This window comes from Lissotriton vulgaris, chromosome 1_1 (assembly GCF_964263255.1).
Source record: "Lissotriton vulgaris chromosome 1_1, aLisVul1.2, whole genome shotgun sequence".
NCBI classification, from domain to species: Eukaryota; Metazoa; Chordata; class Amphibia; order Caudata; family Salamandridae; genus Lissotriton; species Lissotriton vulgaris.
The window spans coordinates 187163397-187235485 of record NC_141685.1 but is presented as its reverse complement, the minus strand read 5'-3'; the positions used below and the strand labels follow the sequence as shown (position 1 = coordinate 187235485).

General features: G+C 45.5%; 1 protein-coding gene across 1 annotated transcript; it reads left to right on the top strand.

Annotated features, from left to right (window-relative positions):
- Positions 1 to 23042: 23042 nt before the first annotated feature.
- LOC147738125 (uncharacterized) lies at positions 23043 to 61219 on the top strand. Its single transcript, XM_086952153.1, is given in 2 exon segments — positions 23043 to 24237; positions 59347 to 61219. Coding segments are annotated over 2 exon segments (2832 nt in total). The 3' UTR covers positions 60984 to 61219.
- Positions 61220 to 72089: the final 10870 nt, after the last annotated feature.

Below are 72089 nucleotides of genomic sequence, written 5' to 3'. Positions count from 1 at the left end.
AGGGTTTGTTTTCACATGCTGTCTATGCATAAATTGCCACCCAGCTTGCTGCACGTATTGCTTAAGCAGACTCATTCCCAGTGTCTCACTACCAAAAAGTAATAATAAGCACACTCTCATGATGATGCAAGAAATACAGTCAATAATGTTAATCGACGAGGGAGTCTTCGAATATTGATTACAATTTATGATGTTTGCATTTGCTTTCTTTTCACATTGACTATGGATAGATAACTATATCCTTTTCCCCTTATCATTGTAAAGACCCTACCGGATAGCCAAATAAAGCTAATTAGCATATAATGCTAAAAGGAGGGTCTGTTAGTCTGAAAAATCCCTTGCTATCCTTGAACTGTGCTATATTAGATTAGCATTATATGGCTTAGTTAGTTGCCGCTACCACGTTTGTATGCAACCCGTTGAGCTATCCCGTAATGTGCAAGTCTCACTTAGCAAGTGTGACTCTATTTTGTATTTAGTAATACTTATTTAGACTGCATAGGCTGCACCAGCAATAGACCCATGTATCCAGAATTGCTTGCCTCAGCTGAACACTGTATTTCACTGTTATTTTTTTTTATGTCCAAGGTTGTTTCTCGACTTGCTAATGAATAAGTTGCTCTCCCTTCAAATACCAAACTGAGCGTGTAGCTCTGCTCCCACGTTTAGAGACACTGAGGCCCAGCACGATAACCGTAAGTTGCCGATAAGGTGTACCCATCTCGCAAGTAGTAGCGCATCTCTCTGTACCCCCATTTTTCGGGTCCAGCTCGAGCCAGTACATTTCCATGGTGGGCGGGGTTGGAGATGGCTGGGAAGGTTCTTTACCTACTGTAACCAGTTTGGAAGGCAGTCCACTCAGCAACCATCATAGGGTTCAGGTCTGACCGGATCTCTCTCTGCCGAGAACTGATAATAAATCCTGTTTATATTCTCTACTGTCTGAACGACTCTTCATTCCTGGGAAGGCATAGCAGGTGGTTCTTAGTAACCCGGGTGGCCCCTAAGGGCCACTTCCTTCAGTTCTGAGGGACAAGAAGTTGTTGAACACCTTCCTGAACTCTCTGATAGTGACTCTGCCACTCTTAATGAATACGTGATCTGCATCAAAAAGTTGGACTTTCACTACCTCGCCAAAGTGAGTACTTTCCTTGAACGATATCACTTCGGGAGAAGGATGCAATGGCAGGATGAGTCGGTAGAACAGTACATAACTACCTTGCACAAATTGGCTACCACGTGCAATTTTGGTGCAGCTTTAGATGAGCTCTTAAGAGAGCAGTTCATGTTGGGATGAGTCCTCGATAAAAAGAGAGACGCCCTGCGGCAAAAAAGAAAAGCCATTGCTTCAAGAAGTGCTGACCATAGCCAAAAGTCACAAGCATTCAAAAGCGTGTGTTATTATTATACGCAAAGACAGTTCAGGTGATAAAAGAGAGAACACTAATGTCAAGGTCGTGGTGGATAGATTTGTTAAACCCAAATCGAGCACCACTTCAAAGCCCTTTAATACAAACAATTTTCAGGGGAAGTGCTTCAGGTGTGGCAGCCAGGCCATATGGCCAACTTTAAAGACTGCCCATGCTGGAAGGCCATGTGCAAAATGTGTGAGAGAGAAGGTCATGTCTCAAAGAACTGCAGAAAGTGCACAGGCATAAAAAAGTCAGGGAAGTTGATCTTTATGAAGAAGAATTGGAAGAAATCAATATTCTCCCAGTCACAGGGAATGCTGATGATTGCCCTCAGGAGCTAGTTTTGATCAATGATGCTCCCGTGAACATGCTCTTCGACTCTGGGGCCAAGGTAACGCTAGTCCCCAAAACATTTTATGAGCGTAATCTGCTGCGCAAAGTCACCCTGTTGAAGCCAGACATTAGACCAAAAGGTTAAGGTGGGGTGACTATTGAGTTGCTGGGTTATTTCTGGGGCACAATTGACTTCAAAAGGAGAGTCATCCCTGGTAAAATCTATGTCTTGATGAAAGGGGACTCGCTCATAATTTGGTTCCAATGAATGTGATCTACATATCTGCGTTGATCCCAATGAGATCTGTCTGCCTTAAAAAATTACCACCAATTAGGGTTGTTAGTAATGCTAATCGAGACTGTGTACATCGGATAAAGGTCAAATCTAACGCTGTTCTAAAAACAGCTAACGAGCTAAGGTCAGGAATGCACGTCTGTTAGTAAGGGAGAGCATGAACGTTGAATTAGACAATCTCTTAGCCAACGGAAACCTTCAAGAAGTTGAAGCAACGGAGTGGGCCTCTCCTGTTGTTATGGCCCGCAAAGCCAATGGGGAGGAAAGGCTCTGTGTCGGCTCGAGGGAGCTCAACGAAGCAGTTATTGTTGATCATTGACCTTTACACAACATAACTAAAATGCTGTGTTCTCTTGAGGGGGCAAGGCATTTTTCATCCTTGGACTTGACCTCTCCCTTTCACCAGGCCAGGCTTCACTCCTCTTCGGAATATTCAGAAAATTCACTCCTCTTCCCAGGACCTTACCTCCTTTGAAACACCCTTTAGTACCTTTAGATTTCTAAGAATGCCTTTTGGACTGATTTCTGCAGCCTCAGTTTTTTAGTGGGTGATGAAGGGCATTATTGATGGCCTTCAGGGTGTCAAGGTGTACCCAGATGATGTGCTCATCTTTGGTGTGGATCTTGAGGAGCATGATGTGAGGCTGAGGTCAGTATTGAAGAAGTTACATGATGCTTACCGCACTCTTAGGGCTGACAAGTGCAAATTTGATATCTTAGGGCACTTTTTGTCCGCTGCAGGCATCGAATCCAAAGTGTCATTGGTAAATACCCTTTGTAATTTGCACACCCCTTTAAACAAGGAAGAGTTTGTAAAGTTTCCGGCCATAGCTGAATTTTATCAAAAGTTCGTTCCGAACTTTGCAGAGAAAACCTCTTGTTTGAGGTCTCTCCTCCAGAAGCGAAGCACATTTGTTGGGTCCAAGGGCTGTGAGAAAGTGTTTGAGTGCATTAAGAAACATATGAATGAAACACCTTGTCTAGCAAGTTTTGACTCCACAAAGGCATCTTATCTCATGACTGATGCCAGCTCAAAGGGGATAGGATCACTTCTTTTGCAGATGCTTGATAGGGAGGATAAAGCCATTCTTTTCGTCTCTAGGCCCTTGAGAGGTGCTGAATGCAACTGTTCTGTTGTGGAGAAAGAAGCTCTGGGTGTTTTCTGGGCGGTACCCAAGCTAAGAAAGGTTTTGTGGGGGAAAAGGTTCAGAAATCTTACTGGCCACAATCCTCTTAGGGAGGTCTTCTCCAAGAAAGACATTGACTTTGTCTCCCAAAGGATACTGAAGTGGGTTGTGGCTCTACAGTTCTGGCAGACTGTCTGTCAAGACTCGGGGTGAGGAGTGTGAAACGACGGATGATGTTGAGTGGTTTGGAGGTGAATAACTGGATGAAGGAATTAATTTGTGTCTGATTAGTGAAGGGTTGGTACCCGAGAGTGAGTACAGGGAACCTCAGATGAACGATTTAGACTTGCAGAAAGTTCTAACCATGGTCACAAGGTGGTTGGTGTGAAAAGAAGGACTGTGAAGAGGTCCTCGAAGGCTTTTGGCAAGTTAGGGAAGATCTGACGGTGGAGGATGGTCTCCTCATGCGCGGTAGTATGTTGGTTGCACCCCTTGCACTAAGGGATAAGCTAGTAAAGAGTGCTCACACCTCGCACATGGGCATTGCCATGCCAAAGGAAAGGATCAAGTAAGCATATCGGTGGCCTGCCATGGATGTACATGTAGAGAGGTTGGTGCGTGAATGTGTTGAATGTGCGTGGTGTGACAGGATATTGAAGTGCAGGATGCAACACATGGTTATTAGAGAACAGGCTTCTGGTCTGTGGACGGACATTTCAATCAATATTTTGGGACCTGTGAAGTTGAAGACTCAGGATTGCTATTTGATTGTGTGTATTGATATGTTTTCCGTTTGGCCTGATATCAATATTGTTAATTCCGTTGAATCTGGTGTAGTGATTGAGTTTCTAGAGTTTCCCGTTAACACTCTTGTCTGACAATGGTGTTCAGTTCACATCCTTAGTCATGGAAGAGTTTCTAAGTTCCAGGGGGATCAAGCATAAGAACGCGGCCCGTACCATCCACAAAGCAATAGTGTGGTGGAAAGGTTTGTCAAGGTTCTTAAAGAGACTATGCAACAAGCTGTTGCCTGTGGTGAAAGTTGGGACTGGGCCATTGTTGGACTTGGCCCTTCTGGCAGGTTTACCCCTAAACTTTTTGCTTTTAATTGTGACCTGGTGTTGAATTTTTTTGGCTTCTGCACACTTTCACTGTGTCCCAGTGTAAAGTGCGTGCGCTCTCTTGAGTGCGTGTGGTGATATTGGCCTGCCCTCCCAGAGGAATGCAAGGGGAATGTGTGTGTCCATGTTAGTTCCTGATGTGTGGGGAGTGCAGGGTCGAGTTGATATGTGCGGACTCGTGTGATCAACTAGAAGTTGGCAGGTCTGTGTAATAAAGATGAATTGACTGTCTGGCTTTTGATTGGCTGGCTCCAGGAGTCAGGATGGGTCTGCCCCGGTGGTGAATAGAGAAATTGACAGCCAGATGGGTGGGAGGAGTGCACCTGGGACCTGAATAGGGCTGGGCCTTCCCTACACAATGCTGACTTCGCCCCCTGTGGTGCGACTGATGTCCCTAGCCTGAATAGTGAATGGGGAGAGGGGCTGAGCACAACAAAGTGCTCCAAAACCAGCTGCGTCTGTTTTTCCCTTAACCCTGCAGCCTCAGACAAAGGAGTTATGTATATACAAAGGGGCTGTGACCCCATGTAAAATGCCCGGACTTTTGTGCACCTCAAGCGCCTGGGTGCGCTTTGCCTTTATTTCTTTACAGCCTTTTGTTTTCCTCCAGGGAGTGCTTCTGCTTTTTACTGCAGCACGGAGCTGAGATCGTCCTGCAAAGGGAGTCCCCGGCATGGGGACCCCCTGCCTTTGTGCCGTCTTGTGCCCCTGACGGGTGCCCACCCCGCCAGAGACTTGGCGCTTGTTTGCGGGTGCCACCCCGCTTCCTGTGTCTCGAGCGGGTGCCTACCCCGCGTGGGTGGTGACTGTCAGCTTAATTACGGCGCGGGAGTCCACCCCATCTCGCCAGCCGCATCGGAGATAGACCAGGATTCCTCCGCGCATCTGTTGATTTGAAATTCCTAGCGGGTGCCCACCCCTCCAGGGACTTTTGCCTCTAAACGGGAGCCTACCCCGTATCTTGCCAAGGGACTCACCGCCGAAGCCCGGGGCCTCATCGAGAGGGCCGCACTGCCATTGGCTAGCGCGCCCCAGGGCCTGAAGGTTCGTCTCCCGGGCCGCGCTGCCATTGGTTCAAGTGCCCCGGAGCCTAGTTGCTCGCCTGAAGGGCCGCGCAGTGATTGGCCGCCCAGCCAGCCTGCACCTCGAGCCAGGGGGTGCTTCCCTGAGGTGAGGCTGCACCGCCTGGGACCCGCGGCGGAAGCGGGGAGACCGGAGAGCCCCCACGGAGTCCAGGAGGCTCTCCCGGACACCGCCTGCAGCCCCGCAGAACCGCCACAGGAAGGAGAAGGGAAGCCAGCGGAGACGCCACCTCCCAACAGCCGGTGAGTGCGTTCATCTCGGCGAGTCGCTCCTCTGCTAAAGGAGGCATTTGTTTGGAGCCCACGAGGCTCCACCTGATTTCGGGGCATTGTTTTAGTTAGAGCCCGAGAGGCTCCTGGGGGCATTGTGGTTTCGAGCCTGAAAGGCTCCACCGTGACTTGGGCACACTCTTTGTTTTAGAGCCTACATGGCCCGGTACATTTTGTTTCAGAGCCCAAGAGGCTCCAACGTGTTGGGGCCCCGTTCATTTCGAGCCCACGAGGCTCCAGCGAGCATTTTGTATTCAGAGCCCACAAGGCCCCACGTTGTATTAGGGGGCATTTTGGAGCTTAGAGCCTGCGTGGCTCCCACGTCGTGTCTGGTCGCATTCCTATATTCAGAGCCCCAGAGGAGAGCCAGGCTCAGTTCACCAGCTGCCCAGCACTTAGTGGGCAGCTGCATCGTTTAGGCCTTGTACAATCTTCTTTGGCTGCCTGCGCAGCCAGCCCAGACATTCTGGACATTGGGCCTGTGAACCCCTGAGAGGCCAAGCTGGCCTGGGGTCAGATATATGGTTTTCTGCGCAAATGTGTGATTACTTACCTACTGTGATTTATGCATAATATGCAATGCTTTTTGCCTATACCCCTAAATGTATTTTTATGCCTAGGAGGTTGTTTTACCTAGTATAGTTATACTAGTGAATTCATGGTGCCCTGCGGGATATATGCCTACGGTGGTTAGGGTTGCGTAGTGTGTACTTACCTTTTACCAGTGGTTACTGGTTGTGTGCTACATGTGCTATTTGGTGCTACAATTATTCTATGTTCTAAGTGTTATTCCTACAAAGTGCTATTTCTACCAAGTGCTAGTTCTAAAAGTTCTTATTCCTGACAGTGGTCCACATGGCCCTGTCCCATGTATATAATCCCCTGTAAATTCTGGCACAGTGTAAATTGTGTGTTTATTATCTAATGTGTTTGGTATAATACAAAGGCTATTTTTATATATAACTTTGTGTCGAGTTTCCTTTGTGGTGGGCCTTGGGTGTTGTTGCTGGGTGCACGCGCAAACGCTTCACATTGCCTCCGGGATAAGCCTGACTGCTCGTGCCAAGCTACCAAGGGGGTGAGCAGGGGTTATCTTTGGCGGGTGACTTCCTTGACCTGCAGCCATGAGGAAGAAGGTTTGCGAGTATAGGTACACTTCTTGATCGTCCACTGTTGAAACTCCCTTTCATTTATTTAAAGGAAGGGTCCCCAACACGGAGGTCACTCGGTTGTGGGTAACGACCAAAAGAACCTTAGTGGATAAAAAGGTGAGCAGCATGGAGGGCTGGAAAGAGAGAAAGAGGTGATGAAAACAAGAAGGATCTTGTATGATAAAAGGAGGGCTGTGAAGAGAACAGTGGTCGACGTGGGAGACTAGGGCAAGATTAAGTCTCCCAGGAAAGGCGGAGACAGATCCAAATTCACTCTTCCATTTAATGTTATCAAGGTTTTCAAAATTGCAATAAAGACCAGGGACCATAGAATTTGGAATTTAAGTTGCGTGGCAAAGTGTCAGGCTAGTGCTAGTTTTGATACTAGCACCGCAACTGGTGGGCCTGATTCGGGCTCTGAGGTGGAAGAGCCTGTTGCACGAGAAAGGGGCTCTGGGCCACTTTACTTGGAAGGTATTCCCCGACGTTTGCACGATTGTGTTTCTTAAAGTGAGCGCTTTCCCATTTACCATGCACCTCAGTTTTCTCTTTGCCTATGAAATCGCTTTGTTGAGTTCTTCAAAGATCGTAACTGCATTCTCTATTATGTTCTCAGCATTCTTTGCATTCATAGTTAAGTTTCCTTTTATTTTCTTCAAGTTTAGACTGTGTAAGGGGGGAGAAGGGGTGACGTCCTGTGTCATGATACTCTGGAATGTGGGGATGGTTGCTAGGTGGTGGCTGGAATAGAGACATTTGTCGGTCGGTCTTAGCTTGATGATGGATGGGGTCTCTGTAGCTGTGATACTTAAATAAACCTTTCTTGACTTTCACTGTATGTTCTACTCTGCTTTCTGGAGGGACACACTTCCACAGAAGTCCATGTTAAATCTAGAAGCGCACAACCCACTGAGCATTCCTGCAGGTGTGGTACTTGATGGCAAAAGTTTATTGTCAGCGGTTTATGCCATAATGCCAAAACATTGATATTTACAGCACATAATAAAACAATCACAATTCTTATTCACTTAAAACAACTTAAGCACAGTTGATATAAATACTACATCTTGCGCATCGTCCATGATCTGACGTTAAATGCAAGTGCAAACGGATGACGTACATCACTATTAAAACCAATCAATTAGATAGAGCGGTCATTAGATCTTACAAAGCGTATCAGCTCACAAGCGCGTACCTAGGTGCAGATACCGGCATCTCCGTCTGCTCGTTGCCTACTCAGAGCAAGTAAACCTGCTAGGAAGCCTGAAAGCTGTCTTATAAACAACAGAAATAAAAGAAGAGCACAAGCTTGTGGCACAGACGTTACCTAGTATGGTAAAAAAAGCGAGATTGACCAAATAATGACAGTTTTGCTGACAGCCCAATGGAAATTAACCCTCAGATATGCGTCAATAGACGGCCAACACCTAAGCGAGCATTTTATAAAGTGCAGGTGCAAGTAGAAATGTGCAACAATACCTCTCGATGCTCTGTTCAGTCAATAAGGGGCTCCAGGTCGTCCATAGTGCCCTAGTGCCTTTAATGCCGGAGTCGAGCCACGCTCCATTTTATGAGAGCAGATATGTGTCAGTGTTCGATAAACAGATGCCCAAGAGTCCACAGGAGTGAAGAGAAATCCCCTTAACCTCTAAAAAACAACCACATGATTGATGAATAACATACACTCCTATGGGCTGTTCTCTAAAAGTATGGTGGAAAAGTCCAAGGAGTGTCCACCACTCTCCCCATACGAGGGGGGGTGGGGGGGTATTGCAGGAGGGTAACAGGTCTGTCTGGTCTCAAGATGCTGAAAGGAAACAATAGGAATATACCAATACACTGTTTTATAAAATTTACCTAGCAGTACATTGACATGTGATTAGCATAGCATTAAACTTACCCCAGGTAGGTCTCGAAATGTCCTTGAAGAGTAGCGTGGGTAATATATTGGACTTAAGGAGATAGGAGTCCTGAGGGACTGGGAAGGGCTACTCAATATCGCACTCACATGACATACAACCATACAGACTAAAAAGAAAGTGCCAAAGGAACAACTGAAGGGTTTTGACTTAGGGAATTGAGGAGCAATGGCCGGCTCTTCTGGGGCACCGAAGAGCGGAGCATCTACTCTCTCAAGAAAGGCGAAGCCCGGCCCAGGACCAAGCGCCAGGCGAAGCACACTCTCCCACACAGGGATAACGAACTGAAAATGGGGAAGTCGACTCAAAGAGCCTTTCACATGTGGTGCATACAGGCACAGCGTACCAATTGCGGGGGAAAACAAACTCGGCTTTCAAGCCTAAACATGCACTGTCCGGTGCGGAGGGTAAAGTGTGACAAAAGGCAAAGAAAACAAACTTCGGCGTCCAAGCCGAGAAGTGCACCGAGCGAGCGGAAAGAAATAGGGACCCGGTTTCCTAGTTAACCGAGGGCTGGAAAAGGAGGTAGGCGGAGAAGTCCGCGCCGATGAAGCTGTCTCGGCAATCTCCCCTAAAGCAATCTTCGGAGAGCGGGGGATTCGGGGTGGAACCAGCAAATAGGCGTCACGCTAGGAGCGATGGCGATTAACAACAAACAGGAACTGGAAAGGGGGCGTGGTCACGGCAGTAAGCCAAGCGTCTGCTTCACGGTAGAGCGTCCCTTTACGTGATTAAGGGAACGTCTCTAAAGAGCAGTCTATGTTGTTCTATGAGGGAGTGAGGGAAAAGAGACACGGGGTGGCCATGTAAACACATGTCAATGCCTCTCCCGGCTTCTTGCTTGCTCCACATGAATGACCAATATGTCTTTGTAACCAGTTCTAGGGTTGCCTTACTCATCAGTTCCAAGTTATTCTATTGCTCTACCCTACAAGTGGATGTTGAAATGTTCTTAACGTGCTTGAACCAGGGTAAACTATTATAGCATAACAAAACGGTTGGAGTGGGGTCTAAGGGGAAACCATATTTATAGAACCACTAGACAGTCTACACCCCCATATACATGTAGAAACAAACAAACTGACTGTCAGTGGTCTGTAGCGTAAGAGGACTATGTGTCTGGAGAAACAGGAAATTTCACTGAGTACAGGAAATGAATCCCATCAGCCCACCCAACTGGCGGAGCATCATCATCTGGGATTGTTGTGGAAACTCGAATAGATAGGGAGTAACACTTTGTTGAAATAGTGTGTTAATCTCCACTTCACCCAGACCACCAGCGATGGATCCAGCCATGGAATGACAGGGAGGGATAGAATGGTGTGGGATATTTAATTGCAGTGAGAAAAATGTGTAAACAAAGAGTGTGTAATTTAAAATTGGCTACCGTGACTGCAAGGAATAATTTTAATAGGGAGCAATCAGGTGTCAATATTAAAACAAAGTGTATGACAGTTTGACAAAATAACTGCCGGGGAAAGATGGTATAATGGTCAACATGTTTCTGCCAATTATTAGGGGTATTCCCTACTGGCTTTCGTCAGGACCTAATAATACACTACTGCAAAGAAAGGAAAACAGTGCAAAACAAAGTATTTACACCAAGATAAATGATGCCGGGTATACTGTTGAGCGTGGAAGATCTCCTACGTCTCTTTATCCGGTTCAAAATCCTATTGGATTCTTTCCTGCAAAATTTACAAGCATAGAACAGTTGTACATGTAACAGACACAGAAAATACAGTTTCTAACCTAATATTAGATGTCACTCTTATGTCTGACTTCTAGAGATAGTCGAATGTAACTCACCCAAAATTCTTTGGGAGTAAGCCCCACCTCTCCTGGCCACTGCTCAGGAAATGGAGGCCCGCTCTAAATCAGTGAAAAGAATAGAAATAATGATTGGTGGTACGGGTTCTAACTCTAGAGATACCAAAACCCATTTGTTCACTGTATTTACTCAATAGTTTAATAGAACCTTGGCATTTGATTTCTGAAGCACTTCAGACGACGGCATTCAGTGAGCCCACACCCAACGACGATATTGTGTGTTAATATTATTCAAGGATTTAGCCAAACTGCCAACTTCAACTCTAATAATTAAAAATCCTAATGCATTTAAGAAAAAAGGCAGGGTAACACTTCAATATAGCACTCTTTAACAACATAAGGTTTAGTCTAAATATTCTGACAACCAAATGACAAGAGAGAACAAAGATCCGCTATAGTTTTGCAGAGTGCCCCATTATCCTGCTGTCTCTTACCTCTCCGTCGGTACCTCTGGCCTCGTCCTGTGCCAAGAGGGGAGGTACCGACTGGTTGAGGAGGTTCGTTATTTCTAGTCTGTTGTAGCCAATCGCAATGGCTTAACAGAACTCGTGGTCATGCGGACCGCAAAGGGCACCGCGTGTAGAATGCTCCACCCTGGTCCGCTATTTAAACCAGGCGACAGACTAGCATGGGACGTGCTGCGATCGTTGGCTTAGCATTCTTCTTATGAGAAAAGAGCCTCACTAAAGCCCAGTATGCAGACGTCAAGAAAGGAAAATAGTGGACACAAAGCGTCTCTGAAACCCGAAAGTTCATCGGGGTACGTGTACTGCATTCCAAGGCTAAGCCGCTTCACTGTTAGAAAAACAGTAAACAGAGACCGCGACCGCTGATTGGTTAACGCTATGGCCAATGGCGGGTGGCGGCTCAGATAGCTCATCTATTTACCTTTTCGGCTCCAAATACGTCATATGGGCTAATGAGATACGGCAGCAGAGAGAGTAGAAATACACGCCGTAGTTTTATCCAGCGCGGAATATTTATAAAAACCATGCCATTATTGCGATACATAGATTACAAACAACACCAAAAAACAAACGTCCGTTGATTAGGCATTGGCGTAATTAATCGCAGATTGCGGCAAGGAAAATGCAGAAGTCTCTTGAACGAGTCTCAGGCAGCATAATGCAAGCTATTTATGATCTATCAATCATCACTAGGCCATGTAGTCTGCTTCACGGTAGAGCGTCCCTTTACGTGATTAAGGGATCGTCTCTAAAGAGCAGTCTATGTTGTTCTATGAGGGAGTGAGGGAAAAGAGACACGGGGTGACCATGTGAACACATGTCAATGCCTAATTCTCGTAGCTGCTCTCAAACCCCTAACAATATGTCAAAGAACGACCACAGCCCCCAGAGACAAACCGAAAATGGTAAAACCATCACTACAGTTGAACCCACTTCCTTCGCTGCTGTGTGTGTCAGGTCTGCATATACAAAGCAACTGCCTGGTAAATCTCCACACGATCAGTTCTATAACATAATGATAGTGCTGCACTGCAGCATCTCAGTTTACGTGCTAGCAAAAGGGGACGTAGGTAGTACCTTCGGATTTTAAGTGACATATCATACAACAGCATAACACGCATAAATGACTCGGGTCCCCCTTATGTTCGGGGGCACGTGTCAGATCCGCCTCCAGGGGCTTTACCCGTGATTTAATAAAGGTCCGCACCTAAGGAGTTCCTAATCTGAACATGAGATATAAAGCCATTTTCTCAGCAGGGAACAGCAAGTCCAAGAACGGCCCCCAGTGACGTTCACATGTTACTTTCTGGTAATTAGTCGGAAGGATGCCTCTCCCGGCTTCTTGCTTGCTCCACATGAATGACCAATATGTCTTTGTAATCAGTTCTAGGGTTGCCTTACTCATCAGTTCCAAGTTATTCTATTGATCTCCCCTACAAGTGGATGTTGAAATGTTCTTAACGTGCTTGAACCAGGGTAAACTATTATAGTTCCTGCATCATTGCAGTTCCTGCAGCTCCATTCTATATCAGAGCTGGAGTCGACCACACTCGCCCCCGGTGTCTTACGGGGTCGAGATCCTCCAGTGTGGTGAACCTCAGGTCAGCTGTTAATGCTGCCATTGGGGTACCAGGACCCAGGTTCAGTAAACTTCATAAGAAGATGTTTCCCAGTTTATGAAGAGCCTGAACTTTCGTAAAATCTCACAGTTAGCACCAGAAGAACAAGCCACCCGTGCATTTGTCTTGAATGCGTCAGTGCTCCTTTTATTGGTCTCTTGCTGCTTGAGTTAGCAAAATGTAGAATTGTGGCGTCAAGTTTGTTTCCAACTTCGCCAGATGAGTTTTCCAATATAAATGGTCTGCCGGGGTATGTGGGGAGCTTCCAGGGACACCTCAGAGCCTGGTCGATTCTACTTTGGCCTTTTCAGAATCCGGCCTGAAGTTTAGAGAGAATATTTTTCTCCTTTGTCCAGGTCTTGAGTCGTGACTGTAAGAGTTTCCTAAAGATTGCATGATTCTAGAATCGCACCAAGAGTCATTACGGTGTTAAATAACTCTGTTAAATGCCCTGAAGCACTGAATGTCTGAACTGGCCCTCCCTCCTCTCCTCTGAATCCATGCAATAACGCCGCGCGAAGGTGTGGAGGTGGGAAGCCCATGTCACTGCACAGTAAATCTCAGCCACAGGAACACCCCTGACAAGTGCTGATGCGGAGGACTCTTGTCTGCGGGACTGAGCGCAGATTCCCTCAGTCAGTTCCTTTGTGATGCACAAGATGATACAATGAGATAAGGTCCTCTTCTGGGCAGAGGTGCCCTTCTTGCAGCCTCTACAGTCGGCCAATATAAATGTAGACTTCCTTTCGGGGCTCTTACTGATGTAATGTCGCCTCCTCTGGGGGTAGAAGGTGGGAAGGGTGACAGATCGCCTCAGATGGAAAGAGGTCACTCCTTGGGAAGGAGAGGCAATGTAGTTCTGAGGAATAATTCCTCCAGGAAGAAGAATGTGAAGGGCGGCAACACGCTCAGTGCCTGTAACTCACTGATGCGCCGCAACGAAGTGATGCTATAAAGAGTACAAAGGTATAGCCAAGCTGCTAGACGAGGAACCTGGGGGGAACAGCAGATAACAAGCAACAACGCTTCACTGTAGAGTGATTTCTGAAAATTACCAAGAGCGGTCCATTAACCAGTAATGTACAGTTTTAACATTTGCTGACATGACGTGGACAATATGGAAAATACAGTTCAAAAGCAAAGATAGAACAATCACACTTGATTAAATCTATTCACAGAATTTAGCAAATGAAATCAGCAATATTCATGAAATAAAGTGCGCAAGAAGTGAATAGATACTCATGTGAATAAAGAAGTGAGGGGTGCATCGAGACAAAGTGAAGACGTATGACTCAACCCCCTCGAGTGACTTACAGGCGCTATAGACACTCCATTTCCTTCTATGGTTTGTAAACTGTCTTAGTTCATAATAAGTCTACAGCGAACCATTGTTGTTTGTTGTATATCATCAAAATAATAACCACAAAAAACGGTGTACAGTATCAGTAACCATAGCTAGTAATTATGGAGGGGCTCAGAAATGTGAAAACAAGTCCATTGACGCATAAGCAATGGAATAGGTGCAAAGATATCTATGATTGGAGATTGCATGAGGCATGCTGGACAGGGAATCAAAGTATCCTTCGTCTACTGCTCAACTCTGCAGGACCAACGACAGAGCACAATGGAAACCTTCTGAAAGGAGAGCCTTCGAAGGGTCCACGTTATGATCAACACGCCAGACGATGTATGATTTTTATCTTCCAGAAGAGACTGACTCGGTGGAGGGGCAACAAGCTGATAAAATTAGATCGACCCCCTCCATTGGCAGCTGGAAGGAGCTCCGATGCCCCTTTCAAACTCCAGACATGAAGGTGGAGGCTCTGGAGACCGAGGTGCGGGTCCCGTCTCTCTCGATCTCCAGGCATGAAGGTGGAGGCTCTGGAGGATGAGGTGCCTTTCCTCCTTCTCTCGATCTCCAGACTTTCCAATTGGGAAAGAAGGTCCGCTCGAGGCAGATGTGGCAGGTGGCACATGGAGAGGCGCAGGCAGGCCATGTACCACACCCTTCTGACCAGTGATGGGTGGTAAGAATTGCTTCAGAACAGTCATGGTGAATATTCCTGAGAGCGGGAGGGATTAAGGATATGGGAAGAAAGGTGTAGTGAAGCGGAAAACCCCACCTCAACCGAAATGTGACACACAATTGTGGACAATGGGCGTTATCACAAGTTGCAAATCGGGGTCCCACAGGGCTAACATGTTCTACACCAGAATCCAAAAGGAGATGCCGTTCGTGCCTGGCAAGATGAAGCCAACTCAAGCTGAGAGCTGACCAGATGGTTGGCACCTAGCCAGGTCCCATGCTGGTGCACGTAGAACCCAGAGACTGGCACTTTTGCGGCGCCGGAACTTCACTTTTTTTAAGCTCCAGTGCGCAATGTGCCACTGCATATTTATAAGGCCACGTGAAGCCACTTTACATGGCTTTTCATGGCCTTATAAATATGTGCCCCTTTCACGCAGAGCACTGCATGAAACGGGTGATCCATAGTTGTTACTGTGGGTGGCATTAGGGAGGCACAACCAGAAGATGTATTTTATTTTTCTCCTCGGGCTTTCCTTTTTCTATTTGTGCTGCATTCTGCTACACACCTATAGTAATAGGAAATCGCCCCTTGTGATTGACTTTGTGCAGGAACGTCTCCCTATAATCAATCAACCCTGTAACGCAGGCACCCTTGCATTACACCTGCGCTGGGGAAAAGGACAGGAATGCGCTGAATTACATAGATACGGTGCATTCCTACCCTTTTGTTCTGACGTAGGACAGTGCAGCAAGATTCCTTGTGGTGCTGCCCTACCCAAAACCTCATAAATTAGGCCCAGAGTCTCTGGGCTTCCCGACGGAGGAGGAGAGACCCCCAGCAGGAAGGCGTTGGATTAACTGAATCCAGTCGAGCGTGAACTAGAAAAAGAAGAGATCACATTCTTTGGCCACATCTACACGGACACAAGATGTTTGGACGAAAGAGCCAGACCACCCGTAGGATCATGAGACCACCATGAGCCAGACCACCGGTAGGATCATGAGACCACCATGAGCCAGACCACCCGTAGGATCATGAGACCACCATGAGCAAGACCACCCGTAGGATCATGAGACCAACATGAGCCAGACCAGATTACCCCCCTCCCGTAGGATCATGAGGCCACCATGAGCCAGACCTGATTACCCCCACCCGTAGGATCATGAGACCACAATGAGCCAGACCTGATTACCCCCCCACCCGTAGGATCATGAGACCACCATAGCGTTTGAGCAAGAAGCAACAGCTAAGACGAAGACATTCGCTGTATCAGAAGTCCACAGAGATGGGTCGAGGAGATGTGGTCATGGAGTGACTTGCGTGTATTTTCTTCCTCAAGCATTCTCTTTTTCGTGTTTTCTTTTCTTTCATTCTTCTCCTTCCTGTCTGATTTTCTTCCCCTCACCCCACCTGATGTCCCAAAATTCTTTCATTTGTCAAGCAAGCGGTAAGAGGCGGTGGTCGGAGGTGGGGCCCTTCAGCACTCTCTTTTTCGGGGCTGGCACTTATTTTTCCTCATCAGACTTTCACCCATCAATCCATCCATCCATCTACCCATCCATACACCCACACATCCATCCACTCACCCATCCATTCACCAACACGCATCCATCCGCCCATCCACCCACCCATCCACCATCCATCCATCTACCCACCCATCCACCAACCCATCGATCCACCCTCCCAACCATCCAACCACCCACTCACACTTCCATTCACACATCCATCCACCCATCCATCCATCCACCCACTGACACATCCATCCATCCACCCACCCAACCATCCATCCACCCACCCAACCATCCACCCACCCAACCATCCATCCACCCACCCACACAGCCACTGAACCATCCATCCATCTACTCATCCATCCACCCTGACACATCCATTTCACCCACCCATCCACCCACTGACACATCTACCCACCCATCCATCCATCTCCACTTCTTTCCTCCATCTCTGACCGCCTTGGCAAAGTGGGCTCGGGCCCCGGCCTTTTAGGGGCCCCTGATAGACCTGGCTCTGTTCTCCACACAGCCCTGCCCTGATGACCTTGAATGGTTTTTAAACACAGTTTGTTTTCATATATTTGTATCACAGGTGGGTGGCAGGGATTGTGCGCAGTGTCAGTGAGCTGCTTCTGGGTCATTGGACACACTTTAGAGTCTGGAGCAGTCTGATTGGATCAGGAACCCACAACTGGTCTGAGCAGGGGCCCCAAAATGTTTGGTCCAGGGCCCTCACAATCCTTAAGATATACCAGCCTCCCCCTCCTCTTCCTCTCTTTCCATCCATCTAATTTCTACCTCCCACCCCAGAAGAGAAGCAGAGGGGCCCCTCCCAGAAGCAGAGGGGCGCCTCCTATATGGAGAAGCAGAGGGGCCCCTCCTATCCTTCTACAGGGGTCCCCAGGGGGAGGCAGCAGCAGTCGCCCAGGGAAGGGATTATTCTGTCTTTATTTTAGGATCTTTATAAAGCGTGAACGAGGGGGGGGGGGCCAAGGTGCCTCGGATTAAACATTTATTATCACAAGTTGTGACAAGAAGAGATACACACAGTATAACACCCCCAGAGGGACAGACATCAGGAGTGGGGTACAGTGGGGTGCACTGTCAGCTGCACAAGACACGATCATCACCACAAGTCAGAAATACCCCAGAGATCTGCCCCCTTCGGAGAGGACATTTCATGGTTAAAAGTCACTTTTTGGGGACGCATCATTGAGGGGTGTTGGGGGGGGGGGGAGGGGGGCAGCAGCATCACCCGAACCAGGCCCCGGGGCTGAAAGATGGAAATGGATCAGGACATTTCCCTCATTTCCCTCATTCTGAGTGATGAACACGTGCCTCGTGTGTAGCTCCTCGTGTCTGGTGTGTGGTATTAAAGCGCCTCGGTCCGAGCCACAGTCCTGCCACCGGGGGGCGCCTCTGGGCAGGTCCAGGGGAGCAGTGTCTCTCTTCAGGGCCTGTGGATAGCGCCCCGAGGCTCAGGGCGGAGTCAGAGGCGCTGTATGGTGTGAAATGAACTCGGGGCTCCTCTGTCCTTAATGAGAATCCTTCACTGAGATGCCTGTCCAAGGGTGCAGAGGAGGAGAGGCCTGTCCAGAGGTGCAGGGGAGGAGAGGCCTGTCCAGAGGAGGGGTAGAGGAGGAGAGGCCTGTCCAGGGGTCAGAGGAGATGAGGCCTGTCCAGGGGGGCAGAGGAGGAGAGGCCTGTCCAGAGGAGGGGCAGAGGAGTTGAGGCCTGTCCAGGGGGGAAGAGGAGGAGAGACCTGTCCAGGGGGCATAGGAGGAGAGGCATGTCCAGAGGAGGGGCAGAGGAGGTGAGGCCTGTCCAGGGATGCAGAGGAGGTGAGGCCTGTCCAGGGGTGCAGAGGAGGTGAGGCCTGTCCAGGGGTCAGAGGAGGTGAGGCCTGTCCAGGGGTCAGAGGAGGTGAGGCCTGTCCAGGGGTCAGAGGAGGTGAGGCCTGTCCAGGGGTGCAGAGGAAGTGAGGCCTGTCCAGCAGTCAGAGGAGGTGAGGCCTGTCAGGGGTCAGAGGAGGTGAGGCCTGTCAGGGGTCAGAGGAGGTGAGACCTGTCCAGGGGTGCAGAGGAGGTGAGGCCTGTCCAGGGGTCCGAGGAGGTGAGGCCTCTCCAGGGGTCAGAGGAGGTGAGGCCTGTCCAGGGGTGCAGAGGAAGTGAGGCCTGTCCAGGGGTGCAGAAGAGGTGAGGCCTGTCCAGGGGTGCAGAGGGGGTGTGGCCTGTCCAGGGGTGCAGAGGGGGTGAGGCCTGTCCAGGGGTGCAGAGGAAGTGAGGCCTCTCCATGGGTGCAGATGAGGTGAGGCCTGTCCTGTGTTTGGGTGGTTCATAGAAGGTGGGCCTGTCCAGGAGGGATGCAGTGGAGATGAGGCCTGTTCGTCCAGGCGGGGTGGTCGAGAGCTGAGTTTAAGTTTGTTAATTGTTGTCCCTAGAGATTTGTGGAATGAGTGTAAGTTGCTTGTAAACTGGCCAATTGAAGAACCACAGAGTGAAGCGCCTCAAAATACTTTATTATATATACAAGAAATTAATGCAGATTTACAGACAATATTGCAAAGTCGAAGACCGGGTAAAAGAGGGCGCATCTTTTAGCTATGCATCCAGATGTTAGTGCTTAATGTCAGGGGCTGCAGACTAATATTCTGGATGAGATTTTGTTGTAACCAAAGTACTCTAGTGACAATTGTGTTACTAAGCAGAAAAAGATCAAAATAATAATAATGATGGCTCAGTCAAAAATTATCCAGAAGGGTGACAAAAGTGGTTCTCACCGATTGTATTCTCGTTTTGATTCTGGGTTTGTTGCTGGTGTGAATTTGGATATGCACGGCGTTGGTGTGCAGAGTAATGATGTTCAGTATGTGCAAGGAGGAAATGTTGTTCTTCTGGGTCAGGGACGGACCGGGAACCCAAACCAGGCCTGACAATTTTGACGGACCAGCTCCCTGCCTCTTTTGTTGCAGGGGGCGATATAGCAAAACCAGCCCCCAGTAAGAAATATGTTTCCCAGCATTGAAGAATCGCCCCCCCACTCTTTCAGCCTCCCGGGGAACCACTGGAAGCCCGTTACGGCCAGTCCGGCCCTGCTCAGGATGTAGGTTTCACTGACAGTGGCAATTTAAATACTTTAAACACTAATAATGTGCAGAATAAGACATGATCCTTGCGATGTTTGCAGGAACCTGGGAAACTGGAACATGAATCAGATGGCACAGACTGGGATGTAATCACACATTACTCAACTCCCGGAGAGGGAGAGAGAGGGGGTCCTAGGGAGAATATTTAAAGACCCATCAGTTTTAATCCCCAATCCTACTGATAAATAACACCTGAAAACTGATGGTCTGAATAAAAAGAGAAAATTATATGTAACCATACACACAGAACAGAAGTAAGCAAAAAGACCCACATTACATGAATCGCCAGTCTAGCTGTAAATAGTAATAAGAGAATGATAGCGCGAATGCGACTTCATGTCAGGAGAAACCCTGAGGAGGGCAGAAAAAAAGGATTTCCATCAACTGCCCTTGGTGGCCAGTGTCATCATTTGGAAAACCAAAGGCGCCCCATGTCACCTCAGCTCTTCTGGCAAGGAGCCAAATGTTGGTAGACTAGGCGTGTAGTGACAGGGAAGGAAAGTGCAGTGCAAACAATATAAGTGTGAGTGAATTAAAAAAGATACAACAGTGGTCCAAGATACCTTTATTGATGACCACTGGTGTCGGTTTTGAATTCATCTACAGAAAATGGTCTACTAGTTTCAGCCGCAGTGGGTGTAAGAACCCCGGCTTTCTTCAGGACCCAATCAATTTTGCTACTACATTAAGTGTGATGATGAAAACAGTGATAACAGAAAAAACTAAAAAGTATCACAGTGTTACTACATGTGACCAATCACAATACCTCCATGCAGGATGGATGATAGTTCATACCTGTAAGAATAAAACAAGCATCAAGAGCAAAATCCACAGTGCGAATGCTGTCTCATTCATTACCTACTGAACTGTTCTGGGTTACCAAGAAAAAATACGAAAATATTACACTCACCTATCCTGAATGAGGTACAAGCCTCACCTCACCTGGCTCTGACTCAGGTCAAGAAGGAGGCAGCGCCGTACAGAATGGGAGTAACAAATACAGAACACCCCAATGAGCCACACATGCAATCAATTATGTGTATGGACAAGCTATTATAATAGGGCTAGTTTCTAAAAATGAAAGATACAAATAAAATAAGATTCCATCTGTCCTCAAAGTTAAGTATAAACGAATTGTAAAATACATGTATAGTATTTCACCCAAAAAGGCACGAAATACCGAGTGTGGCAGATGTATATGGCTCAACACTACAAAATATTCGAGCTGGCATGGCATTATTCAGGGTCCCAAAAATGCTTGCCTCTACCCAGAACTAGTATTCGTAAAAGAGAGCTCAGTTACATAACTAATCGGAATCAAGGCAGGGTCAACAGCACCAGGAGTTATGTTTATCCCCAGCATGCTGAGTAGATCGTAATGCCATTAATCAATCGGCCCGTACACCGAGAGTTTCTCAAAAATGCGGCGAGGAATTGAAGCATTACATTTTTGTAAAATAGAGCACAGATCGTGTTGCATATCAACCCGCTTACCTAACCGTCGATACCCCGAATGTGTCCTGAGGCAGGGGGAGGTAGCGTTTCTCTCCAGACGGCCGCCACATGTGTTGACTTCTTTTTACGTCCAATTGTACAAAAGATGCCAACCTATTTACAGGATACAAAGGACGTACTCAGACTCTTGCCTACAGTTGACTTCAACCCTGACCTTGACATCCTAGTATCTCTAGATATTGTGTCGCTATACACATCAATACCACAGGATGAGACCCTGCCTTGATTCCTATTAGTTATGTAACTGAGCTCTCTTTTACGAATACTAGTTCTGGGTAGAGGCAAGCATTTTTGGGACCCTGAATAATGCCATGGCAGCTCGAATATTTTGTAGTGTTGAGCCATATACATCTGCCACAGTCTGTATTTCGTGCCTTTTTGGGTGGAATACTATACATGTATTTTACAATTCGTTTATACTTAACTTTGAGGACAGATGGAATCTTATTTTATTTGTATGTTTCATTTTTAGAAACTAGCCCTATTATAATAGCTTGTCCATACACATAATTGATTGCATGTGTGGCTCATTGGGGTGTTCTGTATTTGTTACTCCCATTCTGTAGGGCGGTGCCTCCTTCTTGACCTGAGTCAGAGCCAGGTGAGGTGAGGCTTGTTACCTCATTCAGGATAGGTGAGTGTATTATTTTTGTATTATTTTCGTATTTTTTCTTGGTAACCCAGAACAGTTCAGTAGGTAATGAATGAGACAGCAAATGTACAGGAATTTATATAGCGCAAATCACCGAGCGGTTTCTAAGGGCTTGCTTAGGGAACCCGTCCTGGTATTCCCCTGTGAGATAACCCTGGCAGGGTATCCGCAAGGTGAAACCAGGCATCCCGCCGCGAGGGGCCGTTGTGGAGATTAAGCAAGCTATTGCCCAGAGTCGCAGAGTGTGAACCCGTGAATCGAGTAGGCACCGGAGCGAGAATTGTCGAGTCCATGGACATTTTAGGACTCAAGACCCCACCGAGCCGGGAATTAAACCCTGGTCCCGGGCTGACCTCTGCTTCCAGGTCTGCCTCCTCTAACCAGTGAGCCACACTTCTCCACTGCAAAGTATAAGGTCATAAATATTTTTTCTTTGTGTTCATTTACAATTTCTGACTCCGTTTCTACAGGTGACTGAAGCATGAACAGAAAAAAGAAGGTTTAAATTTAGAGAAACACAAGGAAAGTTAAAACATTCTTGAGCTCTTGAGAAGAAACACATTCTATGTACCAGGAATGGTGAGGATGTTGGAGCGGAAGAAACTGGTGAATGTGAAAGTTGTCAAATCCCTAAAGGAAAATGACCATAAATGTTTACCAAGTGTCAGTAACTGAGATTGAGGAGAACATTGGCAACAATTGATGCCCACGCAGTGCGCATGGGAATACTCAGTGTTGTAAATTCTGTTTGATGGTTTATGAGAAATGCTTTGGAGACGCAAACCCTCCACAACAGATCAGCATCCGTAGACGTGTTGTGATGTGACAGAACCGTCAAAAAGACTAATATCCTCGGTTTACAAGAGCAAGCTTTTGTCTCTGTCTCCTGAAGATGAGAGCAGAGAAAAGGTTGTTTAAAAGAAAGTCATTGTAAATGCGCTTTCTCAGATGTCAATTCACCAAAGAGGCTAGCTTACCATTTCCAATATAGGGAGATTTTCCCCCACCAACTCTGTCTCTTGAGGTTGATCCGAGGGGTTTCAAAGGGTCCTGTAACTCCAAAGTGGATCATGTACCTGTCTTAGTCACTGAGCAAATAAGCATATACTAACAGAAAGTATAAAAGTGGCCAGTGTTACGCTGTTGATAATTCATAAACCACCCTGGCATGCCCTAATCATCTGTCATTACTTGTATGAACAAACATACCTAACAGGCAAACACTAAACCCCAAGGACCTTATCAGTGCTTTTAAAACTCCTAATTCAAATGTGATAAACTAGAATCACTAAATGAGACTAATTAAACAAGAGAGAATTCACCCGGGCATAACTTGGAGAAAATGAATCCATGAGGGTCCTCTTAATCAATTCAAGGGGCTCCTCAGTGAAAGTTAATAAGACAAGTTAGATAGGTGCCTTCAAAGGTAGGAAAATGATCTCCAGGTAAAAACTATCATTAGTTAAAATACATATGTTAAGAAGAGCATCTGAAATGCATTTTAGAAGTTAATGCTGAGTTGTAACATAAACAAGTACAGACTCCGGAATCAGATTTAGTCTTAAGATGGCATGTATTCAGGAACAAAGCCAACTTGGAGAAACAAACAACTCTAATAAGAGCAATGAATGTGAGAACAGCTTTAGTCATCAATCCCACCTCACTAAACATGAGAAAACTATTGTTGGACGCAAACCCTATCAGTGTCCCGAATGCCAGAATGTCTTCAATCACAAATCCAGCCTTACGGTACATGAAAGAACCCACACTGGGCTTAAACCGTATCAGTGCTCTGAATGCTGTAAAAGCTTCAGTACCAAATCCAATCTCACTTCACATGAAAGAACCCACACTGGGCATAAACCGTATCAGTGCTCCACATGCCAAAAAAGCTTCAGTTTTAGTTGCAGTCTGATTCACCATCAGGGAACTCACACTGGCCAAAAACCTTATCAGTGCTCTGAGTGCCAGAAAAGCTTCAATCGTAAATCCAGACTTTCTGCACATGAAAGAACCCACACTGGACAAAAACCTTATCAGTGCTCTGAATGCTATAAAAGCTTCAGTCATAAATCCAGCCTTACTGCACATGAAAGAACCCACACTGGACAAAAACCTTATCAGTGCTCTAAATGCTATAAAAGCTTCAGTCATAAATCCAGCCTTACTGTACATGAAAGAACCCACACTGGGCAGAAACCGTATCAGTGTTCTGAATGCCAAAAAGGTTTCTATCACAAATCCAGTTTAACTCAACATGAGAGAATCCATACTGGGCTCAAACCCTATCAGTGCTCTAAATGCCAGAAAAGCTTCAGTCGGAAAATAATTCTCACTCACCATGAGAGAACTCACACTGGGCAAAAACCTTATCATTGCTCTGAATGCTGTAAAAGCTTCAGTCATAAATCCAGCCTTACTGCACATGAAAGGACCCACACTGGACAAAAACCTTATCAGTGCTCTGAATGCTGTAAAAGCTTCAGTCAGAAATACAACCTTACTGTACATGAAACAACCCACACTGGGCATAAACGGTATCAGTGCTCTGAATGCCAAAAAGGTTTCTATCACAAATCCGGTTTAACTCTACATGAGAGAATCCATACTGGGCTCAAACAGTATCAGTGCTCTGAATGCCAAAAAAGCTTTGGTCAGAAATCCAACCTTACTGTGCATGAAAGGACCCACACTGGGCATAAACCATATCAGTGCCCTGAATGCCACAAAAGCTTCAGATTGAAAACAACTCTCACTAGACATGAGAGAACTCACACTGGGGAAAAACTTTCTTAGCTCTCTGAGTGCTGGAAAAGTTTCAGTTGGAAAGCTGGTCCCGCTCAACCTGTGAGAACTTACCTGGAAAAATCCTTGTAATTGTTCTAAATGCCAGGGAAGGGTCTGCTGGAGATTCAGTTTCATTCAATAAGAGAGAACCCACAACGTGAAAGAAAATGACCCGTGCTCTCAATGTGACAAAAACTTCGGCTGTAAATGTAACTTTCCACATAAGAGAGACAATGTGGGAGAATAAAAGGTGCTCACTGTCAACCCTGAGGAGGAGCTATTAGCATCGCAAAACATTTACATGAAGCAGCCACAAAGACATCAATCCATTGATTGTCCAACAAACTGTCTACTGAGAACAGCGCACAGCGTGGGATGGAAATGCTTGAATTAACCTAATTCTTTTGTAACTATTTGTGGCCTCATTCCATTCAGTGTGTTTTGTTCCCTGAGTGTTTATAAGCAGTGGCTCTGACCCACAAAGGCCATTCGATCCTGAACTTTGAGGCCACGCTGCTAGGATCTGGAATGCATGTAACCTCGAACTGTTTCCAGCCTTAATGAGCCTCACCAGGGGGCTGCGGCAGAAGTCCCTTTGTCGTAGGTCTCTATGGGACCAATATCTGTTCATGTCTGTACCACGTAGGGCTGATCATTGAGAAAAACTAAAGGTGATGGATGGACTGGTAGTTAGTCTCAGCAACATCCCGCCACATCATTTTCTATTCTCCGTGCCACTAAAGACAAGGCCAACCATATGCAAACCATTCGTGGCCCCACCCTAAATAGTCCCAATGATTTCTGTTCCAATGGGACATGGCCTCGTATTACAAAGATCCACATGAGTGGCCTCTTTCCATCTTCTTTTTGTTTCAAATAGAACCTGCTATCCCTTTAACCATGCCTCAGGCCTGCCACGTTCCATGCTTTGGCTCTGATCATCAACCTTGAACCATCTCCATAACTTGTCAGCTGTTGTAATTGCTTGAAGTTTCACACATTTTGATGGCCATGGATTCAGGTTCAACTTGATGACCCAACTCTACTCTGTGGGAATTTTGCACTTCAAGCCACATCTGTGCAGCTCATCACCTTCTGAGACTGATTCAGCCAAAAACCTTGCATCAAATTCCAGTGTCAATCATCACCAGAGACTAAACTTATCTTTGCCCTCTCGAGCATAGCTACCGAAGTCAACTACAATTTTGTAGGTGACTTCCTGATTGATTCAGTGGATCTGCTTGTTCTTTATTCATTTACCTTTTTGTTTGGTTTTGACAGTTGTTTTTGCTAATTAATGATCCTTACATCACAGCAAACCTTTAGATTTTGCTTCCGAATAATTATTAAATTTTCTTTTTGATCTAAACTTGGTTTGAATCTTAAAGTTCCTTGTCCATTTTTAATAAACTGTATTGAAATGTGTGACTTCCACTGTTTTGCTCTACCTACACACCATGCTCCTGTCGCGTTCTAATCTAGGACCCCGATCAATACTGTGACCTTATGCCCCTATACGGCTATAATCCATTTATTCCCCTATATTGGCATAAACGATCAAATGCAATATTCAGAAACTCGTCTCTGGCCTCACACGATCAGAGCCACATTTCAGAATCACTTCCTCTGCAGCTTCCTCTGCAGCTCATTATAGCAAATGACACAGCAGAAGCCACTATCTAAGATTCCTAGATTACACTCCGAGTTCTTCAACAAGAGAAAAACTCAGCAACCTGGGATGGCCCGCTTGCTATGTTTTGATTAGTAATAGAACTCTAATGAGCACTAAGAGACGATCACTTCCTAGTGACATCTTTATTGACGTCTTATGTCCAAAAACTTACGTCAAACCAGGCACCTTTCAGGTATAAATATTACCAACGTTGCCTTAAGCAAACGCTGATGCTGATGCTATCGCTGCCTCAACGACATCGATGATAGCGATGGTGTGGTGAACATAGGAGCAGAACAGCTGTCCTCCTGCAGAGCCCAGCAGATACTAGCTGCCCACGGACGCTGCCCCTCCTCCTCTTCCTCGACGCGCTGAGAGAGACGCTGTCTTTTCTCCTGCGGAGAAATCCAGCTCCGGCGTTTCCAGCCCACTCTTGCGAGTGACTAGGATATCGAGTCCTGGAAGGAGATACAAGACCTCCAACATTCTATTCCATAGGTATGGTGTTGACTAAACCCTTAGAGAGAATTCTTGAAGCAAACCTTGGCAAAACCAACTTAACTAAAACTGCTACTTACTTACTCCCTCCCAAGTATTAGGCTTAGGTCAGGTACACTGGGGTAGGCGTAGTTAGAAGCACCAGTTGAGTACGTTAGCCTAATGTATATATGAATGTATATATGTTTTATTCATTTTAAACCATTGTATGGCTAAGAAACCATATCAATGTTTTTACAGTATTATTTCGCAATACTCATTTTACTGTACGCACTTTTTATAATAACTAGTCTTGCAATTGTGGCAATTCATTTCTCTTGTATGAGAAGAAAGACTGTTCAATAAATAATACCTTTTTATTGAAAACGCCTGTCTCTCTATTCTCTGCACTTTGGTGAAAGTAATCTGCACAAAACTGACTGAGTAAAATAACTGTCTATTGTTTCACACGACTCTAGAGATTGACTCTTATTCTAAGGAGCAAAGTTGTCATGTTTATGCGGTTGTTGGAAAACTGAATCCCTTCTTGTCTGTACCAGGGAATCTGATCACTTCCTATTCAGTCAAGAAAGTTTCCAGTGACCTCTGAGCTAGTTGGTAACAAACCCAATTAAGTTTAGCATAGTCAGTGGAGACCTGGAAGATCCGCACTTCTACGTCCATACTACTGTTTATGTTATTCCAATGCGCAGGGCCTATTGGGAAAATAGGAACTACACTACACTCCCATCTCTTTTAGTGCGGATGATAATGTGAGAACTGTAACAAGATCACAATCAAGGGCTGTATTGAGAAATAATTGTCTTCCAAGTCACACAGTGGTTTGTAGTTCTTTATTTGTCTTTTATATGTACATCCCCCCATTCCCTTCCGAGGTAGAGTATAGTTTGCGAAGCACGACTCTCTTGTGGCCCGCTCCCCAGATTAAGTCCATAAGAACAGAAACAGAGTCCAATGTCCTGAAGAAGCGCCGAGGCGGGTAAACTAGAGGTGTCGAAAATCAGTATAAATGTATTAACAGCATTCTTGCAACTTCCACTCTACCCATGGGTCGATAGTGGCAGGGAGCCCCAAAACGACAGGGAGCTGCTAACATTGGACATCACCTAAATTGCCCAGTATAAGTTCCTCATCGGTGTGGTAAGTTCACCCCTAAATACCTGAAGATGTCAGGGTACCACCCCAGTGCTAATTGGGGCAGCACTTCCTGTTCTAAGTTGTGAGTTTGCACATTGAATATAAGTTGGATTTGGTCCAATTTAGCCTCAGTCCAGAAGTCCTACCAAAAACGTCTAAAACATCCATCACCTGTGGTAGATCGCCTGCACATTCCTGAGGTACACAAATGCATCATCAGCATACATTGATATGGCCTCTCAATTTGGCCCACTACGTATACTGACTGCTGGGTCCTGCGAATGAAACAGGCCAGCGAACAGGTCCATGACTAAGGGTGGTGTCTCAGCCTGAGTATGGCTCTTACTGCGGTGCCACTCAGATGTTGCTGAGGAGGATGTGGGCGGTACCACTACACTACTGGGGACAGGTCTAGAAATGCCTCCCTCTTCTTCACCGTCCACCCCAATAATATTGTCCCCTGATTCTTCATGCCCAACTTCAATGGGTTGAGTTGGGGTAGTTTTACTTAACGAAAGTGCTGATGTGCGTGAAACTAGGTTCATAAATACTGCACTAGATAAATCTCCTCTACACCAACACGCTGGCCCTCATCCGGACAGGCAGAGATCTCAGTTTCTTTTGAAGCATGAGCCTAAGTGGGTTAATGAAAACAACAGCACCACAAAGGAAAGTAATCCATCCTACCATTAACAGCATGCTTAGGTTGGAGGGTCAGTTCCAACGCAACCACCCAAAGGCACGGTTGTACCATGCGAAGCTTGCTAAAATGTTAGCAATGGACCTTCTCCCTTTTTCATTTATGGAAGGGGTGGGTTTCATTAAATTCGTGTTAGCCATCTCCCCTAAATGGAAGGTACCCAGCCGGTCCTATTTCGCAAGAAACCTGTGGAAAAGTCCCCAACTATGAAACATCCAAGTTTTTGAATCCTGGTCAGTTCTATCCAAAATCCATCCTCACAATCTGTATTTCATACAGAAATTTTCAATATATAATCACACTTAAAACTCCACTCCTGAATGAATGCAAGCACTCTCGCAATCACGCTGCGTATACATAATACATAAATACCATCTGGGACACTCACCCAAAACAAATATTATATAACTCTGTGTTTAAATATTAAATTGGGCATGAGTCAGGCTCCCACTCAAACCCGCTTTAAAAGAGACCAGCCAATGCAATAATAAAAATACATTAACACAACCAAGATTCCCCAAGATGAATAATCCCTGAAGTTAAAACAAACTGCATATCCATCGCCCTGACAGCCTAGTAATGCTGCATCTGTGTGGCGTGCTGGATTGTAAATGCCATTTTTGTATCGTGTGTCTTAAGACCATCCATGTCTGTGACTAGTGTTGCAATCTCAGCTGGTTTTAGGTGTCAACTCTGTCTGTAACATCTAAAAATCTAAAACCCCAGGTCTTTACAGGTGTAAATGCTTGCTTATGTGAAATATTCAATGCTGGAGCCTGGAGGCAGCTGTTCCATCAGCGGCCACCAGAGGGCGCTCCTCGCCTGCTGATAAAACCCACTGAACTGCATAGTGGATGAAAGGAGAAGGGTTTCCTCTTCCGGGTCAGCGGTGGCAAAAACAGCACCAGCAGCGATACTGACATCACTTCCGGCCTCTCCTGGTGTGTTCAGCCTGCTCCAGAGCTGGAAAGGCACCCCTGTCTGGTGGGCAGTTACCTTCATCTTCCGACCCTCTCAGACCCCAGATCTGCCCCCCCCCCCAGATCCCAGATCAGCCCCTCCCAGACCTCATATCTGCCCCTCCCCGCAAGCCCCAGGGGGAGGAGAGAGCCTGGACAGGTTTCTGCTCAGGTCTCTGCTCAGGTAGGAGATTGTCAGTGTGTTTGTAGAAATGGACTGAATAATCCTGGAGGGAATCTCTGCAGGAGCCGGGCTGAGATGGGCTATTCTATCTGGGGGCTCCTGGGGCTGAGCTGGGCTCTTCTATCCGGGGGCCTCTGGTGCTAAGCTGGGCTCTTCTATCCAGGGGCCTCTGGGCTGAGCTGGGCTCTTCTATCCGGGGCACCTGGGGCTGAGCTGGGCTCTTCTGTCCGGGGGCCCTGAGGCTGAGCTGGGCCCTTCTATCCGGGGGCCCCTGGGGCTGAGCTGGGCTCTTCTATCTGGGGCCCCTGGGGCTGAGCTGGGCCCTTCTATTTGGGGGCCCTGGGGCTGAGCTGGGCTCTTCTATCCGGGGGCCTCTGGGGCTAAGCTGGGCTCTTCTTTCCAAGGGCCCGTGGGGCTGAGCTGGGCTCTTCTATCCGGGGGCCTCTGGGGCTAAGCTGGGCTCTTCTTTCCAAGGGCCCCTGGGGCTGAGCTGGGCTCTTCTACCCGGGGCCCCTGGGGCTGAGCTGGGCTCTTCTATCCAGGGGCCCTGAGGCTGAGCTGGGCCCTTCTATCCAGGGGCCCTGGGGCTGAGCTGGGCTCTTCTATCCTGGGCCCCTGGGGCTGACCTGGGCTCTTCTATCCGGGGCCCCTGGGGCTGAGCTGGGCTCTTCTATCCGGGGGCTCCTGGGGCTGAGCTTGGCTCTTCTATCCAGGGGCCCCCGGGGCTGAGCTGGGCTCTTCTATTCGGGGGCCCTGGGGCTCAGCTGCGCTCTTCTATTCGGGGGCCCTGGGGCTGAGCTGGGCTCTTCTATCCTTGGGGCCCCTGGGGCTGAGCTGGGCTCATCTATCCAAGGGCCCTGGGGCTGAGCTGGGCTCTTCTATCCGGGGCCTCTGGGGCTGAACTGGGCTCTTCTATCCGGGGGCCCCTGGGGCTGAGCTGAGCTCTTCTATATGAGGACCCCTGGGACTGAGCTGGGCTCTTCTGTCCAGGGGCCCTGAGGCTAAGCTGGGCTCTTCTATCCAGGGGCCCTAGGGCTGAGCAGGGCTCTTCTATCTGGGGGCCCCTGGGGCTGAGCTGGGCTCTTCTATCCATGGGCCCCTGGGGCTGAGCTGGGCTCTTCTATCCGGGGCCCCTAGGGGGCTTTCCTTCCGGCCCTGGGGGTGTTTTTGAGCATCATGTGTGTTAAAGAGGGGATTTGTGCACTGCTGCACTGCATCTTACTGCGCTGTGAGGAGTCTGTGCATGCTGCACTGTATTTCAATGCACTGTAAGTTATCTGTGTGCTCTGCCTCCTAATGCACTCTGATGAATCTCGGCATACTGGACTGTATATTACTGCACTATGGTAAATATGTTCCACTGCACCTTCCTGTACTGTGAGGAATCTGTGCATGCTGCTCTACATACTACTGCACTGTGCGGAAGCAGTACCACTGCACTGATCTGTACTGCACATGCATTCTACCCGTATCCTACTGCACTGTGAGGCACCTGTGCATGCTTCACTGCTTTTTACAGCATTGAGGAATCTGTGCACACTGCTTTTTATTACACTTTACGAAATTTGAGCACGCTGCGGTGCATTATACCGCAATATGAGGGATCTGTGCACACTGTACTGCATCTTACTATAATATGAGGGATCTGTGCACACTGTACTGCATCTTACTACACTTTAAGAAATATGTACATGCTGCACTGCATCTTACTGCAATATGAGGAATCTGTGCACACTGTTCTGCATCTTACTACTCTTTAAGAAATCTGTGCACACTGTACTGCATCTTACTATAATATGAGGGGTCTGTGCACACTGTACTGCATCTTACTACACTTTAAGAAATATGTGCATGCTGCACTGCATCATACTGCAATATGAGGGATCTGTGCACACTGTACGGCATCTTACTACACTTTAAGAAATATGTGCATGCTGCACTGCATCTTACTGCAATATGAGGAATCTGTGCACACTGTTCTGCATCTTACTACTCTTTAAGAAATCTGTGCACACTGTACTGCATCTTACTATAATATGAGGGATCTGTGCACACTGTTCTGCATCTTACTACACTTTAATAAATCTGTGCACACTGTACTGCATCTTACTACACTTTAAGAAATATGTGCATGCTGCACTGCATCATACTGCAATATGAGAGATCTGTGCACACAGCACTGCATCTTACTACACTTTAAGAAATCTGTGCACACTGCACTGCATCTTACTGCAATATGAAGAATCTGTGCACACTGTTCTGCATCTTACTACTCTTTAAGAAATCTGTGCACACTGTACTGCATCTTACTATAATATGAGGGATCTGTGCACACTGTACTGCATCTTACTACACTTTAAGAAATATGTGCATGCTGCACTGCATCATACTGCAATATGAGAGATCTGTGCACACAGCACTGCATCTAACTACTCTTTAGGAAATCTGTGCACACTGCACTGCATCTTACTACACTGAGTAATCTGTTCACACCACACTGTTTTTTCTGTGTGACCGCAATATATGGGCTGCACTGCTTTTTGTTGTACTGACGAATCTGTGCACACTGCCCTGCTTTTTACTATGCTCTGTGTATACGCTTCATTACTTGTAATTGACTATGATAAAGCATTGCATGCAGTAGTTTACCACACAATGAGATATATGTGCACAATGCACTACTGTTTGCTACACCTTGAGAAATAATGGGACGCTGCAAAGCCTTTTACTACTCGAGGAGAAATCAGTGTACACTTCAGTGATGTTTACTGTACTCTGGAATCTGTACACACTAAGCTGCTGTATGAGAAATATGTGCACAATGGATTGTGCATTCTGAACTGCTGTTTAATACAATTTGAAAAATCTTTTAACGCTACTGAGATTTGTTCTGATCAATTAGTAATGTGTGCGAACCTCACTGCTTTTCTGCTACACTGTTAGAGCACTATTAGCACTATGAGAAATCTGTTATGCCCTTTGGTTTAAAAAATGCCCCTGTCACCTTCCAGTGGTTTGTGAATCAAGTCCTGACTGGGTTGGAGTCCTTTAGTGCAGCTTATCTTGATGGTATTGCTGTCTTTAGTTCCACCTGGCAGGATCACCTGATCCACCTTGGGACGGTTTTAAAAGGCCTGCAAACTGCAGGCCTAACCATAAAGTCAACCAAATGCCAGCATCTGTGGTGTACTAGGGCCACCTTGTTGGTGGACGCCAGGTACAACCCTTAGAGCCCAAGAGCCAGGTTATCCTGGACTGGGCATCTCCAACAACCCAGGCCCAAGTCAGGGCATTCCTTGGCTTGACTGGATTCTACAAGAGGGTTGTGAAGGGATATGGGTCCATTGTGGCTCCCCTCACAGAACCCACCTCCAAGTAAATGACCATAAAGGTAAACTGGACAGTTATTTTTCAAAAGGCTTTAGACACCCTGAAAGAAGCAATGGGCTCCTTCTAATCAGGTACCCAGGGCCTATGTTTCTTCCCTAAAACAGTTTTGAAGCCTAACCCCAATTGGCATCTCTGGCCACATGTCAGCCCCTTGTAAATGGTACCACAGGTACCAGGGCACTGTGACCAGAGAAGGCCCCTAAGGGCTGCAGCACTTATTGTGCCACCCTTAGAGGACCTATACCCTGACACTCACACACTGCCCTTGCAGGCTACATGTCTTGGTGCAGAACAAAGTGAAAAGTCGACATGGCACATATCCCTGTATGCCATGCCCACAAACCACTGCCCTGGCATACATCAGTCACCCCTCTAGCTGGCTGCCCTATGCCAGCGATGAGGATACAAGTGCATGAGCCCTGTGCCCCTACAGTACCCAGTGCCATTAAGAGTATATGGTGCTGGGAGTTTGTCATCACGAAATCTACAACACCATAATGGCTACACTAAAGACTGAGAGGTTTGTTACCAAACTTCTCAGCACATAAAACCCACACTGATGCCAGTGTGGGATTTAATGTAAAATGCACCAAAGAGGGAATCCTGGAGATGCCCCTGAAACTCAACCAACTCCTAGTGACCAGACTGAATTGCTGCTTAGGCTGCCACCAACAGACATGTTTCGGGACCCCTGGGTCGAGAGCTTGCTGCTCTCGGGGACCTGAAACAATGCACATCCTGGGACGAGGTACCAAGCCTCCTCCCCCAGGATGGGCAGGGTTCACGAAGGAGAAGATTCAAAGGCATATCGCCTTTGTGAGCCTCTCCAGACAATTTGCTGCTTTCAGCAACTGGTCCCTAGTGGTTCTACCCCTTACTTTGGGTGGGAAAAAAACAAGTGAGAAAGAGGGATGTTGCCAACTCCACCGCTCAGGTGGGGGAAGCGGGTTAAAGCACAGCCTCGAGTCCCCGCCATCTTGAGGATGGGGGACCCAGCCAACCAGGGACAGGCTCCAGCCGCCCTCCCACTGGAGAGTGGCAGAATAGGGGGTGTACCCACCCCTGGGAATGGACCTAATGGTCCATGCCCTTTACCTACCTGTAATATCCCTAAATCTAGTATTAAGGGGGCACCCTGAACCTCGCTTCCTCAGATCCAGAAACGACAATAAAAGAAGATAAGAAGAAGGACCGAAGAGCCGTGTAGAGCTAACAAGAGGACAGCGCCCACTAACTTGCCCCAGTCCTACAGGCCTGTCTCCCCTCGAACCTGCTCCTGCAAAAACGCGTTGTGTCCTGCAGTCAGCAACCTCAAAACCATGGAGGACCTGCCTGCCTACACTTCAAAGACTGAATCTCCCGTGAACACTGGACTTGTTCAAACAGCAACCGCTGGCAGCAGTCAGGGACCGTAAATACAGCCCACTCTGCACCCGCCGAACCAGGCCCGAACTCGAGTAGAAATATACCACATGGAGGTCACCATGGCGATCCTGACCCGAGATCCGGTGACCCTGACCTGCCTCAAGCCTCCAGCTGACGAAAGCAGCCTAAATCCAGAAGGCCCCCTTAAACGCGACCAGGAGCTGGTAAGAAGATCCGACCCCGGAAGTCACCCCTGCACCCGACGCCCCGGGGCCTTGTGTGCCCAAACCGACGGTGCCTAACCAATCCTTAACTTCCCAACTTACCGCTCCCAGTGGTGGTCGCACCCAGAAGTCCTTTGTCTCCCTGCCTGAGGTTCTCCATAGAAAAAAACTGGGCGCCCAACGTCGAATCAGCACTCTGCACCCGGCCGCCCCAGTGCCGCTGAGGGTGCACCTTTTGTGCTACTTTGTTTCCCCATTTGCCCTGACCTTAACCCTAGGAGCTTTGCTCTCACAACCCAGTGACCTGCTTGCCAGCAGCCACCATCCGGAGACCCCCTGTCCCCCTTTGGATAACAGTGGGCCTCAACCCTCTGCACCCCGCCGCCCCAGTGCCGCTGAGGGTGTAACAACAGTGCAACACTGACCCTGGGGGACCCCTGCGTCTAACCCCAGAATCTTAACTCCCACAATCGATTACTTACCTATGGACTGTTAACCTGTTTTCTCTCCATAGGATAGCATTGACACTTTTTCTCCAAAAACTTTCCAAGTGTGGAGTTTTGGAACCTAAATATTTTCTTTAAAAATCATGTGAATAACCAAAACTTATTTATGTACCTGTTTCCAGGAAATGTCCCAGTGCTGAATCTAGGTATCCTGCTTTGAGTAAGAAAAGTAACGTAGAAAGTAACTTAACTGTAATTTACTGAAAAAGCATATTCATTTCAATGTACTGTATTTGCTAACTGTTGCATCCTTCTGCATACCCTGTAAATCAAACAAAGTACAATTTCTATTGCATTTTCAAACTGTTCTATATCCAGTAACTTATTGCTGAAAAATATTTAATGCATACATGTGCCATGTTTATTTGTCATCTGCTGAGTGTGTACATCAAATGCTTAACACTGTCCTCTGATACTGCCTTACTGCTCGACCAAGCTACCAATTTAGAGAGTAAGGTTCTATCTAACTTTAACCTCTGCCTACCTCTGGGTTCACTTGGTCTCTATACACACTATACCTCATTTTTGTGTAGTATATATATAGCCAGTTTCCTACAATATGGCATTGAGTTTTTTTGCTACAAGTAATGGATGGGGCGGAAGTCTCTGTGGGGTTTGATTCTAGAAGCATGAAAGATTTGGAAACACAATATTCTGTAATAGAAAGTGATATGTTGGAATGTGTTTGGGGTGTCGGCAAGTGTAAGCCATATCTCTTGAAAAGAAAATTTAGCTTGTGGACCGATCACAGACCACTCGTTGCTGTTTTGTCTAGGATCCAAATTAAGATCCTCAGCCAGAGTATCTATCAAATTATTGGAGTTTTAGTGTGCTTCATATTACAGGAGGAAAGAACATTAGAGTGGACTTTCTGTCTTGTTTACCATTAGATTTGTGTTCAGTAGATTTACAGGAAGAAATTGAGGCATGTATCATTGCATAAGTTGAAGATTTGGTCATTTGTTCCAATTTAATGGAATTGTGTGATCGGTTGAGGGAGGATACTGTATTGACCAACGCCCTATATCCCAGTATACCTGCATATAGTCTAAGGCGGTTGCAGCAGATTCAGAACCAGGCGGCGCGCCTGGTGTTTAAATTGCCAAAGTCCCACCATGTCACCCCCCTCGTCAAATCTCTGCATTGGCTCCCAGTCCGCGAACGTGTCCAGTTCAAGCTGGCCTCTATCACCTTCCAAGCTCGACTGGGCACGGCACCGGCTTTTATCTCTTCTGAGATCATCCCCTATGTCCCTACCAGGGAACTACGTTCATCCACCCAATCCCTTCTCACAGTCCCGCGATTCCGGAGGAAGAAATGGGGAGGATCAAAGTTTGCGACCCTTGCTCCACTCTTTTGGAACTCCCTGCCTCCTGAGCTCAGAGCCTTAACTCTTTATCCGCAATTTAGGAAACAGCTCAAAGCTCACTTGTTCACCAAAGTCGTCAATTAGCCCTCCTGCAGCTCGAATTCCTTTATTTTAGCTCCTGCCATTTCTGTCCTGTTATCTGCAAGTTGCAGCGCCATGAAACCGCTGGTGAACGTGCGCTTTATAAATAATTTTAAATTCAAATTTTGGGAAATTTGTGGGGCAGAGGGAAAAAACTTTCGAGAATTCTTTGCAATCTTATTGCAAGGTGGCGGATGAGTTATCTTTGGAAGGAGATTTGTTGGTAAGAGGTGATAAGTTAATTCCCCCAGGATGTTTCCACCAAAAGATTTTGGAGACAGCTCATGTAGGCCATTTGGGTATGAGTGCCACTAAGCGTAGGATAAGAAATGATTTCTGGTGCCCTGGAGTGGATGTGGAGGTAGAAGGATTAGTGAGAAATTGTGCACCATGCTGTTTGAGTTATAAACATTTGGTGACCTCTGTGTGCACTGCTGTGCCTATTTCATGTCCTGGTAAGGTGTGGCAGAGAGTTGTGGTTGATTTTTTTTTCCGACCCTTTTCATGTATTACCTTCCAATATGAGACACTTTATTGTCATGATGGATCATCTTTCCAAGCGGGTGGAAGTACGTGGTATAGACGAACCCTACACGAACTCTGTGATTCCTTTTGTTTGTGAAGTGTTTGCTAAAGAACGGACTCCCGAGGAGCTGCTCACTGACAATGGAGTTCAATTGACTTCTTCCACCATGACAGAGATTTTAGGCAAATGTGGAGTGAAACATTTATGCACGCCCTTGTACCACCCTCTGGCCAACTAGAAGTGGAGAGATTCAACAGGTTTCTAGTGGAGTGTATCCGGAGCGCGGTGACATCCAGAGTTGACTGTGAAGTAACTACCAGATATTTAGGGTGGGATTATAGCTGTACACCTCAATTGATCTCTGGTAAAGCACCTTTTACACTCATGAGAGGGAGAAAAGATGTGTCCTTGTTGTGTCCCTCATTTGATCTCTGGTAAAGCACCTTTTAAACTCATGACGTGGAGAAAAGAGGTGTCCCCTGTGTTTCCCTCATTTGATCTCTGGTAAAGCAACTTTTAAACTCATGACTTGGAGAAAAGAGGTGTCCTCGTTGTGTTCCTCTTTCGATCTCTGGTAAAGCACCTTTTACACTCATGAGGGGGAAGAAAGAGTTGTCCTCATTGTGTCCTTTTTGAAGATGAAGGTGATGGGTCGAGGCTGTGATGAATGTCTACAGCAAGTGATGATGCCGGGAAATTGAGTGACAAACAGTGTTGCTCGGTGTCAAAGGGACGTGAGGTGTAAGGAAAAATATGTCCAGGAGGTCAAAATCGCAATGATTGATTTGGCACGTGTCAGGAAGACACCATTTTGCTAAGAAATGCATCTTCGAAATCTAGAGATCCTGTTAGAGTCATCGAGGTTAGAGGCAATGCTGTTCGTGGTTCGAATGGGCAATGGTGAAATATGGCAAGAGTGGCTAGAAATGGAAAATGTGAGAATGAAAGTGAAAAACATGTAAGTGACAAACAAGTGTCTGTTGCAGGGAATGGTTCAGAGTTCTTGGTTAAGAAGGAGTTCTCGTGTTTTCCAAGTGCCTAAAAGATACGCTCCTATTACATGTTGAGTAACCCTGGGCTTAAAACTACTCAAGTAGCGTAGTATCTAAATCAACAATATTCTCAGATGCTTTCTAAAAGCAATTTTACATGCTTAACAGCATATAACCAATTCTCAAAAATGAACTTTTACAATGAAAACATTAGGTAATGAGAGAGCTGATGATTTTGGGGTCTCCCCTAACCGAGGGAGAGCACCAAGCAGATGCCTTGAACACAAAGAGCATAAACAAAAAGCACATTTTGTTGTACTTCAGTGGTGATCCCATCATTTTAGGACGCCCCTAGCACAGTTATTGGCAAAAAAACAATCCCAACCAAAGGCCCTGCAAAGCATTATGGGACGAGATTAGCAGTGGCAGTGAATATTATAGTATCCAATATCAAAATAATTCTACAAAGAGCTGCAGTTCACCTAGTTGTTACTAGATGTCCCTCACGAGTCAAATGCAAAGCATTGAAATTATTCTTACATCAAGCTGCAGTTCCACTGGTCGTCCCTAGATGTCCCTCACGAGTCAAATGCAAAGCATTGAAATTATTCTTACATCAAGCTGCAGTTCCACTGGTCGTCCATAGATGTCCCTCTCGAGTCAAATGCATAACCATTGAAACCCTTTCATCAAGCATTTGCATTTGACTTGTGAGGGACATCTAGTAACCACCAGTTCAACTGCAGCTCTTTGTAGAATTCTTTTGATATTGTATACTATATAACATTCACTGGCCACTGCTAATCTCATCCCATAATGCTTTGCAGGGCCTTTGGTTGGGAATGTTTTTTTGCCAATAACTGTGTTTGGGTTTGTCCTAAGAGGATGGGACCACAATCAAATTGTTCAATAAGATGTGATTTTTTGTTTTCAAGGCATCTGTTTGGTAATCTCCCTAGGTTAGGGAGGATCCCAAAATCATCACATCTCCCACTGCTTGCTAATTTTCCAGCTTCACCAATGTGAAAGTACTATATGCATTATAGCATATAAAGATAGCTTATTTTATCATATCTGGTCATGTACAGGAAGCTCTTTGCAATTATTTTGCAAATTTGGCACAGTACAGACAAGTACACAGTGTCTTCAGCTACGCTGTTCTACGCAAAGGTGTAGTGCTGCTACGCAAACTACGCCCAGGCTTAATGTTGAGTGGCATCTGGTTAGTTTTTCATATTTACCTTGGGTATTGCTTTTTTCTGGTTCTCTGGGTTGATTTATTGTCCTGTTTTGTGTGTGGTAGTGTCTCTGTGGTTCTGTGTGTGTGTGTTTGTGTGTGTGTGTATGTGTGTGTATGTCTGTTTGTGGTGTTAAAAAGGGGCGAAGATGTGTAGCCTCTGCAGATAGGATGCCTTTACTGCTTATTGTTATATGATGTAATACGGCCGTGTACGGACATTGGTCATGTTGTGTTCTGTTATGGAATTTTGTTATGTGATGCTTTGAATAGTGTTATAGATGCAAGGATCCGCTGGGCCTTCTACAGCTGTGTAACAACTGGCTCTTCTGGAACTTCTCAGATCTCTACCCCCACCCCGCCCCCCCACCTTGTGGATTGGCGTTATTTCCCCATGGTTTCTACCCCTCTGTTTCAGGGGTTCTTGCCTGTCTTCCCCATGGTCTCCGCATGTTTGCCGCCACTGACCCATACAGTAAATAGTGGTGGGAAGGTAGAGTATATTTGTTTGCGAGTTCCACAAAGTTCCTTAGTTTTCCACCTGTTGCCCACTCCATAGCACTATCATACCCTTTCTCTCCAACAACCTAGACCAATATCCCTCATGCGAGAGATGTAGTAATGCCGACAGTGTAAGGTACTTCACACACGGAACCCTCATTTGTGTTCGCTGCAAGACCCAGGCCCATTGAAATTGCAGGATGTCCAGCAAAAGACCAGATATTTAACGCTTGTTTGAGCATTAGGGCTAATCAATCTGGCCCATAGCATGGTACTGGCGTAGAGAAAATGTACGCCAGTCTCTATCACGCCCCTCTCCCCCATCGACAATGTCGTCAGTAAGCTGCCCATTTCAGGTGCGCCGCCAGGCAATAAAGCTCCAAGTCAGGGACCGCTAACCCACCTCCATCAGTGGGGAGCCGTAGTTTGATTAATGCCAGTCTACAACGTCCTGTGCCTTATATGAGGTATATCAATAGGCTGTTTATCTCCCAAAAGATGGATTTTGTGAGCCAATTTGGGCGAGCTGCAAAGTATGAAAGAGACTGGGAAGGAAAACCACCTTCACAGTATCACCCTGCCTGCGACTGATAGAGGAAGGATTAGCCAGAAATTTATGGATGTCTGCAAAAATCAGTGCCAGTTGAAGATTGCTCAAGATCGGCCAAGTTGTTCAAGTTCAAGTTCAAGTTTAAAATTTGTATAGCGCACTACTCACCCAGAGGGTCTCAAGGCGCTTGAGGGAGGGGGGGTACATTACTTATCGAATATCCAAGTTTTTAGTTGTTTTCTGAAGGAGAGGTGGTTCTGTGTAAGGCGGAGGTGAGTGGGGAGAGAATTCCAGGTCTTGGCCGCTAAGTAGGAGAAGGGTCTTCCACCCATGGTGAATCTTTGGATGCGTGGAATTGCGGCGAGGGCTTGATTGGACGATCGTAGTTGGCGGGTGGGGGTGTAAAAGGACAGGCGCGTGTTGAGGTATTCGGGTCCTAGGTCGTAGAGGGTTTTGTGTGCGTGGATGAGGAGACGGAACGCTATTCTCTTGTTGATGGGGAGCCAGTGGAGGTCTTTCAGGTGACCGGAAATGTGAGCTTGGCGGGGGATGTCTAGGATGAGTCTGGCTGAGGCGTTTTGGATGCGTTGGAGTTTTTTCTGTAGTTTGGCTGTGGTTCCGGCATAAAGGGTGTTTCCGTAGTCCAGTCGGCTTGTGACCAGTGCATGGGTGACTGTCTTTCTTGTTTCGGTGGGGATCCACCGGAAGATTTTTTTGAGCATACGTAGGATGTTGAAGCATGATGATGAGACGGCGTTGACTTGCCTGGTCATCGAGAGGGAGGAGTCCAGGATGAAGCCCAGGTTACGTGCGTGGTCCGTTAGTCTGGATGCAATTCCCAGGGCCGGTGGCCACCATGAGTCATCCCAGGCGGAGGGGGATGATCCTAAGATGAGGACTTCCGTTTTGTCCGAGTTCAGTTTTAAACGGCTGTTCTTCATCCACTCGGCTACTTCTTTCATCCCTTCGTGTAGGTTGGTTTTGGCGGTGTTTGGGTCTTTGGTGAGGGAGAGGATCAGCTGGGTGTCGTCTGCGTAGGAGATGATGTTGAGGTTGTGTTGGCGCACGATGGATGCGAGGGAACTCATGTATACGTTGAAGAGGGTGGGACTGAGTGATGATCCTTGCGGTACGCCGCAGATGACTTCGGTGGCCTCTGATCTGAAAGCGGGGGAGGCGGACTCTCTGGGTTCTTCCGGTGAGGAACGAGATGATCCAGTCTAGTGCTATTCCTTTGTATTCCGACGTTGCTGAGGCGTTGTATAAGGGTGCTATGACAGACTGTGTCGAAGGCTGCGGAGAGGTCAAGTAGGATGAGGGCAGCTGTTTCTCCGTTGTCCAGTAGAGTTCGAATGTCGTATGAATGCCCAGGAAGCATAATGTGACTGGTTCCGAGCAGAGATCCTCCCCCATTTCAGGCAGAATAGTGGCTGGTGTCAGAGCATGTATCGGGAATGTATTTGACTTATCACCTGGACTCTTGACGTCTGGCTAAAATCATCCAAAGCTCTAAATGCGTGATCCACATTTGCGTGTTCATTGGTGGTAGTTCCCCCACTGTTTTTGCTGCATTATACAGTGTAGTCAAGATTGGGGGAAGCGAGTTTGCACAAGATGCATAAAATTCCAGGGTCAAGCCATCTGAGCGTTGTACCTTGCCCAGGGCTTTACTCGCCCCCTCACCTCCTGGATTGTGATGTAACCTCCTAGGGATGCAGCCACTACCTGTGTCATTTGCTTCGTACTTGCCGATAGAACATAATCCTGCACTGACTGGGTTGGGTCCACATCAGAGCACCCATAGATGTCAGAATAATAGACAGCAAAGGCCGTATTAATCTCTGCTTACCTATAACGCTGGTCACCCTCCCCTTGTTGTGTATCTGCAGTATTTGGGGACCCTGTCTATCAGGATTGAGCATCCACACTAGTAATCTGCTGGATTTATAACATTCTATGTGTGCCCTAGTTTTATAGATGCTCACTATTCGTATGCCGTGAGTCTCTCCACCAGTTTTATGAGTTTTCCGCTTTCTGCTCTCAGTCTGTCATGCAGCACCTGTTCTCCCTCTGTCGGTAGATCCGGTTTTATTAAGAGGTGCTTCAAGTGTTTGAGCTCAGTATGAAGCTGGGACCGAGTCCCTACTACTGCTGAGATGCTGTGACCACGTACCGCTATTTTGAATGCCTCCCACTCCGCTAGTGGGGAGGAAGTCGTACACGTATTTTCATTAAAGTAATAACTGATCACGTTCCCTAGGGTAGATCTGAAGACTATGTCATCAGCTTCGTAGTATTGAGCTTCCATGTTGCAGTGCGGGGTCTGGACAGCGCCCAGGCCAGAATTAGTAATAACGGATGGTGGTCGCAGTATTTTTCACCAGATATTCAACCCTTCTAGCTCTTACATGTACGCTTGCCGAGCATAAGAAAGCATTTAAGTGTACTGATAGCTTGTGTGTACCCAATTAATAAGAATCAAAGCCGCACTCCGAAGTTAAGGTTCTCCAGGTATCAACAAATCCTCAACCGTTAATCCAACATCGAAATGCGTGGGCAGTTTTATGTAGTGGGGATGTGAGCAGTGGGGGTGTGATCTATCTAAAGTGACACCAGCCATGCAGTTAAAATCTCCTCCAAGTAACATAGGGTAATGATGTATTCGGGTGAACAGAAAATTAGGGAGAAAAGAAATGATAGTTTGGCCCACATTGGGGGCATAAATATTCACACAGGCTATATCTTTGCCATCCAGTTTACCTGTTAATATTACGTAGTGACCTTCTGGGTCTATGATCTGGATCTGTGAGAGAAACAGAAAAAGAAGGAAACAAACCAGCACCCCCTAGCAAAGGCGGAGTACATGGTGGAAAAGATTTCCCCCCTTCATCGCCTCTGCAGCTCTGGGCCCACAAAGCAGTTCTGTTTGAGGTATCTGTGAGGGATGATGCAGATATACCACCTGAGGTCCCCGTGACCACCCACAGTTGTTGTTTCAGGGGTATCCAATTGATGCGTTCCAGATCTGTGGCAGAATGATATGCTTGATGTGAGACCTGATGCGCCATATGATATATTTCCATCTTTGAAAGTTTCAGTCCGCCTGAAGTAGCGCCTTGGAGTTTCGACATGGCCAGTCCGCGTGTCTCACCTTGCCGAAAGTATGTTATAAGGGCTACGTCTATTAGGCATAGTTCTGATGCCAAGACCAGTATAATAAGCATGCTGCAAATGCAGTTAAACCTTGGACTACCACCATGTTCCCAGTTTAGACTCATCCCCACAGCGACAATTGCCATTTGATCAATTTAGTGAAATCCCTGTGCATTTGATCAGTCAGTGCAGTCATATTGTCTTTGATCATCATTGGAAATCAATACTTATAATATTTCATCTTTGTGTCGATTTACCGAAATGGATGTGCACGGAGGGCTTCCCTCGTGGTATAGACCATCAAGGGTAAGACTTCACTTTTGGTCTAGTCCATTTTGCACCTGGAAAATACTGTAAAGTCTGATATGGTGAACGTCGGTGCTGACAGAAAACGTTTTTGAGAGGGTAAAGTGAGGAGTATGACGTCCGCATACAGATTAATTTTCAGGTCGCCGGCTATGATTTCAGTTTCCCAAATGTCTTCTGTGCAGCATATGGTGAATGTGAGGGGCTCTAAGGCTATCAGGAAGAGTGCCACGACCAATGTGCTTCTTTCTCTCCCTTTTGCCCTTCTCCACTTCTTTTCTTGCCTGCCATCTGTTTGTTTTAATCCAAGTGCACACTTCACATTATGTGTTGTATGCATGCTCAGAATTGAGATTTTCCTAAGTGTAAAGATTCAGACAGTCTTGAGTATTATGCATTTCATCCCTTGCTTTATCAGCATCCACGTTAAACACAGTTATAAAAAGACTACACTTACCTGAGACCATTGGAATTCATGACTACAGAAAACTGCAACTGGTGCACCATCATGGCACACTAGTTCTCTTAGTTAATCCTCCCATGCATACAGCAAGTCCTCTTCTCTGATCATAGGCATTGAAAACAAGATGCATTTTCTGTTTTCAGTTTCTATAGGTTCTAAATTGTGTTTTTTTCAGTACGTTTCAAACTTTAACTTTTTTTTTGCTCTATAAAAAATCACAGGGCAAGTGAGTTTATTTCCTTATCTTGCTTGTCCCTATTGTAATTTCTAATATCCATCTATCTCCTCCTTACAATTATTTTTTAATTTGTTCTTTCAGGTAATGTTTCAGTGGTTTGCTCACCTCCAAACCTTTCTCATTTCCCATCGATCTCTTTCCAGCAGTCTTGTCCCAGGATGTGCAGGATGGAGGTATGTTTGCATCTCATTATCTCATAAATATTTGATTGCATGTTTTATTCTTGTCAAACATCAACAAGAGAAAACTTTGAGCAATATTGGTTGCAGGGAGTATCAATTACATAATATATGTGGCATATGTAAAGCACATCATGGTTGGGAAGCATTTCCAGTTACATCAGTGTCAGAGCTAGATCTACTAACCCCTTCCAAGCCTTGGACATAACGGTTACGTCCAAGGTTGTGGTGCTCCGGTGCCAAGGATTGAACCATTACGTCCAAGGCCCACTATTTTGAAATCTAGCTGCCCGATGCACTTTTTTCCAGTATACTGACAATCGGCGTGCATGGTGTGTTGACTTCCTTATTGTGAAAGTGAAATTAGCTGATCGGTTCATTTCATTTTCACTGCCTATATGCTCTTGGCGCCGCAAGAGGGCGATCCCCTAGCAGGGATCCACCACTAGACCCCAGAGAGGGGGGATTGGCTCCTTCGGCAAGAGCCTTTGCTCCCCCATAACAATTTGGCCATATTCAGTCTTTCTGCCCCCCTCCCCCGGGGAGGTGGGGCGGAAGGCACACTATACACCAAGGAATCTTTTTCTTTTTTTTTAATTAGGGGTGCGGGCTGCCCAAAATGGGCATTATAATGCCCCCAACTGTCACAGAAAGCCAACTAGGCACCAGGGATTATTGTCTTTTTTTAATAATAGAGAGGTGGAGGCTGCCCACAATGGGCATGTCTATGCCCATACCCCAACCACAACAGCGACAGTCTGCTTGCCCCTCTGGGAGGTAGATGGGGATTGTTAGACCTGGCATCCTTGGCGGGGGTCTCCCTTTCCATTTTCATTATGCCTCCTACGTGTATGACCTATTTTTGTGCTGGACAAGATGCTCTGAGCACTGTGCCACTGCTGATCAGTGCCACAGTGCAAGTGCTCCTTCTGATAAATATGACATCTTATATTCGTATCTGACCCAGTGAAAATGGTAGAGATCCCAGACGAGTGTCCCTGAACTCAGAAGTTCGTAATGCATTCTTTTAGGGGAATGATTTTTAGACTCGGAGCTTGGAAATAGCACTTTTAGAAAGTGACTATTTTCTTACCCAAACCTTGCTGTGTGCTGCGGAAGATGTGAAGTCAGATGTCTGGGAAAAGTGACAGGGTCTGGGCCGTCTCTAGAGCCTGGTGTTAGCTGGCTGCATTTAGATGGGAGGGGTGGCGTAGTTTCTGTTGAGCATCCTGCCTTCCACAGTGCCGGCCCCACTTCCTGCTGAGCGTCTGGGGACCCTGACTCCCTCCTTCAAAGGAAAGAGGTGTCATCTGGCAGGAAACACCCACAACAAGGACCTGGGTACCGGGGAACCCCCTGCCGGATCAAACAACTTCAAAAGACCCCTTTTGCCCTACATCTAGGGGCCTTTTACTACAGCCATATACGGTATAAGTACACTGTCTATATACCATGTTCTTTCGGTGCAGAAAGCAAGCAATATTAAAAGCAAAACATTCCATAAACACCGGAAAAACACTTTTTCTGTTGTTTTTAGTGGCGCGAAAATATGTAACCACTGATAACAACTGCTTTTTAAGATATTGAAAACACTGAAAAAACCCCACCAGAATTTACCAAAAATAGAAACTGAAAACAGGAAAGCCTATCTGTAGTTTAGATTGCTTTGCACTAAGAAGAGCTCTGCTGAATTCATCGCGGCTCACACCCTACAAACCGTACCTCCTGTACGCATCGCATCTTATCTGTTGAGCCCTGCTGACATTGTCGTGGCTCACACCCTACAAACCGTACCTCCTGTATCCATTGCATCGCATCTGACAAGCCCTGCTGACTTTGTCGCGGCTCACACCCTATGATCCATACCTCCTGCACGCATTGCAACACATCTGACGAGCCCTGCTGACTGCTTTGAGGCTCACACTCTACGAACCGTACCTCCAGTATGCATTGCAACGCAACTGACGAGTGCTGCTGACTTCGTCGTGGCTCACACCCTACAAACCGTACCTCCTGTAAGCATTGCAACGCATCTGCGAGCTCTGCTGACTTCGTCGCGGCTCACACCCTACGAACCGTAACTCCTGTACGCATTGCATCGCATCTGACGAGCCCTGCTGACTTTGTCGGGGCTCACACCCTACGAACCGTACCTCCTGTACGCATCGTATTGCACATCTACAGCCCAGCAGTATTTCAGCACGGCTCGTACGCCTCGTTCCGACATCTACAGCCCAGCAGTATTTCAGCGCGGCTCATACGCCTTGAGCCGAGCATCAAGTACGCCTCGTACCAACGTCTACAGTCCAGCAGCTTCTCATCCCGGTTCCCCAGAACCGACTCGTACTATCGAACACATCGTACCAGATGATTCCACATCACACCCCTGTCGACTGTGAGTATCCGAGTCGCCCCAGCCACTCGAAACCGAACTGAACTGAGTCTTGTTGCAACGCACACACAATCATCTTTTTCTTCTAACTTATTGTGGATTCTTTTTTACCGTTATTGGCCTGATGATAAAGATTATATAAAGAACACTATATTTTCATATGCAACTGGTGTGGTGTCCATTTGTAGAGTGTCAAGATATTACTGTACATGGTCATAAATGCGTCATGCCTTTCCTCGAAGATAAGTCTAACCGCTCGGTAACACTACTAAGGGGGTAACCATCTACCCTAACTAGAGGAGGTGGGTCCCTGCTTGGTCAGAAGTAACTACCTCTGCCAACCAGAGACAGCCAAATCTAACAGGGATTATTACCCCTGATCAGCCCCCCCAGGGGGCAGAAAGCCCACTAGACGCCAAGATTTTTTTTCCCTCTCTGAAAGAGGAGTGGGGGCTTCCCAGAACGGGCATGCTAATGTCTCTACACTCCAAAACTAAAGGGACAGTCTTTCTGTCCCTCCCTGGGGCAGATGGGGTTATTACCCCTGATCTGCCCCCGGGGGGGAGCCCACTAGACACCAGGGATTTCATTTTTATTAGAAAAGAGGGATGGGGGGCTACCCACAATGGGCAAAGCCATGCCCCCATTCACAATTATAAAAATAGAAGTCTTTCTGCCCCTTCTCAGGTTTAATTGAGGGTACTAGCCCCCGCTATGCCCCCATGGGGGCAGAAAGCCCACTAGGCCCCAGAGATTTATAGTTTTTGTATGCCAATGCCCCCACCTCCAAACAAAAAATGGGATAGTCTTTCTGCCCACCTTCAGGGGGCAGATGGGGGTAATTGCCCTTGATTTGCCCCCGGGGGCAGAAAGCCTATTAGATACCAGGATTTGTTTTAATAAAAGATGGGTGTGATGCTAATGCACCCTCCCCCAAAGGGGCAATAGCTCCTGATCTGCTGACTGGGGTGCAGAAAGCCCTCCAGGAACCAGAGAAATGTTTATAGGCTTAGGCTGGGCCGGTCCCCTTTTTTTGTGAACAAATCTTTGCTGCTTCTGTCCCCCTCCACACTCTTGGGGGCAGATCAGCAATATTTTTAGGCTAATCTGCTGAAAACCTCTAGACACTAGCTTCTGTGTGTTAACTGGAGTGCGGCTGATGGTCGGTGTTTACTGGCGATTGGCTGACTGTGTGTGAACCTGCATTTTGCTGGTGGTGTGTGTGGGCTTGCGCTTAGCTGGCAGTGTGTGTGGACTAGTGCTTGGTTGGCAGTGTGCGTGGATTGTCGCTTGGCTATCGGTCTCATGGATGGACCATGTCTTGAGGTGTGTGTGTGGACTTCAGCTTTGATTGTCGTATGTGTGGGCTGTCACTTGGCTGGCGATGTGCGTGAATGTTGTGTTGCTGGCGGTGTACATGGATGGTGCTTGGCTGCTGGTGTGCATGGATGGCGCATGGTTGGTGGTGTGCATGGATGGCGCTTGGCTGGTGGTGTGCATGGATGGTGCTTGGCTGGTTGTGTGCATGGATGGCGCTTGGTTGGTGGTGTGCATGGATGATCCTTGGCTGGTGGTGTGCATGGATGGTGCTTGGCTGGTGGTGTGCATGGATGGCACTTGGTTGGTGGTGTGTATGGATGGACCTTGGTTGGTGATGTGCATGGATGGTGCTTGGCTGGTGGTGTGCATGGATGGTGCTTGGCTGGTGGTGTGCATGGATGGCGCTTGGTTGGTGGTGTGCATGGATGGTGCATGGCTGGTGGTGTGCATGGATGGTGCTTGGCTGGTGGTGTGGGTTGCATGAAACCTCCAGCGTTTTGCTACCCAGAAGCTCCTGCAAAACGTCAATTTAGATAAAAAGTCACACTTTCCTCACATTTCTGTGTGCAAAGGTTGTGGGATCACCATGCCGGCACAAATGTCCCACCACCCAGCGTACTCCTCAGTTTCTTGATAAAAATGATACCTCAATTGTGTGGTTGCCCAAAACAGAGAACCTAAAACTTATAAAATGAAACACTGAGGGGGACTGAAGAGGGTCCAAAAGGGCAGTTTTTTTATATAAGTTATTAGGCTGACTCTGCTTTGGGCACCCACACAAGTGAGGTATCATTTTTATCAGTAGACTGAGAAGAACGCTGGGTGGTGGGAAATGTGTGCCGGGCAGTGATCTCACAAACTTGGCACACAGAAATTGGAGGAAAATTTGACTTTTTAGCTAAATTTGAGCTTTGCTGGGGATTCTGGATAAGAAAACTTTGGGGGATCCATGCAAGCCATACATCCCTGGACTCCACCAGGTGTCTAGTTTTCAAAAATGTCTATGTTTAGTAGGTTTCCATTGATGGCATGCAAGCCAGGGCCCAAAAACGCAGGTGCTCCCAATCTATCACAAAACAACCTATTTTTGCGAAGGGAATTTTGTTACCAAGCACTCACACATTTCCTACCACCCAAAGTTCTCCCAGCTCTCCTGATAAAAATGCTACCTCACTTGTGTGGGAAGGCTAAGGGCCTGCGACAGGGAGGGTCCCAAAACACATTGTGAAGACATCAAAATTATTTATCACAAAATTACCTTGTTTTGCAATGTGGGCATCTGCATTTTTGGTCCCTGGCTCTGTGGCTATCTAGGGAAACCTACCAAACTCAGACATTTCTGAAAACTAGACACCTGGGGAGTCCAAGGATGTGTGGTTTGCATGGGTTCCCCAAAGTTGACTTACCCAGAATTCCCTGCAAATCTCAAATGTAGCTAAACAATTACATTTTTCTCACAGTTCTGTGTGGGTTCACCATGCTGGCACAAATTTCCTACCACCTGGCATTCCTCTCGGTCTCCCAATAAAAATGATGCCTCACTTGTTTGGGTAGCCAAGGGTCTGCGACTGGGAAAGGCCAAAAACGTAGAGACTGAGGAAATAGCACAGCAAGCTCTAAGCACCCTATTTTTTTTTTAGGCGATTCTGCATTGGACACCCAAACAAGTGAGGTATTATTTTTATTTTTTAAGGGGCACTCTGGGTGGTAGGAAATCTGTACCGGCATGGTGATCTCAAACAGAAATTTGAAGATAATATAATTTTGATTAGCAAAATTTGAGGTTTGTAGGGGATTCTTGGTAAGAAAACATTGGGAGATCTACACAAGCCACACCTCCCTGGACTCTCCCAGGTGTTTTTTTTTAGAAAAGTCTGGGTTTGGTAGGTTTTCCTAGATGGCTGCCAAGCCTGTGACCAAAAACACAGGTAACTCTTGCAAAACCATATCTTTTTGTGATCAATAATTTCGAAGTCTCCACAGTACGTTTTGGGCAATTTCCTGTTGCTATGTTTCCCTTCGTGCCGGCTGAATTAGGGTCTAAAATCCACAGGTAGGCACGTCGCGAAAGAAGGGTCCGTTTTCCTTGCAAAAAATGATGTGACCACATTTCTTTTATTTTGGACCGTTTCCTGTTGCGGGCCCTAAACCTATCCACATAAGTGGGGTACCAATTTTATCGAGACACTCGGTGGAATGCTGGGAGGTTGGAAGTTTGTGGCTCCCCACAGATTCCAGAACTTTCCATCACAGAAATGTGAGGGAAATGTTTTTTGTTTTACAAAGTTTGAGGTTTGCAAGGAATTCTGGGTAACAGAACCTGGTGATAGCCTCACAAGTCACCCCATCCTGGATTCCCCTGGGTGTCTAGTTTAAAAAAAATATCCATGTTGCATTTTGACCCATTTCCTGTCACAGGCTTTAGGCCTACTCACACAAGTGAGGTACCGTTTTTATCGGTAGACTTAGGGGAACCCAGAATAGTAGAACAAGTGTTATTAGTAGCTGTTTTTCTAGGCATTTCTGCCTTCAAAAATATAACACAGTGGGTAAAAGAGACATTTTGAAAAATGCCCCCTAATTCACATGCTGGCATTGCTACCCACAAATTCAGAGATGTGCAAATAACCACTGCTTCAAAACTCCTTATCTTGGTCCCAATATGAGAAATACCTACGTTTCTTTGATACCTATTTTTCTCTCTTTATATTTTACCAAATGAATTGCTGTCTCCCCGGTACACAATGAATAACCATTGCAAGGCGCAGCTCAGTTATTGGCTCTGGGTATCTCGGGTTCTTGGTGGGCTTTCAAGCCTGATATATCCCCGCTAACAGAAGGGTCCTGTAGACATAACGGTATATTGCTTTAAAAAATCTAACATAGTTAGAAGTTACAGGTGAAAATGTAGGCACAAATGACTGTTGTTTTGAACTAATTTTCAATATATTTTATTTCAACTGTTACTTTCTATAGGAAAACCTTGAAGGATCTACACAATTGACCCCTTGCTAAATTCAGAATTATGTCTTTTTTCATAAATCTATTGCTTTCTGGGATCCATTATTGGTTTTACACCCATTTCTACCACTAACTGGAAGGCGGTTGAAAGCACAAAAAATAGGAAAATAGCTTATTTCCTAATAAAATGCCAAAACCTTGTAGAACATTTTGGTTTTCTGACAAATATTTGCCTGTTCGCGGAAGCTGGGAAGATCGTGATTTTAACCAAAAAAGGGAGTGGCACAGGGGGACAAAAGGCCTGGCAGCGAGGGGGCTAAGGTAAAGGGTGATCACAGGGCAAGGAGGATGGCAAGGACCATGAAACATGCCTATCCTAATAGCAGACAGTGCGTCAATAAAACAATACATTATAAGGAAGAAGGATGTAAGGAGGAGGCTGCCGGGAAGACATAAGTGTAGATCAACATAATGTCTAATCCATGCAATCCGCCAGCGTGGCTCTCGGCCCCACTGTCCACAAGGGAAATGTAAATGTAAATGTAAATGTATTTGAGCTTATATAGCGCACAGCTACCCGCAGTGGGTTTCCCGGTGCTTGCTTAGGGAACCCGTCCTGGTATTCCCCTGTGAGATAACCCCGGCAGGGTATCCACAAGGTGAAAGCCAGGCATCCCGCCGCGAGGGGCCGTTGTGGAGATTAAGCAAGCTATTGCCCAGAGTCGCAGAGTGTGAACCCGTGAGTCGAGAAGGCACCGGAGCAAGAATTATCGAGTCGGTGGAATTTTTAGCCCAAGACCCGCCGAGGTGGGGAATTGAACCCTAGTCCAGGGCCGATCTCAGCTTCCGGGTCTGCCGCCTCTAACCCCTGAGCCACACTTCTCCACAAAGATCACATGAACAGGAGGATGTACATCATACTTAGGTACAATTGTACATGCACCAACTCACACAGGCTGCAATGGCATGCCTGTATTCATAGTTAGGAGGGACCCTTATTAGTGGCATAACACATGGTGCAGCCTATGGGGGTCCCCTGGAGTACCTTGGCCCTAGGTACCTAGTACCATATACTAGGGACATACAAGGGTACACCAGCAGCCAATTAGGAATGTACCAAGGTACTCACCATAGCCAATTTAGGAAGGAAGCACAGTGACTGGGGCCCTGATTAGCAGGATTTCAGTCAGACTACTCAGAAAAAAACTGTATGACACCAGCAAAAAGTGGGGGTAACCATGAAAGCAGATCCAACTTTCCCACACCCCCACCCCTTCTCCCCACTCCTCTAGAGAGTAGCATGTGTAGTGTGTTGGCCTCTGCTCGTGCACAGTGCACGGGAGTATGCAGCCACCTCTTAGTGTCCGGCACAGAGGCCGCTTTCCAAGACATTGCTATTTGTCACTTGAAAAGTACGTATGCAAGGTCTATGAACCTGTGTAAGTGTTTGCCCCCTCTTTGCTTTAGGTTGAAGCCTAGCAGGGAGCATTCAGGGGTAGTTGACAGTGTATGATCTGCAAGTTCTGCTATGGTGGCTGTAACCTCGAGCCATGACACCTGTAGTGGTGGGCACTCCCACACCATATGTTAGAAACCAGCATCAGCCAGTTAATCTTCCGCAGCCATTTGAGGATAGTGAAGCAGGTACCAGCCACTTTGTTGACCTGCTGTTTCATCGATAGTGTGTCATCGATGTACACCCCTAAGTTTCTGACATGGGTAGCTGTAATAGGAAAAGCGCCCAGGGATGGCGGCCAGTGAGTATCCTGCCAAAGGTCTCTGTTTTTACCTAAGAGAAGGATCTCCGTCTTCTCCCCATTGAGCTTCAGCTGGTTCATTGACATCCAGCTGAAGACTTCATGAAGACCTAGTTTCAGCACAGAGGGGGATGAAGGATCCGAATTGGTGAGAGAAAAAATAATCTGCGAATCGAGTGAATTGGAATCGAGGGTTCCAGGACACTTGGCTAACATGTTGTAGCGCCTGTATGCATGACTTGAGCGGTTGCGGGAGCACAGCGTTCATCTAGCCAATGCTGTCCCCTGTGTACAGCTGGTGAAAGGTTGATTGTTGGCATTTAAAACACTTTCCTGTTGCTCTGTTATTCAAACAATCGTTAAAGATTGGCTGAGGTGGAGTGCTCAGTGCTGTGTTATTGGAAGCCAGCATCCTACTTTCCGCTACTATATCTCTGAATATTACTGAGCTATAAATGTTTTATTTCTGTCTGATCTTGGCCTGCACCCGCTCTACATGTCATTGAGGGAAAGCTGCTGAGGAATTAGCACACATGCTGCTAGTTTCAGGCTCTTCGATCACAATGCAGTAGTAATCCACTATCCAGCTACCTCACCTATACCTGGTTGACTCTGTGCCTGCCTTGGACCGATAGGGAGCTCAGCTGCTTTTTGGTTAGGTTTGTGCTGTACAAATACCACATGCATAGTACCTTTTTCAAAGGAAGAACACTTTGGTGACAGCAAACTTTGCTGCTGTAGAACACATTTGAGATAGTAAAGAACCTTGGTGGCATGCTGCACACGTTGGATCATTTGGCAGTGCATTTCACACTGTGAAATACTTTAATTTTACATTGTTGCGCTGTGCCTATGGCATTTTGTGTGTATTTGAAAAGCAGTGCTAAGCATCTGGCCCTTTGTAAAAGCTGTGTAGGGGCTGTGTACTTGCCGGGCATGTGTGTGAGTCGCAGAGGGCACTTTATCTTTATCTTATGTGCAGGCTGAACGGGAGGGGAGGTGGGGTTGGGGTAATTTATAAAGATACCTTGAAGATGGGGACTATTGATATTGATGTGGTTACTGGACTGGAACTATTCGGCATGACCTTAAAAATGGTTCTGGTCTTATTTTGACGGGGATTATCTGTTACAGACCCCCCGGGCTTTTAGTGTACAGCAGCAGCAATCACTATTGGATACCCTCACTGATATGGCAGCCACGCATCATAGATTAGTACTTTTGGGTGATTTTAATTTGTGGTTAAATGGCTCTCTTGACTCTGGTTTTTATAATGTACTTCACTCATGTGAAAGTCTTGGCATCTTTCAGCAGGTCTCCAAGGCCACTCATAAAGCTGGGCATCTTCTTGATTTCATTTTCTCAGAAACCCATCTTCTGCATATTGGCGAAATTCTGCCTATGGAATGGACAGATCACTTTCTGATTACATTCTTTGTTAACTTTAATACCCTTAATACTCAGGTATCTCACTCCACAACAGAATATATCAGTAGAGATTGGAAGGCTCTCACACGGATGCGGGGTTCTGATATTGTGTTCAAGGTCAGGGATTGTTTCTCATTAGACAAGCCAGTTGAGGAGAATTATGCCTCTCTGTGTCTGAGATCACCTCGGCCTTGGACTCTTATGCCCCCCTGAAAAAACATAGATGTAGGGGCAGGGCCTCGTGGTTTAACAATACTTTGAAAGATCTAAAATTAGCGTGCAAACAGGCTGAGAGGGGATGGAGGCGAGGCTACAAGGAGATGGACAAGCTCCTGTGGAAACTCAAAATTATGGATTATAAGAAGGAGATCAGAAGGTCTAAGGCTGACTATTTCTCTTCCTTAATCTGCAATGCCTCTAACAGCTCTAGAAACATTTTTCACATCCTGAACAGTCTTACTAACCCTGACAATTCTAAGAATGTGATACCCCCCTCTCAAGAACTCTGTGAGAACCTGGCCAGGTTCTTCAAGGAGAAAATCCAACTGATCATTGATGATCTGGAGGGTGGCCATCAGGCAGCAGGGAGTGTAGTCTCTGAGGCTACGAGCGTTGACGCTCCTGTGGTGAGTGACTCTGAAGGTGTGGATATTAGCACCGCTTGTCAGGCCGCTGAATATCTATCTGAGTTTGTGCTTCTGGCGGCGGAGGATTTCAGTAGAGTGGCACGGGGTATTTCCTCCGGTTCTCCCCTGGACCCAGTATCACACAAGATTTGGAAGGAGTATGAGGAAGAACTGTTTCCAACTCTCCGCTTGATCTGTAATCAGTCTTTAGCCAGTGGTGTGGTCCCTCCCAAATGGAAGCAAGCTCTGGTGACACCTCTGCTGAAGAAGTCTTCTCTTGATCCAGAGTGTTGTAAGAACTATAGGCCTATTTCCTTGTTGCCGTTCCCGGCCAAGATTGTGGAACGTGTGGTCAGTAACACTTTTTCTAGGCACCTGGAGCAACATAACTTGATGGAGGAGGTGCAGTTCGGATTTCGGCCAGCCCACGGTACCGAGACGGCCTTGGTGACCGTGATGGATGACTTTCAGAGGTGGGCAGACGGGGGTCAGGCAGCAGTGCTGATCCTGCTCAACCTGTCTGCAGCCTTTGATACGGTCAACCATGAGATCCTGCTAAGAAGATTAAGCAAGGTTGGGGTGAGGGGCTGTGCCTTACGATGGTTTCAGTCTTTTCTACAGGACAGACAGCAGGTGGTGTCCCTCCCTCCTTTTCAATCTGCCTTCTCCAACGTGCCGCATGGTGTGCCACAGGGTTCGGCAAAAAGCCCTATTTTATTTAATATTTATTTGAAACCCCTGATTGCGGTCATCAAAGCATACAATATTGACATCGTAAACTATGCTGATGACACGCAGCTGATTCTCTCCTTTGAGGGAGAGGACTCAACATCAGTTGATGTGTTTCACAACTGTCTGCGGGACACAACCCGTTGGCTTAAGGACAACTCATTACAATTTAATGCAGGGAAGACTGAGGTGATTTCCTGCTCAGTGAGCAGGATTCCTCATGTCCTTCCTTGCAATTTTTGGCCCTCTGGTAATTCAACCGCAGTTCGGCCTGTAAAAGCGGTCCGTAACCTGGGCATTTTGTTTGACAACAAACTTACTATGGAAGCTCAGGTTACAAAAACGAAAGCTTGCTGTTTTGTGATAATTAGATCCCTGCGGAAAATCTTCCCTTTGCTACCTCCTCAGGCGCGTGCGCTAGTGGTAAGGTGTACGATTCTCAGTAGGTTAGACTACTGTAATGTACTATTGCTTGACTCCCCGAAGTTCCTTTTGGACAGACTACAGGGGATCCAGTCAGCAGCAGCCAAGGTAGTCCTAGGGCTGCCTAGAAGGTCCTCTACATCTGCAGTCTTGGAAGAACTGCACTGGCTTCCTCTGAGACAGAGAGTTTATTTATTTTATTTTTAGAGTTGGTGAATTCTGGCTTCAAATGGTAGCCAGTTTAGAGATTTAAGGTCAGGGGAGATGTGGGCCCTTCTTTTTGAGCCAGTGATGAGTCTCGCTGCCGCATTAGTAGATGCTCTTAGGGGAGCTCTAGTAGCTGTGGGGAGACCGCATAGCGAGACACTTCCGTAGTCCAGCCGAGAGAGACATAGAGCTTGAACCAGTTCTATTTCAATCTCTTTGCCTTGTCTTTAAAGCCCTTATTAGGATGGGTCCAGCGCTAATGCCCAAAACAATGTGATCGGTATATCCCTACAAGAAGGCTCCTCTCCTCATCAGCGAGACTGATGAAGGCACCGAGGTTTAGGAAAGTCAGGTCATGGGGTAGATCCTTTGGGGTGACATCGGCCAAACTGTGGAACGAGCTCCCGTGGGAGATCAGACAAATTAGGGAGCTCTTCCCTTTTAGAAGAAGTTTGAAAACCTGGCTGTTCCCCAAGACTTAGTTGTCTGGCCATGTATCCGACACATCTGTACTCTGAGTTGCTTAGCGCCAGGATGCCTGCAAGGTGACAGTGCGCTTTATAAGCTGAATAAATAAAAATAAATAATAAACAGTGTGTGCTGTTCGGGGGCATTCTCCATCTTGTGGAAAGAATGAGCGCACCTCAGTATTGTTCCATTAAATGTGACCACAGTGATTTGTACAGGTGATGTTGAAAAGCTTGAGTAGGAGAGACCCATGAAAGGTCATGGGAATTACATGGTTGTAAAATCTTGTTCGCAGGTTTTGTGCTGGAAAAGGAATGTTGAAAGCAGGTCTATGCATGTGAGATTGATTAATTGATTGATTGATTGTGGGTTTCTAAAGCGCTAGAATCGACTCCCGAAGGAGTATCTCTGCGCTGTAAATGTAAATGTAAATGTATTGGCATTTATATAGCGCACTACTTACCCGTAGGGTCCCAAGGCGCTTCGACCGCTGCGAAACCCTTCCTGGCTTCCCTGAGAGGTGGTCCCTTAATGGGTATCTCCAGGGTGAGACCAGGCATCCCCGGCGGTCTGGTGGGGCCGTTAGTGAAGATGAGGCAAGCTAATGCCCAGAGTTGCCGAGTGTGATCGCTGATCAGAGTGGGCACCGAGGCGAGAGAATTATCGAGTCCGCTGACCCTGGTCCAGAAACCTGCCGCGCCGGGAATCGAACCCTGGTCCCGGGCCGTCCTCTGCTCTCGGGTCTGCCGCCTCTAACCAGTGAGCCACACCACTCCAGGTGCAGGTGAATACATTTAAGAACAGGCCCTACCTTGTATGGAGGGCAGCAGAGGTGCAGGGTATATGGACAGAGCAGTTTGGCTTAAGTGATATTTTTAAGAGAGTGTTTGGGGTGCCAGACATAATCCAGGGGTGAAAGGGCGATAACAGGTTTGGCTTTGGCGCACCATCTGTGCTCTTGCTACGCTGATGCACCACAGCTGTCGACTAGTAGGCCGCCAGGCTAGAGTGCTATCTTGAGCTCTAAAGTTAGAGGTGAGACAACTAAACAACAGAGCAGCCCAGCTCAATCTCCTAGTCCATCCGTGGAACTCCCTCCCAAGTGGATAATACTGACAAATATTTGAGAGAAGTAAAACCACAAAGTAAGTTATAATCATTAAACTGCTGCTCTACTGCATATTGTGGGTGTAGTGGATGAAGCCAGGCACCTCTGCGAGCAGCAATATTTGATTTATGGCGCAACATCCTGATGTCCACCCTTCTATCTTGAGTCTTCCTGATCCATCTCACATCTCTTACTCAAAGAGCTGTTCTTGTTTTAACAAAACCTTGACCATATGCATCTACCTAAAGCTGTAACTAGTGTATGAGTGCTATATGAGCGCCCTTTTTTTTTTACTAACTTACTCATGAACACCTTTGCTGAAATAAGTAAGATGTGACATATTGAAAGCAACTTTTATGTAAATTTCTGTGTATGGTTAAATATGCTTTCATAAGTTTGAAAAAGGGTAATCAAGAGATATTTATACAATCAATTAAAAATTGTGTATACACATTCCGTTATGTTTCCCTTTAAGTAATTTGAAATCTTTTTACTTCTGACAGAAAACAATCTTTGATTGTACGAAATGTTTCAAAATAAGGAAGATAACACTGTAAATCTACAACGACGAAGTCCGAAATATTGAGTTCCAGTATTCAGGAAAACATAAGTGCCGTGATAGCCAGCCGAACCGAACATAAACTGAGACATCCTGAAAAAAGGGACTAGGGACACGAGAAATTCAGTGATTCCACGAGTCTCAGCTGTGCGCCATGCCTCAAAAGGAAGAAATAACCTCCAGAAAATTAAGACAACACTGATAAACCTCATCTTGTGTAAACATGTCCAATAACAGCTTTGATCATGAGGTCGGTATGAGGTGGGTACAGCAGTGCTCTGCTTCCTAAAATAATACCAGGCTACCAATCAGTGCTAGAGGTGTATTGCAGACTGTTTCAGAACAATCCACAGCAACCATTGAAAAGCGCAACGGAGTGGAGTCAGACAACTGAAGGTTAAAAGAAATAGGGGTTCCGCTGTCTAAAATACACAGCACCGTCCCAGTGTGCACCGGCCAGAAGGACGATGGATCTTTACCCGCATGCGTGCAGAACCATTATCCAGTCTAAAGACACAATCGCCCACGAAAAAGCCTTACACACATTATGAGATTGGGAAGTAGTTGGTGCCCATTGCACTTTATTCTTTAATCGGAAAACAAACGTGCAAAATACGACTCATACAGGGAATGCAAGAATAACACAAGTGCTTTATCAGTCATGTTGGCCCTTCAGGAAGTACAGTCAAGGGATGTACACAAGTATATACCAGACCCAGAGACACTAACCAAGAGAGAAGTCTCAGACACATGCAGTGAGAGCTTTAGTTTGTCATCAATATTGAAACCCCATCAGCAAACACACACAGGGAAAACACAATTCAAATGCACTGAATGTGTAAGGAGCTTTATTCAGTTTTCAGGCCTAAAAAGACATCAACGAACACACACAGGGGAAAAACCATATAATTGCACTGAATGTATGAAGAGCTTCAGCCAGGTATCAGGACTCCAGACACATCAGCAAACACACGCAGGGGAAAAACCATATAATTGCACTGAATGTGGGAAGAGCTTTATATATTTATCAGGACTAAAACGGCATCAGAGAACACACACAGGGGGAAAACCATTCCAGTGCATTGAATGTGAAAGTAGTTTTAGTGAATCTTCGACATTAAAGATTCATCAGCGAATACACACAGGGGAAAAACCATTCAAGTGCAATGAATGTGGGAAGAGCTTTAGTCGATTATCAGACCTAAAATACCATCTGAGAACACACACAGGAGAAAAACCATATAATTGCACTGAATGTGTGAAGAAGTTTAATCATTTATCACACCTAAAACAGCATCAGCGAACACACACTGGAGAAAAACCATTCCAGTGCAGTGAATGTGGAATAAGTTTTAGTGCTTCATCAACATTAAGGAGACATCTACGAACACACACGGGGGAAAAACCATTCAATTGCAATGAATGTGGTCAGAGCTTTATATATTTATTAGGACTAAAACGGCATCAGAGAACACACACAGGGGGAAAACGATTCCAGTGCAGTGAATGTGAAAGTAGTTTTAGTGAATCTTCAACATTAAGGATTCATCAGCGAATACACACAGGGGAAACACCATTCAAGTGCAGTGAATGTTTGAAGAGCTTTAGTCGATTATCAAAACTAAAATACCATCTGAGAACTCACACAGGAGAAAAACCATATAATTGCACTGAATGTGTAAAGAGGTTTAATCAATTATCACACCTAAAACAGCATCAGCGAACACACACTGGAGAAAAACCATTCCAGTGCAGTGAATGTGTAAGAAGTTTTAGTGACTCATCAACATTAAGAAAACATCTGCGAACACACACAGGGGAAAAACCATTTAAATGCAGTGAATGTGGAAGAAGTTTTAGTAATTCAGCAACATTAAGGATTCATCAGAGAACACACACAGGGGAAAAACCATTTAAGTGCAGTGAATGTGGTAGAAGTTTTAGTAATTCAGCAACATTAAGGTTTCATCAGCGAATACACACAGGGGAGAAATCATTCAAGTGCAGTGAATGTGAAAGTAGCTTTAGTCGATCTTCAACATTAAGGATTCATCAGCGAAGACACACCGGGGAAAATCAATACCAGTGCAGTGAATGTGGAATAAGTTTTAGTGATTCATCAACATTAAGGAAGCATCAGCGAACACACACTGGAGAAAAACCATTCCAGTGCAGTGAATGTGTGAAAAGCTTTAGTCTATTATCAAACCTAAAACAGCATCAGAAAACACACACTGGGGAAAAACCATTCAAGTGCAATGAATGTGTGAAGAGCTTTAGTCGATTATCGCACCTAACACAGCATCAGAGAACACACACTGGGGAAAACCCATTCAAGCACAATTGATGTGGGAAGAGCTTTATATATTTATCAAGACTAAAACGGCACCAGAGAACTCACACAGGGGAAAAATCAATCAAGTGCAGTGAATGTGAAAATAGTTTTAGTGAATCTTCAACATTAAGGATTCATCAGCAAACACACACGGGAAAAAACATTCAAGTGCAGTGAATGTCTGAAGAGCTTTAGTCGATTATCAGACCTAAAGCACCATCAAAGAACACACACAGGAGAAAAACCATATAATTGCAGAGAATGTTTGAAGAGGTTTAGTTGATTATCACAACTAAAACAGCATCAGAGAACACACACTAGGGAAAAACCATATCATTGCCATGAATCTAGAAGTAGTTTTAGTGAATCATCAACATTAAGAAAATATCAGCGAATACACACTGTAAAAACCATTCAAGTGCAAGGACATATATATATATATATATATATATTACCTACTGGCGTCTCGCCAGTAGGTATATATAGTTAGGATTTTTGGTCTATGGGACTTTTGTAAATTCTATGTCTAATAACTTTGGCGTTTGTGGACGGAATCAGCTGAAATTTTCAGGAAAATGGCACATTTTGTTTCTGAGCAGCCCCTGAAAATTTGGGGGGGTTTCGTCAAGGGGGGGCCGAGAATAAAGGGGGGTCCCAAAACGCGTTTTTCCCATGTTAATTTCCATAGGGCCTTTGGCCTCACTTTTAGCTCGAACGGCTGAATGGATTTGCACGAAACTTGGCAAAATTGTAGGGACTGTTAGCCCGATGTGCCTTTGCTAGGTCTCAATATATGTGCTCCAGTGGATTTTGAGAAATTAACATTCAAAACAAGATATATATCTGTAACAGCGCTCCGGGCTGCGCTCCGGTCCGCTTACTTTTCGCGAAACGGAACTTTGCGATGCGAAGCTGATTGGCTCCCCGGTGTCTGTCAACATTCTAAACAGTCCTGAGCGGCCGCCATCTTATCTCTCGGTAGGATCGAGAGAGAAGAAGAGGTGAAAAACGAAGGGGGAATTTAATGAAAGGGGGCAAGGTATACCCCTCTTGACCCCCTAGGAATGTTGTTGGGGTTATTAAAGGGTCCCGTGGGGAAAATAAAAAATAAAAAATTTTCACGGTAGAAGCGCTTCACGGGCCGCGAACTGGGCCGCAAACTGGTAGCGAAACGGGAATTCGCCATTTTGTGCTTCGTTTTAATTAAATTACTAGGTATAAGGGGGTGCGGGAGACGTATCCTAATCCCTTATGTTTTCTGAGGGTGGCTGAGGAGGCTCATATATGTTGATACATGTCTTCCAGCGGCTGTGCGTGAGCTTTTTTTTTTTTTTGCTGCGTGACGTCTGTTAACGTTCGATTCGATGGAAATCAGGAAGTGTTGACCGCCAATTTGTCAGTGCGATAAAATATTTTGTTATAAATGAATCCTTATTGATAAACATTGTCTGCGCCATCTTGCCTTTTTTCCAATGCCACAATTTTGGCGTGCACGGCAGCCATTTTAGATGCCAGGCCGGTCCCAGGCTATCACCTAGCCCTGCGGATGTAGTTTATGGCCCCAGCTGTAGAGAATCCAGACATGCCAACCGGTGACGGAGCCGAGCTGTCTTGCAGCCCTCATGGTGTGGAGCTCAGTTCATCTCACTATTTTCGTATTTCTCATGAAGGGTTGTTCCTAATATTTCTATTTTAGCGAGGTCAAAAAGAGATCCAATTAGTGGCCTACTGATTTTGCTCGATTAATTTTATTTTTTTACACGATTTTTCACTATCTGCAAAGACTAAACAGAGTATTGCGACTTTGTGCTTGTTTGTAAATAGAGAATGAACCAAAGAGAATCAATTGTAAAACAGTAAATGCTTGGATAACAATCAATCAAATGGAGAGACAAGCAGGCACGACGTATTACAACGGGGGTAAAGGCCTGCGTTAACTACTCTTCACTATCTGCAAAGAGAGAGTACTACTAAGAGAAAAGAGGGGAGGGGGGCAGCGTTCAAAGCACATCAGCGTGCATAAACACGAAAAAGTTTTCACCTATCACGTACTTAACATTTTACAGCTTATGATATTTGCTATTAAAAAACCAATGAAATTCACTGAAAAAACCATAGGTTATAGGCCATATATAGTTAGGAATTTGCATTTACCAAACCTTGAAAATTCACTGAAAAAACCATTGGTTATAGACCATATATAGTTAGGGATTAGCCTTTTCAAAACCTAATTTTACTCACACAAAACCATTGAAATTTCATATATAGTTAGTTCCACTAACTATATATCGCGCACCCGCAATCCACTGCTGATGTCACATATTACATCATTCATGACATGGTTAGTGACATCACTGATGACATCACTGATGACATCTCAAATGACATCACTGATGACATCTCAAATGACATCACTGATGACATCTCAAATGACATCACTGATGACATCTCAAATGACATCACTGATAAAATCACTGATAACATCTCATTTGACATGACTGATCACATCACTGATGATATCATTCATGTGATAATACCATGAACCTCTTCAGACTCTAATATAACCTTAGATACAATCAGTGTAAACAGACACTCACAGACTGTCACTCATCCATGGAGTTACTCACACACCTAGTCAGTTATGCAAAAAATCAATCACACCTCCATTTTCTCAACTATACAGTTATACACACCTTACTTATTCAAACATATACTAACACATATTTACTTTACTCTGTTATACAATCCCTGATACATGTTCACAATGATCCATACAGCCACTCACACATTCACTGGCTCTTATGCACAGTTATTTATATATGTCAACTCTCACATGTACTGTGTTTTACATATGTACTTACTTTGACATGTAGCACTGAGATATCCATTCACTCACTAATACACTCATGCACAGTCAACCGCCCATACAGCTGTTTCCACATGCACTTTTGAACCCATACATATAGTGAATCAAGTACTCACACATCTATGTACAGAGTCACACACCTCCCAGCCACCCATACACACACACTCAGTTTCCCATACAAATACTTGGACAACCAATGAATAACCCATACAGTTACTCATATAGCTACTGATCAACATATGCAGCAGTTTGTAGAACAACAGATATAATGATGCACAAATTAAAACAGTTTAGTCACTAACCCATGCACTCAGTGAGACACATTTAATCACTCACTCATACAGTCAGTCATGCACCTACTAACTCCTTCATCCAGACACTTATACATCCACTCATTCTTCAATATGTAAGACATATTTTAACTTTACAGAAACACTGGATGTTGTCATCAGTGATGTCATCAGTGATGTCATTTGAGATGTCATCAGTGATGTCATCAGTGATGTCACTAACCATGTCATGAATGATGTAATATGTGACATCATCAGCAGTGGATTGCGGGTGCGCGATATATAGTTAGTGGAACTAACTATATATGAAATTTCAATGGTTTTGTGTGAGTAAAATAAGGTTTTGAAAAGGCTAATCCCTAACTATATATGGTCTATAACCAATGGTTTTTTCAGTGAATTTTCATGGTTTTGTAAATGCAAATTCCTAACTATATATGGCCTATAACCTATGGTTTTTTCAGTGAATATATATATATATATATATATATATATATATATATATATATATATATATATATATGTATATATATATAAATATCAGATACAAAACGGCATCAGAAAACACGCACAGGAATCATTCAAGTGCAGTGAATGTTGAAGTAGGTTTTATGAATATTCAATATTAAGTACTGATCAGCGAACACACACTGGAAAAGCCATGTCATTGCAGTAAATGTGTGAAGATCTTTTGTCAACTTTCAAAGCTACAAAGACGTCAGCCTCTCTTCAGAAGAGTCCAGGATCAATAATGAGGGTCACAGCTACAACTGTGTGACAGCTCGGCCGAGCACACTTCAGAAGAGTGGAGGATCAATAATGACAGTCGCAGAGCTACAACTGTGTGACAGCTCGGCCGAGCACACTTCAGAAGAGTGCAGGATCAATTATGAAGGTCTAAGAGCTGCAGCTGTGTGATAGCCAGGCCGAGTACTACACTTCAGAAGAATGCAGGATCAATAATGAAGGTCTAAGAGCTGCAGCTGTGTGATAGCCAGGCCGAGCACACTTCAGAAGAGTGCAGGATCAATTATAAAGGTCTAAGAGCTGCAGCTGTGTGATAGCCAGGCCGAGCACACTTCAGAAGAATGCAGGATCAATAATGAAGGTCACGGAGCTGCAGCTGTGTGATAGCCAGGCCGAGTACTACACTTCAGAAGAGTGCAGGATCGGAAAAAAAAATAGAAAAAATGTTTATTGTTTAGTTAATTAAAACCATAACAATTTAAGGCTAATAACAAATGCGAGAAAGACCAATAATATAGCAAAATACATTAAAAAAGAATTAAACATACAATCTCTACATCTCTTCATGATGTTTCTAAAAATCATTGTTAATAAAAGTTCTGTGCAGAGTGGTAGTCCATTTTTTGTTCCTCGTTGCCGTATTTAGCACAGCTTTTTAAATGCTGTGAGAAATTTAATCAGTCTACCGTTCAATGGTGGATCTGAGGGATTTAGGCATGCCGTTATTGCAGCTCTACAGGATCTAATGCCTCTGTCATTAAAGCTTGATTTTAGGATCCTAACTCGGTCTTTATACAGATTCTTGCATATGCAAATTACATGGATAAAATCTTCTTTGTGAAAGTTGCACAGCCGACATGATTTAGAGCCTGTATGCACCCAAACAGGCTGGTCAGCCAAGGATGGTAGTGACCCAAAGTGTAATGCCAGAAGTAGTTTTTTTACATTAATTGAAAATGTTTCGCTCAGATATACCGCCGGTGCAAAGGACTTATAGTTGTTTATCACCATCCAAGCGTGCGACCTTGATCTAAAAATATTTTTATCCAATGTTGACGAATGGATTTTTGAAACTTTGTTTATAGCTTGTTTGAAAGATTGGTACAGCAGATTTTTATTCCATAATTCCGTTGTACCTGCAGTTAATGGGATTTGCATAGGTACTGACTAAAAAGGGAGGTTTTGACCACAGGGCTTCATTTATTTCTGATGTAGCTACATTTTGCTTCAGGCGATACCAAGTTTTCACTGTCGCGTACATTCTGCCTATGTCTTCATTTATTAGGCCGAATTCAAGGCAAACCTGGGCTGGAGAGGCAGATCTTTGAATCTGGAATACTTTTTTATAGATGGAAACTATTAGTTTATTTAAGACCTCTCCATCTTCGCCATGGAAGGCAACACTAGCATATGTTAGTGTTGGCAGGATTTTTGCCTTCATTACAGCAAGCAGGGGTTTATATGAAGGGCCCTTCAGATTTTTAGCCAGTAAGCTCAAAGCAAATATGAGCGCGCTTGTTCTCTGAGGCATGTACCTTTTTTGCTCCGTGAGGTTTCTTGAATTATCAATATAGAGACCTAGGTACTTATTTACCTCCTCAAGTTTGTTACCGTTAAGCCAGATTGTCTGTTTACTTTTCTGTTTGGCCCCAATCACCATTGTTTTCGTCTTGGATATGTTTATTTCAAGATTATTTTCTGAAGTATAGGCTGACATTTCATTAAGACTTCTTTGGAGACCGATCTTTGTTTGGCTCATTAGCACCACATCGTCGGTGTATGCAAGGTGAGAAAGTCTCAATCTACCAAGTTTCAAGGGATGGGAGTTAATACAATCCAGCCTTTGAGCGAGGTCGTATAGAAACAAATTAAAAAGGTGAGGGGCCAGAACACACCCTTCTTTGAGGCCGCTGGTGGTTGTCAGCTTCCGTGATAGTCTGGACCCATCACCTATCTTGATCCTTAGCCAGGTGTTTGAATAAAATAGCAATAAGCCTTTTAATAGCTTTTTAGGGATGTCCCAAGCTCGCAGCTTTTTACACAGGAGGTGGCAATCAACGCTATCAAAAGCTGCTTTTAGGTCTATAAAGCAGAGGTAAAGATGTAGTTTCCTCTGCTTATACTTGTTTGCAATTAATGATAGACCTAAAATATTCGTCGTCGTCCCTAAACCTTGTTTGAAGCCTGTCTGGTTGGCCGGGATGAGGTTAAGGTTATCAGACCATACCTTGAGCTCTTCTAGCACCAAGGTGGCATAGTATTTGGCCTCTACATCCAGCAGAGCTATCAACCTGTAGTGAGCTGGATTTGCTCTTTCTCCTCCTTTGAATATAGGGGTCAGAATCGAACCTTGCCAATTTACTGGTATGTTGTTTAGGTGCTCTATTTCTTGATATAGGTTAGTAAGGTAATTACCCCAAAACGAGATATCATGTTTAAAGATTGCTTGGGGAATTCCGTTGGGGCTTGGCGCACCATCATTTCTGCCTTTCTTGATTATACGTCTAACCCCTTCATTTGAAGGTGGTGAGTAACTTATTGCCGCTATCAGAGAGGCATTTTCCTCCGTTGGAATGTTATCAATGTCTAGTAGCTCTTTTTTATGAGGAGTTATCACGTCTTCATGGCTAATCGTTTCAGTGGCCTCTTCGAATTTGCCTTTTCCAGCAGCTAGGTGGTGAGTGTTTCCCACGGATGTATCTTGGGTAGATGTTTCAGTAAACCTTGTGGATAAAAATTCCACCCACTCTGATTCTTGTATGTTGGACGATAATGCGTTCACTGGTCTATGCAGTTTATTTATGATTAACCAGAACTGTTTTGAGTTGGATTTCTTGGAGCTACAGAGAAGTTCGGCCCAGAATTTATCATTGCTCTTTCTTTTATTTTCCCAGAGCTCTCTTTTATAGCGTTTCATTAGCTCCCTTACACTGTCCCAGGCCACTGCGTCAGGGACTGTTCTTTTTAGCCTCCTTATATATTTTCTGAGTTTACATTTCAAGGCTCGCAGCCCTGCCGTTAATGTTCGTCCCGAGTCATTTTTATGGCCGTGATTGTTTGTCTGTTTTTGTGCAGATGACATTAAAGAAGTACAGTCTTCCGTGAGGGTTTCCCATGCTTGAATTTTATTCTGGGCCCCAGCTATGCTTACTGTTAGCTTCTTTTTGATTTTTAACTGCAGCATTTCAATTGTGTCATTTGACCATTTTAGTCGTTTTAAGTCGTTTAAGTCAACCGTGTGTATGTAGCCTTCAACTGTTGTGTTTACCTGATGTTTAATGAGTTTTAACCTAAAATGGATCCGCTGATATGAATGCTCGCTCCTGGTTGTGAACTCTATTGAGAAGTGGGAAAGGAATGGCATCAGCGATACTGCGATGGCTGTGTAGTCCAATCTTGATCGTGTCTTTCCCCCATGGTAAGTATGATTAGGGGGGAAATCGTCCTGAGTTCTACCATTTATTACTCTTAGCCCTAGAAACTCTAGGGCATTTACCAACCCCTGACCTACGTGATCCGTTTTTTGCCTCGTTGGCTGATATGGATGTGGGATGTTCCAAAATATGTTATCCGATGTTAGAGATTCATCCTCATCCGGGGTGTGAATTAAGTTTGAATTAAAGTCCCCATGTGAGTATCAAGTCCCATAAGGGAAAGGTACTCCTGATTTTTGTGATGGTTGCAATTAGTTGTTTGTTATGGGCCAATTTTTTTCTGGCCGTTGGATGCGCATATGTGTTTATGAGGAGGACGGTTTTTGTTCTGCTGGCTGACCCAGTTGATAATTTGATCAGTTGGATGTTAGGTCCTACAGAGGCCATCTGTTCGCTTTCAATTTTTAGCTCTGTGGATATGTAGACTGCCAGTCCCCCTTTTGGGCAACCAAAGGTTTTGGGTTTGCTGGTTGGAACTGTGTAATGGATGTAGTTTGTCAAAGGGAGAACTTCTAGTGCCCAAGTCTCCTGTAGAGCTATTATGTCATAGTTTACCCATTTTTCTGGATGGGACCCGTTCTCCAGCCATTTTTTTGCCCCTGCGATGTTCCATGAGAGCATTTGTATGTTGTTCAAATCTTGGGTTGCTAGTTTCTTTTTCGTAGGTCAATGGCATGAGGTCGAATTTTGCGCTCCTGACAGCCAGCCCCAATTGTCCTTGGCCACATCCAATCCGTGTACTTGGTCGTTCTGCAGCTCCCTTTTCAATGTTGTCAAAAGGCTGCTACCAATTGCGCCTTTAAGGAATGTTTTATTATTCAGCGTGATGTCTTTACGCTTTTGACTGTTACCATTGCAGGGATTAAAAATGTTATTTAAAAGGGCCAGGATAGCATGGTGTTGCAGGCTTTAACAGTTTAATTCCCCAAGCTTCAAATTGAGCCTTAGCATTCATGACTCATGCATATCAAGACCTTTTTATTTGTTTAGCTCATCTTGGGTCTTTTCTCTTTTTGCTGCCCGCTATTAATGCTGTGTTGTGTTTACCTCCTCAAAGCGCCAGGACGCCCCTTTGCTGGGGCAGCTGTACGCGGTACAAATAAAAATAACATAACATAACATATGCTGGGCGTCTTCTTTGGTCAGCCAAGTTGTCAATGTTTGCTCCTTATTTTTTAGGTGATCCATTCCTATAAATTCTACTGCCAGTAAATTCGCTGAGGTCAAATATTTTAACACTGGGATATTTGCTGTTAGTTTCAATATATTCCCTTGTTCAATATATCATGATGCCCTTTTGAGTCATATTCCGGGATTAGCAATAATTGCCGTTTGGTTGGATCGTTACAATGACCTGACTGAAGCATTGGTTCGACAGACTTATTTTCCACTATGATTTGCTTTTTGTCGTCTTTTATTTAAATTTTTATATTTACATGTTGGATCTTGTCTTCCACCGCGGGACGCAAGACCTGGAGATCGTCCGCCCAGCGTCGCGAACTATGGGCAGTTTCTGCTTCCTGTTCCATTTTCCTTCGTGCTAACTCTCCTTCCTGTATCAGTTGGGAATTCCTTCGCTTTTCCGCCATTGTATAGGTTTCTCCAGGGCCAAACACTTGGACCTCTGGGGATGTCCTTTTCAGGCCTTCTGTCGTGCAGTCACCGCACTCTTGGAACGTGGTTATAATTTCATGTTTATCATTTACCTTTGTTCATTCTTTCCATCCTTCTTCACAGTGTTCCTTGGTACAAAGGTCCATTTTTGTTTTGGGTTGACCTTGATTATTTGCAACATTATTTCCCTGCCCTTTTACCTTGAAGCAATTGTGAGGTGTTAAACTGCTGGTCATAGGACCTAGTTGCTCTTGGATTCTCCTGTCTTCTTTGATGATATCAGTGCATTGCCCGCTTTTGTTCTGTGGGTCTTTGAAGACCTTGAGCTTCCTTGTTTGTTGATTTCTGGTTAAATTCCCTTCTCGGGTGGCCTTTTTCTTTGGCCCATGTTTGTTATCTCCTTTTCTTTCCACTTGATTATCCTTGTCTGCCAGTTCTAGGTTCGTGGTACTGGCCGACAGGTCGTCTGTTGAAATGATGGAGACTGAAGTTATGTTGCCCGTCTTTGGTAGGCTGAACATTGGGTAGGTCTTTGTTGTCAACTGATCTGTTGGCAGGGACGTTTTGTTACATGCTTTCCTGTTGCGTTTCTTTTGTTTGCGTGATAGTTTTTGATCTTTATTGCTTGTTCTCTCCTGATTGTCTGTTTCCTCCTCTTTATGAGATTCGGGGCTTAAGTGAACTTGGGTGTTTACTATTTTAATTTTTGTTGGTTCTTCTTCTTTTTTTTTTTTTTTCTTTCCCTCCCAAAGTAGATTTATTAATTAATATTATTTGTTCAAGGAGTGTAGGCAAAAGGCTTAGTTTGTCAATTATTGGGCAACATGCACACTGGGCAGAGTATTTTGACTGGTGAACAACCTTTACAACGAAACTTTTCCAACGCACTACCATTACAACGCGAGCATTACAATGCAAACCACTACAACGCATTGCGCTGGGGGGGCGCTCTAGGATAGGGAATAAGTTTAATTTTCTATCCAACACCTTCCCTAGTTTCCCCGGGGACTGGAGTTGGAATAGAAAATTAAACTTTTCACTATCCAGCACCTCTAAGCGCTATGCGTTGTAAAGGTTTGCAATGTAAAAACCGCGTTGTAAAGGTAGGCGTTGTAAATGTATGCGTTGTAACGTCATACATCCATATTCATAAGATCTATTTGAATACCCATTTTATCGCTTTGCATGTTAAACGCTGATATTGTTGTCTGTAAAGTATTCAATAGTGATTTAGATATCTCCAAGAAAGTACTTTGATTGATAGCTGTCTCTCCTTGATGGTACTGCGGTTTTAATTCTTGGTTCGATTTTTGATCTTGATTTAACTGATAGCTATTGTCATCAAACTCCCTACAGTGGTTGTTGTTAATATTTCTTTGAGTAGTTTTAATTCCCTGTAAAGCCGTATTGTTTTGAGGATTGATGGAGTGCTTTCTGCCTTTTTGAGCAAGCGTTTCAGAACCCGATGTTTGCATGATGTCTTTAGGTTTTGATGACGTTTTTTCCGTCGGCCAGACGTGATCTGTGCCTTGTTGGTCATCTTGGTTCACCTGGTGGACCTGAGCAACTATCTGAAGTCTTGATGTTCTTGCATTGTTTGTTGCTGGCTTCGGGGTAGAAGATGTATGATCCCCTTGGGATGATTTAAAGGTTGTTGTTGGGGAAAAGGATTGTTCCCTGTAGATTAATGCCCTTTGGCCGAAGTTTAGCGATCCTGTTGTTAGGTTCAATTGGTTCATTTGTTCTCGACTTCCGTCATTGATGTTGTGTGAGAAGCCCTCATTTTTTGACCTGTCCATCTGAGGAATGTCCAAGTTCAGGCATATATCCTCTTTATATGTCGTACTTGTACTAGTACAATTAATCAACTCCACCGTATCTGCCGGAATCAGACCGGATTTATCCTTGTTCTTGCTGGGTTTTTGCAATAGCCATTGTTTAATCGAACGGTTTGAATTTTGCCCCGCTTTGTTTTGTTCCTTTATTTTTCCTTTCCGTAGCGGAGCAAGTGACAGGGGTGCTAGAGGAGACATAAGACCAGGGATCTATGCTGTTGTAGAGTAGCTGCTCCGGGGTCTTTAAGCAATAGCAGTCTGTCGCTCGGAGATAGCTTTCCTTTGGTACCTTCCTCTATGTTTCTAAACATTGTTAGTATAGGTGATATTAGAGGACTGTTTTGCTTGGTGACGCAGCCTTCCGATTTTACGCCTTGTTTTTTTTTTGTTCTACTTATCACTCTTGGTTTTCTGAGTTGGGGACTGTCTGACTCTTCCTGATCTCATCTCTCTGATTTGGCTACCTTCGTAGATCCGGCTGATGGCCCCCCGAGGGC